Raw genomic sequence first — 65,911 nt, 5'->3', positions numbered from 1 at the left:
TTTACGTGATTAAATGCGATTTCCAAAGCACAACTCGATACTTGTGTTTGATTGACTCAAGTCAGTCTCAAGTTCGTACGCGCCTTCTTCCCAAAAAAAAAAAAAAAAAGAAAGAAACTTAAAAGGTGAATAAAAGTGTGAAATAATTGGTCGAATAGCTGTAATATCCTCTCCTAAAGCTCGCCTTTAATGAAACGCAATATATCCTTGAAATGCTCTGAAAAGGTTCCCGATGTTGGATTCGGTCTTTGGTCACTCCGGTGCAGTTCTGCTCGTTATAGCATCCAAATGTCACAGAGTTGACTCATTTATAATGAAGAAAAAGGAAACGACGCAGAATTTTTCAGAGGTGTCCACCTTTACAGTCGCGAATGACACTTTTGCGCGTTTGCGTCATGACATGACTGGATATCTCCAAATTACGCGTCAAACCCCCACCGACAAAACAAAGGATACCTGTTCTCACGTGTCCCTGTTATGTCCTGGTTATTCACACTATTCGGTTAAATTGATCCATAATGAAGAGAAGCGATTGAATAGCAACCAAATAAAAAAAAGAGCCTGTTTGCCCCCAACAATATCTCCAAATTGTCATTCGCCTTTTCTTTATTTTAGCGCTTCAGTTCAAGGTCCAGTTCTCCTTTGCTGGACATTTTGACTTCCAGTAAACATTTTCCAAATACTTCTTCTTCATAGTTCTTGGTGGTCGCGATGTTGTTCGGGAGCTTCTGCTTTATTCCCGTGCAAACAGACATTGTGCCGCTTTGAGTCTCTGGAAAGTTTTTATACAGGAGTGAAGAACCACGTGGGACGATCCGCCAACTCTGGGATTTCAAGAGGAACCTCAGGATGGAGGGGAATCATGATCTTTAGGGAAATGTGCCGACACTGCTGGCTTCTTACGTGGTGAAATCTTTGGAAATGTCGACTTCAGCAGACTGCTCAATACTGGACTTAATAAAAAGTGTTTTAATGAAATGGACATCAGTGTAAATGTGTTTTAATACATTCCTTGAGTATAAAAATATCCCAGAAGATTATAAATGAATAGTTACAGGGAATGAGAAGTTATAGTGAAGAAGAGAGCAATTAAGAAGAAAAATATGAATATGCATATATAAATAATGTGCAAACACATGATGCATTAAAGGTCTTCGTTATTTTGTTTTTATTGCATTTGGTGAGAAAAATATTAAAGACATTTTAAATCCTTTTTAAAAGAGAAAACATTGCTTATTGTCCTTTAGGGGCAATATTGGTTTATTATGGAACATTTAGTTAAAATTGGGGTATATATATATATATATATATATATATATATATATATATATATATATATATATATATATATATATATATATATATATATATTTGTGAGTCTGGGAAAGATGAAGCATCCCCCAATAGAGAATAAGCAAAACATTGAACTAGTTTAAGAATGAATGTGTGAACTCGTAAACCTTTTAAGCAGGCACCAGACACACTCATCTAAAGCAGATGTTCTCAACCTTTGTAAGATATTTCCTCAGATACTTACTGTAATGATGACACAGCTTGTTTTTAATGTAAGAAACTACTAGCATAAATAGATTAAAACAACTGGTAACACTTTACAATAGGGTTTCATTAGTTAACATGAACTAACAATGAAATATACGTATTAAGCATTTATTAATCTTAGTTAATGCTCATTTCAACATGTACTAATACAGTTTTAAAATCAAAGGTTGTATTTGTTAACATCAGTTAATGCATCATGAACACACATTAACTAACAATGAACAATTGTATTTTTATTACCTAACATTCACAAAGATTAATAAATGCTGCAACAAATATATTGTTAATTGTTTATTCATGTTAAGAAATGGAAAGTGTTACTGAACAAATAATCTTGATACATTTTGTGCTTCCAGAAATGTCTAGAACTGTTCTTCATACAAATCAAGCTGTTAAAGGGATTTTTTTTTTTTCAGAAAGTTGATCATAATAATTATATAAAATTATAATAATCTACCTTATTTTAAATAATTTTAAGAGATCTTGAGGCCCCCGTGGAAGTGTGCTGGGGCCCTCTAGTGGGTCCCGTCCCCCTGGTTGAAGCACTGTGCTAAAGGATGTCAGGCTAACCCTCTAAAACAACAAAGAGCAGTTTTAAAAATATCATATTCAATTTAAAACTCACTAACAACTGGTGATTACATTAATAAAATAGTCCTGTCAGTAATACCTGAATGAAACCGCTTCTCTGAACGACTTTTTAAGTTGTAAAACAGCGTCCCCTACTGGCCAAAGGGAGAATTCACAGTGAACAGATCCTGCTTACACTTTGCATCCTCGCGTTTAGTTAAAGGGACAGTTCACCCAAAAATGAAAATTCCCTCATCATTTACTCACCCTCATGCCATCCCAGATGTGTATGACTTTCTTTCTTCTGCAGAACACAAATTAAGATATTCTGAAGAATATTTCAGCTCTGTTGGTCCATACAATTCAAGTGAACGGTGACCAGAACTTTGAAGCTCCAAAAAAGCAGATAAAGGCAGCATAAAACTAATCCATGCAACTCCAGTGGTTTAATCCATGTCTTCAGAAGTTATAGAGTAGGTGTGGATGATCTACATCACGAGGAGAAACAGATCAATATTTAAGTCAAATTGTACTCATCTAAATCATCGCCTTTGATCAGTCCTGACCAGTAGGTGGTGATATGTACACAGAATGCAAATCACCAAAAAAACTAAAGAATAATTATGTTGAAATTAAGATTTAAAGTAAAGTAATATTGATCTGTTTCTCATCCACACCTTTCCTATAACTTCTGAAGACATGGATTAAACCACTGGAGTCGAATGGATTACTTTTATGCTGCCTTTATCTGCTTTTTTGGAGCTTCAAAGTTCTGGTCACCATTCACTTGCATTGTATGCACCTACAGAGCTGAAATATTCTTCTAAAAATCTTCATTTGTGTTCAGCAGAAGAATGAAAGTCATACACATTTGGGATAGCATGAGGGTGAGTAAATGATAAGATAATTTTCATTTTCGGGTGAACTATCCCTTTAATTAGTAATGTTTAATCTATGTTTAACCTTTAATCTATAGAGGGACTATTGAGAGCATCCTGAGCAGCTGCATCACTGCCTGGTTTGGGACTTGCACCGTTTCGGACCGCAAAGCCCTGCAGAGGATAGTGAGGACAGCTGAGAAGATCATTGGGGTCTCTCATACTGTCACGGGCAATCAGAGAGGCAAAGCGCGCACACGCCCAGAGAATCCACAGTCACTTCCAGGACAGCGGTGACACGCGGCGCATGTGGCAGGGCATCCAGGCCATCACCAACTACAGGACAACATCAGTTGCCTGTGACAAAGATGCCTCCCTTCCAGATGCGCTGAACGACTTCTATGCTCGGTTTGAAGTGCAGAACGACGTGATGGCGAGGAAGTCCACCCCTCCTCCCAACGACCAGGTGCTCTGTCTTACCACGGCAGATGTGAGGAAAACTCTACGTAGAGTCAACCCACGGAAGGCTGCTGGACCAGACAACATTCCTGGCAGAGTGCTCAGAGGATGTGCAGACCAGCTAGCAGATGTTCTTACCGACATCTTCAACATCTCTCTGAGCAGCGCCGTTGTTCCAACGTGCTTCAAGGCCACCACCATCATCCCCATGCCAAAGAAGTCTTCAGTGTCCTGCCTCAACGACTACCGTCCCGTCGCACTTACACCCATCATCATGAAGTGCTTCGAGAGGCTCGTCATGAGGCAGATTAAGACCCAGCTGCCCCCTCACTAGACCCACTGCAGTTTGCGTGATCGTTCAAACCGTTCAGCGGACGATGCCATCACCACCACCCTCCATCTGGCCCTCACCCACCTAGACAATAAGGACTCATACGTTCGAATGCTGTTCATAGATTTCAGCTCAGCATTCAACACAATCATTCCCCAGCACCTGATTGGAAAGCTGAACCTGCTGGGCCTGGACACCTCCCTCTGCAACTGGATCCTGGACTTCCTGACTGGGAGACCTCAGTCAGTCCAGATCGGGAACAGCATCTCCACCACCACCACACTGAGCACTGGGGTCCCCAGGGCTGTGTGCTCAGTCCACTGCTGTTCACTCTGCTGACTCACGACTGTGCAGCAATGCACAGCTCGAATCACATCATCAAGTTCGCCGATGACACGACCGTGGTGGGTCTCATCAGCAAGAACAACGAGTCAGCATACAGAGAGGAGGTGCAGCGGCTGACGAACTGGTGTAGAACCAACAACCTGTCCCTGAATGTCGACAAAACAAAAGAGATGGTTGTTGACTTTAGGAGAGCACAAGGTGAACACACTCCACTGAACATCGACGGCTCCTCTGTGGAGATCGTCAAGAGCACCAAATTCCTTGGTGTTCACTTGGCGGAGAACCTCACCTGGTCCCTCAACACCAGCTCTATCACCAAGAAAGCCCAGCAGCGTGTCTACTTTCTTCGAAGGCTGAGGAAAGCACATCTCCCAACCCCCATCCTCACTACATTCTATAGAGGGACTATTGAGAGCATCCTGAGCAGCTGCATCACTGCCTGGTTTGGGACTTGCACCGTTTCGGACCACAAAGCCCTGCAGAGGATAGTGAGGACAGCTGAGAAGATCATTGGGGTCTCTCTTCCCTCCATGAAAGACATTTACAAAAAACACTGTATCCATAAAGCAACCAGCATTGTGGACGACCCCACACACCCCTCACACAAACTCTTTACCCTCCTCCCGTCTGGCAAGAGGTACCGAAGCATTCGGGCCCTCACGGCCAGACTGTGTAACAGCTTCTTCCCCAAGCCATCAGACTCCTCAATACTCAGAGACTGGTTTGACACACACGTGTCCTGAGTTGCACTTTAATTACTGTCACTTTATAACTGTCTGCTACCTCAATAACTGCTATGTGCATAGAACATTATCTCATAGTATGTTATGTTTACATTTTTAGAAACTGTCATCTTTTTGCACTACTGAGTACTGGTCGGCGCTGCACTGTCTATTGTCCTGTTCATTGTCAGTAATTTGTTGTACTGTCCTGTACTTTTTGCACATGTTTGCACGTGCACTTTATATAGGTATATATAGGTAGTTTATATAGGTATTTTATTTCGTTGTGTAGTCTCATGTGGTCCTATGTTGGTCCTTTGTTGTTTTTATGTAGCACCATGGTCCTGGAGGAACGTTGTCTCGTTTTGCTGTGTACTGTACTAACTGTATATGGTTGAAACGACAATAAAAACCACTTGACTTGACTTGACTTGATAAGTTAAATATGTGTGCATGAATATGCAAAGATATAGTGTGTATAGCAGCACAATATAATACAATGACATATTGAAAATAAAAATCCATTAGACATAAACTATACGTACAATATGCAGACATACAAAATAATTAATTAGGCTTTACTGTCCACGAATAAATCCGACCGAAGACCAAATATCCATTTATGGTGCCATGACGTCACATCCTTGTGATTCGCCTCATTGAATATCCGGTGGGTGGAGCGGAACAGATATATGGGAGTAGTGGAGTGAATCCCGAGTGGAAGAATTGTTATAACCGATTATTAACGTAAATCGATTTAAAGGCACTGCACGGTGAGTTATCTATAAGACTTTGTTCTCTGAAATGTTTTTAACGACATGTTTGCGCGAGCAGTTGTGATGAAATAATTTCCACTGGCGAAGCGCCCTCTTCAGTCTTTGTGGAAACTCGTGTGATTGACTGTTCTGAGATCCAATGAGAGGGGATGTAGATGAGGCCCCGCCTATTTAGGTGTTTATTCAACCAATCAAGAGCGAAAAAAGGCGGGCTCTCGTCTGAAACAAAAAAGGGGTGGTGTCTCAATCTGCGAGATGGAAAAGTGAAAATTACAGGAACTTTTTAATAACATTTGTAACAAAGTTGCTGTGTTTTTAAATTTGAGTCATTATGTGTTTTTGCAGCTAACTACTAGTATTTACTGGTGATGTTTTCCTTTTTTCTAAAATACTTTTGTTGGACCATTGGACTCTGAGACAGTTTAAAGAATACCATGATACTTTTGGCACTGTAGTAAGTGAGATAGATGTTGTCTTATATAGTATCTTGTATAGACAGACAGGACTGGGTCCACAGATGTAATTTGAACATTTTGGTTATGTATTTGCGAGGACCGGCGAGATAAATGTGAAATCTGTAGAACTAAGAAAGCTCAGAGGCCCATGATCTGGTTGACACTGGAGTTCTCAATGCCAAAAGTTTGTAAAATGACCTTATTTCTGTTAAGATTCATTTAAATTTTGCTACTTTGATCTGTGGATTACAGGCAATCCCAAACGTGTACTCTGACAGACAAAAGTTGATTATTAAATGAGTTTATCACATGATCCTTTAAACTGGAAGTCAAACATTGAGAAGTCTTAATGTCTCTCGTCTCCTATCTAACGTTTACATGTACATAATTTTTATAATTTAATAATACTGTTTATAAAGTACATAATTTTATGTACTTCTTCAGTAATCTGTCCTGTGGTTTTTGTGTGTCTCTGAGTTGTCTATTTTGTCTTCCCACACATTCAGTCTTCTTCGATATCTTTCACTGGAACACTACTTTAATGGCGGCGAATAAGAGTAAAAATCAGAGTTCCCTGGTGCTACACAAGGTCATTATGGTGGGCAGCGGTGGCGTGGGAAAATCAGCCCTCACACTGCAGTTCATGTATGATGAGGTGAGACAAATACGCTCTGATTGTACATTTATCAGGCTGATATTAGACGGTCGGGTCCAGAAGTTTGAGAACCTCTTGAAAATCTGGGATTTGTTTAATTGAATCCTAGACATAAACATAACGTCTAGACCCCACTGTTCATTCTCCTAAATCCACACTTTATTTTGACTAAGTCATTTAATATCCTCTTTCTCTCAGTTTGTGGAGGACTATGAACCCACCAAGGCTGATAGTTACAGAAAGAAGGTGGTCCTAGATGGAGAGGAGGTGCAGATTGATATTCTGGATACGGCGGGACAGGAGGATTACGCTGCTATCAGAGATAACTACTTCCGCAGTGGAGAAGGTTTTCTTCTGGTTTTCTCCATCACAGAGTCGGAGTCCTTCAGCGCCGCTTCAGAGTTCAGGTCTGTTGTCAAGACGTCTTTCACTCAATGTTATTATTGTGTTTTAGTGTGTTTACAGTCGGTTCATGTCAGTGTGTAAAAACCCAGTGACTTCTAGTTCATTACAATCTTTTGTTTCGTTACCACACTGTACGTACTCAGTAAGGACGATATGATGTTATCATTCATGTCTTATCCTGTCAGCTGCAGTCCACACAAACACAACTGTGAAGCTGTCAGCACCAGTAAAGTTTCACACATGTGACGCGGTCAGAAACTGGTTTAATAATGAAGAATGCATCTTATTTTGTCTGGCAATACATCCCATTCGTGATCAGATTTCCAAGCGCTATGTAAGCATTAGAGCTACCAGTGTGAATGTGATTGTAAAAACGACACCGTTAAATATGTACGTAATATAACAGTAAAAGACTGTAAAAATGCAACAGTAAATGAACGAGTAGTTACCGTAAAATATACTTTAAAACATAAAAAAAATGTAATGTGGTGTAAATGTAGCGATGTAGTAGAGTTAATGTTTCCTGCATTATTTAAATGTGTTACCCTGATGGTGTTTGTGCGAGTGATAATGTCTCTACATGTTTATTGGTCATTGCTCCTGGAAGAGCCATTATTGATGAACTTCATGTCATCATGTGCTCTTCTGTCATTTTTATGCTGATTATCAATACCTTATAAAGTAAAGAGCAGGTTTTTACAGTTTCACAAGGTTAATATAGTAAGTTTATAATTTAATAAAATAAACAACGGCACTGCACCGTAAAATATACCGTAAAAACAACAGCATTTTACTGTATTTTTTACATAATTATTCTGGCAACCTCAGCTGCCATTTTATTTATTAATTAAATTTTTTTGTAAAAACAACAATGTTTTTTACAGTGTGTTTAACCCCTTAAACCCAGGACCGGGATTCAGGGGGGTGCTAAACATGAAATATTTAAGCAATATCACACGAGCAAGAGTGCGATATGGCACTATATCATCACTGCTGTGATTCGGCAGCAGGTCGAGTGCTGTAGGTAATCACAGTAGTGCTGATGTAGGGTCATATAGCATGATTGTGAGTGTGATATTGCTTATATACAACAGTTCAATGAACAAGTACATTTAAAAAATATTATCATTTAAATTGTATCATAAAAATTATCAAAAATAATCATTAAAAATTAACAAGTCATTGGATAAACAAACAAGGATGGATGTGTGTGTGTGTGTGTGTGTGTGTGTCTGTGTGTGTGTGAGAGTGTGTGAGACGGAGTGTGTGTGATCACCTGTTGCCACTCCCAATCAGAGATGCTGTCAGCTTTCTGAAGATCAGATTTCTCAGTGGAATAATAGCATCCAGGCAGGGGTATTTCTCGCTATTTCACGGTAGCCGGTGCGCAAGAGTCGATTACTATAGAAACCACCATGTCTTCTGCCATTTTAAACTGCACCCATTGTGTAATTAATCAGTCTGTTGTGTCCCTCAGCTGTGATGAGCTGTAATGCTGAAGTTGTTATTTTTAAGCTGTTTAAAGTTATTTCCTAGCTTTAGTAGTGTAGTCGTAATACAAGCGATCCCGAAGAGCTGTTTTATGTAAACACTAGCTGACGCGGATTCACTTCACATCACCTAACTGGCTCATATTACACACAAAAATGATCTTTTGCCACCACCTGCTAGCTAACATATGTAAAGTAAAAAATAAGACAAACCATAGCTCTTAACACATCTGCACTACTCTTACACTTAGTTTAGAACAGCATGAACACAAGCGGAGTTTGTAAGAACCTTCTGTTATGTATATGAATCATACCATATATATCATTCTTCAATACTGTCTTTAAATTTCCTGACAAATTAGAACTGTTCCATTTTCATAATTTGCTAAATTATCATATCATATATACATTTTAGAACCAGTAAAAAGACAAGATCACATAATCATGTGTTATGTGTCTTGAATATTAGAATATAACTTGCAATTTTGTTTCACTCTATTCACAAACTTCAGTGAATATTAGTGTGTGAAATCCACTTATATAATAAACAGATAATTGGTCACATTTTGGTTTATTACTTCATGAAAAATAAGCAAGATATATATATAAAATGGCATATCACAACTTACAGCAGACGAGTCTGAATCAAACAAGCCCATATTCAACATAATATGATGTGTAGATCCTGTAATATTCCTCAAAGAGTCACATGACAGCTATGGTGGCTAATCGCTAATGGCATCTCTATAACGACGATTTATCTGGGATTGATGGAATAAGGAGCCCGTAACATCTGTTTTTCATTATTGGGTTACTCGTTTGATATAAGATTAGGTATTTTTATATTTTTGAGATGTTTGCATTCCTAGTGTTCAGTTGTTCTGTTTTAATGTTCAATAACTTGCTTGGAGAGGCTTTTGGACACTTAGAGTAAACAAAAGCCACTTGCGTTCCAAATGCTGTAACTTTTGATTTCTTTGCTGCATCAACACGAGGATTTTTCTAAAATGTATCCATGCAATTAATAATAATAAAAAAAGTTATTATTGTTTTCCCTTTAGAAGGCAAATCTTTCAAAAATGCCTTCAGGTTGTAAGGGGTTAATACTGATCTTTTTAACCGATGTTTTATGTGTTTTTTACGCATGTTTATATGTTCTGTGATCTACACAGAGAGCAGATCCTGAGAGTAAAAGCAGAGGAGGATACAATTCCTCTCTTATTGGTCGGAAATAAGTCTGATTTGGAGGACAGGCGGCAGGTGTCTGCGGACGAGGCTCGGGCCAAAGCGGATGAGTGGTCGGTTCAGTATGTGGAAACGTCGGCCAAAACTCGAGCAAACGTCGATAAGGTTCTTACATTCTAAACACTGTTTGAACATTGTATTATTGTTTAAGATTAAGGGTATCAGCGAGTATTGACGCTGACTGCCACCCCTGGCGTGTTGAGTTACTCCAGTCAGGTCTCCTGAGCAACCAAATTGGGCCGGTTGCTAGGGAGGGTAGAGTCACATGGGGTAACCTCCTCGTGGTGGTGATTAGTGGTTCTCTCAATGGGGCGTGTGGTGAGTTGTGTGTGGATCGTGGAGAGTAGCATGAGCCTCCACATGCTGTGAGTCTCCGTGGTGTCATGCACAACGAGTCACGTGATCAGATGCGCGGATTGACTGTCTCAGACGTGGAGGTGACTGAAACTTGTCCTCCGCCACCTTGAGTGAGGACAGTAACCGAGCCACCATGAGGACCTACTAAGTAATGGGAATTGGGCATTCCAAATTGGGGAGAAAAGAGGAAAAAATCAAATAAAAAGAATGTTATAATTGTGTTAATTTCAGATTTGAGCTGTTTCTGATTAGGATGTTTGTTAATCTGATCTTTTTAAGATGGTTAGCAGATGTTAATTAGATTGTGATGTTTTCCTGATGAAAAGATCTAAAACAGACATCTTGGAAATGTACACGAGCTATCTGGATATGAAGCTCCATAAATCTTGTGTCTAAAATGTTGTGTAAAAATTTTTTTTTAGGTGTTCTTTGATTTGATGAGGGAGGTGCGGACGAAAAAGATGTCTGAGAACAAGGAGAAAAATGCAAAGAAAAGTGGCAAAAAGAAGAAGAGTCTGAAAGAGAGATGTACGCTGCTTTGAGCTTCACAAATGCTCGATTCCCATCGAGCTTTCCTGCCCTGGACTGAGCCGTTCTTATGGACGATGAGGGGACCAATTCTCTGTCATCCATGTCGTATGTGTTGCCAAATACAGTCAAACTGTGAGCCATTGTGTGTTCTTCAGTGAAGCGTCCTCAACTCACATCTACACCACTACTCTTCAACACCTTCTAAAGGATGTGCTTTCTTTAGAGTTTACTAGGTGCCACAACAACATATGAATAGCATAACTCTAAACAACATGAAAAATTGAGCTTTTTATGTTTTTTGAGGCTCCATTTTCATGGCAAGCTGAATTTACCTTTATTAATGTGCAGGATATGAATTAAAATGATAGTTTTCTGTCAGTTATCAAATTTGCACTAATAAAAGTTTTCATTCTTGATATCAAAAATGTAGTTTTAACTGGTAAAAGTGCATTTTTGAAATCTTCACAATGATGTGTCATTCAATCGAGTTCAAAATGCAATTATGGATACCTGTAATTAAGATCTTACTAGTTAAAAATGAAATAAACCTCAGTCTGTGTAACATTCCTAATGTGAGCTTTTCATGCCTATCAGTTGATACATGGTTGCATTCTGGGACCTGCACAGAAACACAATTAAAGCCATTTTGACTTTATCACTAGTACAATTAATCCTCCGCATAGTTACTTTGTTTTAAATACTCTATTTTATCAAAAGATATCATATGCAATATATTCTTCTTTTCTGTATTAAACAGTTAACAGCTATGAGTTTAATGAAAGATGCAAACTTCCATAATGTGACACTTTTTCTACAAAACTAAGACAGCTAAAATAATTGTATTTTTCTAATCAATCCACTTTTTGTGTGTGTGTGTGTTCCTTTTCACTGATTTTCTGTCTGGCTGATTGTAGACCAAATAAACCTCTGAATTTGTTATGAATCTCTGTGTTTTACTGATGTTAGTGCTGAAACACTCAACAGGGACAAAGCTGTTTTACTTGACCTTCAGTTTGTGTGGTTTGATGACCTCCAGGATTGTTTCAGCGGATGGCAGCGGGGCATGTCCGGAGGTCATTTGTCATCTTGACTTTGAATGTGAGAAACCGTTCAGCATTTAACACCCCATAGTAAACACACTTGTGGTTTTCTTCACATCCATATTTGCTTTCACTCTCTCACAAATGTACAAATACTTAAACAAAACTAAGGATGCCTAGAAATACAAGATTCATGACGTTACAAAACACAGGAAACTAAATAGTATCAGGAATCACACAATAGTCTATAACACATTTGAATACAAGAATCAAGTTAATTTTAGGGGAATAATAACATGCAGCTGCCATTTTGTATTCTGCTGTCTGTGTTTCAAAGAGTTAATTCACCCTAAAATGAAAATCCACTCATGATTTACTCACCCTCATGCCAACCCAGATGTGTGTGACTTTCTATCTACTGCTGAACACAAATTAAGATATTTAGAAGAATACTTCTGCTCTGTAGGTCCATAAGTGAATGGTGACCAGAACTTTGAAGCTCCAAAAAGCTCATAAATGCAGCATAAAAGTAATCCATAAAACTCCAGTGGTTTAATCCATGTCTTCAGAAGTGATAAGATATTTAAGCCCATAATATTTTACTATAAAGCTCCACTTTCTCTTTCACATTCTTCTTTTGGCGATTCCCATTCTTCATGCATATCGCCACAGTTTTCAGAGCTGAAATACTTATCTGCTACTGCCGAGATTGATCGTAAAGTATTCGTTCTTGTGTTATTTAAAGGCTACATAACAAATCCAAACATGGCGGATTGCCTGGGTTCAGAGGTTCTGGACTGTGTTGATGGAAGTTTGGTACCGATATGGGGATCCTGAGGGAGATCATGATGAGCAGGTCATATAAAGAGGGGAGAACCGGCCCAGGTTGGGAACGGAGCAGGTCAAATCCCCCATGCTGATCAGTAGTGGGACAACACTTGAGAAAGGACACTGCAGATCAGCCTGTGCGACACAGTGACACCCAGTCGTTACTTACAGGATGTGATTTAAAAAGTAACAAAACTTATTTTTATGTTTTAGAACATTATATGATATTAAAAACTAGCATCACATTTTAACCTGTTTTGACTGGGTTTTATTGCTGATAGGAATCATCAGAAATAGAAAGTCATTCAGCTCACATTACTTGTGAATACAACAGTATGGATGACTAAATTAGACAAAATAAATACAAACAAATAAATAAATGTCTTCATTTATGAACAATGAGGTAAATAATTTGGTCGAGGGCCTCATATGGATGGAAGAAATACATGCAGAAATAAAAAGAAACCTGAAAAAATATAAATAAAATACATGTACATAAATGTAAAAACAAAAATTATCAAAACAATAAATAAATACACGAAATCCAGAAATAAATGCACAGTGAAATGATTAACTACAAAATGAATAGAATACAAATATGCATACATATATGCAGAGGCGCTTATCTAGGGACGAACCTATACCAGACTAGTTTCAAGGATGATTGTACTTCCTGCTATCCCTGATGACACATACACCTCATAATTGCGGGCCATTTATCAGGGAAAAATTTAGTGGCTAAATTTGCGGGCGGCTGTACAGAAGGCCCTCAATGAGTCAAACATGTATGTAGGTAATTTGGAGACATGACTCATTATGCCCAGTAGGTGGCAGCCTGCCCTTACTCAAGTTCAGTGCAAGTATCGTATCAGCATTAACAGATGTTGTGTTAGGAGAAAATTGGCCGAATCTCCGGTCAAGTGTGGACTGTTGGCGCCTGGTTCTTGAGAATTGAGCCTGTTCTGATCATTCCGGAGTGGTTTTAGTTGGTGTGCGTCAATGACGATATATAAGTGCATTGTTTATTATTAATGTTTCTTTGATAGTGTTTATAGCAACTATTTAATACCGTAATGTATGCGGATTCATTCTAATGCTAAACTAATCATAACTGTTTGTGGAAGACATCATTTGTATAATGTTTGTCTTGCGTTAAGTGACTATTTGCACTGTAATAATTTATTGGCTACCGTTGATTACTTTATTATGAGAATATTGTTCTAATGTCCTACACTGTAAAACCGGATAAGTTAATATAACTCAAAGAAATAGTTGAAACTGATCACATCGAAAATTTTAAGTGATACTAACTAAATTTTATAAGTTACAGAAACATAATTTTTTAAGTAAATGGTACTAGGTAATGTAAACTGATACTAACTTGATATTACAAGTTAATTTAACATTATTAATCAAGTAATTTTACAAGGAGTTTTTGGGTTCACATAACCTATTAAAATTAATTAAAGAACTTATTTCTTTGTAACAGTACAATTTATTTTACCTTCATAAAAACATTTTAGTTTTAATTTCTCGGTAACAAAGTACTCAATTTATTAATTTGTATGTTTTTAGATTTACGTCATCAAATAAGTAAATTACTAACTATAACACATTCTGAAATAAAATAAAAACAGGTTAACACAGACAATTTAAATGCAAGTTACTCTTTTATTAAAGTAACCACAAAACATCAACAATAAATTGTTTGTCAAACTGGAAATACTCCAATACAGTGCAAGGCCCTTCAGAAATGGTCTGAGATAACTATCACTTTTAGAAGTGGACAATATGGATATCTGGATATCTCCCAGCTGTAAACACTTATGTCAAGTAGAAACACTATTCAAAATTCACACATGGCAGTAACCTTAACAATATAAAAGTTATATATTAATACCAGTTATATTATTACAATATAAAAAAATATATATAAAAAGGTTTTTAAACCATCACCTCTGAGTGGTATATAGAACTTCTACTGTGGTAGTAATTTTTTACATAAAATCAACTGAGAAACTGTTCTGCAAATTACACAATAGAAAAATAATGTAAAAATCCAATATTGCCATAAACATTTTGCTCAATGATTTACTAAACTGCACATAATTATCTATGTACTATGTAATGTACTATGTATTAGCATACATAAAATCAAAGATATGAATACTACGGTGTAAACTGCAATGCACTGCATTGTCTGTTGTACTGTATAACATAAATACAGTGCAAACCTGACAACTTGAACAGCAACACATTTAAACTGTATGTTGATCAATCATACTTTAAAACACATGTAAGATGTTTTCCAAAAAAATAATTTCCTTGCACTATGGTGTGCAATAAAAGTGACAGAATGAAATGTCAAATAACTTTGTAATCGTTGTTCAAACACTGAGGTTACTCCACTGCAAAAAGCTCATTTTTAAGACTCAACACTCTGGGCCTTAGCTTCCCATCCTCCAGACCCATCAATACTTTCTGGGTAAAGTCAAATGTGTTGGCCAACTCTTTTGGGTAACTTAGATCCAAGGCGTAAGTTAGTCCAAAAAGCATGACAAATGCATCAGCCAATGTGGGAAAATCGATAACCATGTTACCCTCAAGTACAACTGCAATCTTCTCTGGGCAGAAGAACCTGGCATCTGTTGAATTGCCACAAATGGAGAGGAGACCGAGTGGTACGTCATCAATGCCTGGTTCATTAGATTGTTCAACCTGAAGACAAGAACAAAGAACTGTTACTCTAAACTTCCAAAGGATGACTGCTAATAAGTGACAAATATTTACATCTATTTCAAACCATTCTAACCCATACAGTAACTAATTAATATATTAAAAACATGGAACTAGAACCAGGATGACATCTGAATGGGCGATGTGAGATTGTTGGTAATCAAACAGTGCAACACTTACATCCCACGTCTTGAGAAAGTTGGAGTCATCCTCTTGCAGATAGGCGGGGAGAGCACGGAGGACGGCAGCTCGTCGTACATGGACGTCCACGTTTTCCTTCAGTGTGAGAATTAGAGACACGAGTACGAGAATCTTGATTTAACATGGAATATAATCCGCACAGCTACATAATACTATGCATCTCTCAAATGTCTGTAAGCAAAATATTTAAAAATCCACTGCAGTTTCTATATCAGGCATCAAGAAGTGTAACCAACTGACCTGGAGGTCACATATCCTGAAGAGCTGACTCAGTACTTCAGACACTTTCCCTGTGCGAGCAGCTTTCTTTCTGAACAAGCTCTGAAGACGGGGAGCATGCTGGTCCAACACGGCATAAAAGTGGTTCTTCAGGTTGATGTTTGTAATTTTATGAAACTCTGAACAGATCTGCACAAATGAATAAGTGATTAAGCCAAGGTATACAGTTTACATTTGTGATCCTGTAGAGAAAAAAAAACGTGCTGCAAAATAACATTTTGAACTTCACCTGTCAGCTACAAGTGTAAACCTGACACACTGAAAAATAACCACAAATAAAAATGTGCTGTCAGTTTACTTACCCTTCAACCACCCAAGATGTGGGTTACTTTCTTCAGTTGAACACTAAAAATTATTTTTAGCTGAACCTGTGGTCCTTGGTGATTCATAAAATACAAGTCAATGGGTGCCACCACTTTGTGAGTAAAAAAGAAGATATAGACATCAAATTATAACATTATTATCAGGAAAACGAGAGTCTGGAGCTCAAGATTTCTGTCTCACAGGTATATATTTTGTATTGCTTGTTTGTGTTTTGACTCGCAAAGTGACAGCACCCATTGACCTGCATTTTATGAGTCAACAAGGACCATGAGTTAAGCTAAAAATCATCTTTAGTGTTACACTGAAGAAAGAACGTAGCCTACATCTTGCATGGCCAGAGAGAGTAAATTAACAGCAAATGTTCATTTCTGGGTCAACTACTCCTTAAATATAACATTTTCAAGTGTACTAAGAAAAATATTTTTACCTGTGACTCAATTTTAAAGGCAGGCCAGCATTCCAAGATATCACCAACAGGTAGGTTTTCAGTGATGACCTCTTTGCGTCTCAGGGCAAAGGTCGTCTGCTTCACTTTTAGCCTGAAAAAAGAGAGATTGAGAAGTTAATCAGGTTGTAATATTTGCCAAAATACTAGTAAAAATATGTGAATACACGACGTTAATCAGTTATGTAACTTAATAGGCATTATGCTCAGTCACTCTCAAACCTTAAACGTTTAATTTAAATATTTTTATACTGCACAATTTGCTTTTTGAAATGTCACATTTTAAGCAAGAACAAAAATGGCAAAAAATAACACAAGCTACTGGTAGGCCTACGTCTTTGGCAAACTATTTAAATATAATTTTATAAATGCCTGTCCTAACAAAAAATTTACAACACATGGAACAAAGTGCATCAAATTATTGTCAAACCTCTATGAAAACCACCAATTTACTTGTCTATTCATGCGTGCCAGTTAAATTGAGTCACAGCCCGCCATTTTGAGGTCATTAATTAAAGGGGTCATGACATGGGTTTTTTTATTGTATTATTATGTTCCCTTAGGTGCAATTATAGTATTAATATATTTTTTTTTAAGAAAAACTTTTAAAATCTAGTGATTTATGACCTTTTCCCACCCTGTTTCTCATCCTCTGATTCAAACAGTCTGTTTTGGGGGCGTTTTCCATTTAAGACTTCAGTGTTAACTATGGGCTGAAATATGTGCCACCAGAAACTGAATTTGAACCATTTATATTTGAATTTGAATGGCTAAACTTGAATAATTGCATTGAAAAACTGAATTTGAATCACATAATTTGAAATTGTATTGTTTAATTGAAATTGAATTTATTCAAAAACTGAATCTGAATTGTATCATTTGAAATTGAATTTATTCGTTTGGAACTGAAGTCCAATAAAATTTGATCCTCACTGAAAATTAAACTCTCTATATATCTTCACATTCACTTCTCACAATTCAGATTCAGTTCTCAAATTCAATTTCAAGTTACTGAGACAGACATCCGGGTAGTTGGAGGATGAAGGAAGAGCAATCGAGCGCAGATCGATAGATAGCGTTCATTGGCGCACAGGACTCCTCTTGGGCCAATCAGCACCAATGTTTTGGAGCACAGGGCGTTACCCGCCATGAAACTATGGAATTACGATTGTGTCAATAATAATGAATGTAACTTTCTGAAAAAGTTACGTTCAGTTTTATAAACTATCAAAAATATTCCATTACAAAAGAAGAAAAACACAATTAAAATGAAAAAAATGAACTCAGTCGCACGAATTTAACAGGCTCTTCAAATATGCTTCATTTTTTGTTAATGTTTTTCAAAGATTCGTTTTCGCAAATCGTGGATTCTGAATACATTGCCACAGATTTTGCTTACGCTTCGCAGTTTTTCGTTTGCTGTTTTGAGACAAACCTCTCGTGGGGGTGGGCTTAACAGTGATCTACTCTGATTGGATAGTGAGCTTTTGATGGACAGGTGCTCTCTGACCCGGATGTACAGACGTCACTCAGCGGCGCGCATATTGGAAAGCTCTCGCGGTGATTTGTAGTTATGCAATACGTCGTGCTTTGTTGTATTACTTACTAACGATATGTAAATAATATTTGACCTATAATTATATAATTTAATATTATATGAGACCTTCGATCGTCTAATAATCGTCTTCGATCAGTCTGTAAAGATGAGCTCTCAGGAGAGACACGGAGCGGCATCATCTTCCTCCTCCTCTTGTTTTTTATTTATTTTTTATTTTAATTTTTTTTTTTAATGCAAAGAACAGGAAAATACAAAAGAGAAAGCATACGTACATCACATAATATCAACCAAAACAATAAAGAAGACAAAAATAAATAGAAAAAAATAATAATAATAATAATAAAAAAAGATAATAATAATAATGTATATAACAATAAAAGAAGAGGTAGGGCCATTACATCACACAAAAATGTTCACACGAAGAGATCAAATGCAGTGCAGATTCTAACAGTCCTTATGGCTTTCTTATTAGTAGATACTGAAATCAAATTTAGATAATTTTCTATTTCGTTTAAGAAGACAGAGAAGATAGGTTTACAGTTTAAAAATTTGCATTTGTGAATATAGAATTTGCTTAAGAAAATAATTAAATTAATAACAAAACAGACATTTTCGTTTGTGGGGTCTGAATCAAAATACCCAAATATAATGTTTCTCATATGTATTGAGAAGCCTGGCAAAATCTTACACTTGATAAAAACATCAATATCATTCCAGAGCTTCTGAGTGTAATGACACAACCAAAATAAATGAACCACTGTTTCATCAGAATTCACACAAAAAGAGCATGTTAGCTCAATGTCAGATTTAAATCTTTGTATAAATTTCTTAACAGGATAGAACCTGTGTATCAACTTAAAGGACATTTCTTTCACTTTATTTGTGAGAATGAATTTCTGCTGTCAAGACCAGATTTTTTTCCAATTAAGGTTACCAAACAAATTATTCCAAAAGGAAATAACAGGTGGAACAGAAATCAAATCCTTAAGAAATAAAGATCTTGTAGTTTTTAGCTTTCGACTCAGAAAAACAGATTTGACCAACAGAAGTATCACAAGGTTTAGGAAAGGATGCAGTAGATACTGGGGTGAAGTAATTACGGTTTTTAAAAAGCATACATAAACCAGAGGGAATAGCACCCATTACTGTAGCAAATTCTTTTGGGGTTACTGGTATTTGGTATTCAGAAAGAAATTCTGAATATCTGAATAAAAGACCTTGCTTATTAAACAAATGCTCCACTCCTCCTCCTCTTGTCCTTCAAGGCAGCTTGAAGTAAGTTCGTGTTACTGAAGTAATAACATCGATAAAAGTTTTATTCATGTAACGTTACAGTGTGCAACAGTTCTGGCTTTATTTTGCAAATTTATTGTTTAACCACTTCAGCTCTGCAGGATAGTTTGAATTTTTTAGAGAATTAGGCATATCTGAATTTAAAAGAGCGTCCTGCCCACATACATTGGAGTAAATGGATAGAAGTTGTCTAATTTTACAGAAAACACTCTAAATTTCAACACAGTGGTGGAATATTGCATATATTTTATTATATTTATTCACAATGTTTTGATAAACACATAAAATATCATAATTTTATATATTTTTTAATATTTTTTTATTGTCATTCACAAGTTTGCAATGCACTGATGTCATGTCATGATGTTATGTAGTTTGATTGTTTGCTCTTTTGCACAGTTATTATATTCAAGGACGTGTCAATGTAGACAGTGCAGATATCAAACTGGTCTTCATTCTACAGCAAGGCAGAAATCTTGGTGCAGATGCTGCATCTGTACATAACATCCTTGAAATTCTTAACCAGTCGCTCGGGAATACCAGCACAAGGCAGGGTCAGCAGCAGTCCGTTCAGCAGTCGGGGCAGAGTCAAACAGTGGACCAAGATATGGCCAGGTTTCAGTTTTGCAGTCATCACAATGACAAAACAGCAACATTTTATTTAGCATGCATTTACAATACAACAATAAATTTGCAAAATAAAGTCAGAACTGTTGCACACTGTAACGTTACATGAATAAAACTTTTATCGATGTTATTGGTTACTTCAGTAACACGAACTTACTTCAAGCTGCCTTGAAGGACAAGAGGAGGAAGATGATGCCGCTCCGTGTCTCTCCTGAGAGCTCATCTTTACAGACTGATCGAAGACGATTATTAGACGATCGAAGGTCTCATATAATATTAAATTATATAATTATAGGTCAAATATTATTTACATATCGTTAGTAAGTAATACAACAAAGCACGCACGTATTGCATAACTACAAATCACCGCAGAGCTTTCAATATGCGCGCCACTGAGTGACGCCTGTACATCCGGGTCAGAGAGCACCTGTCCATCAAAAGCTCACTATCCAATCAGAGTAGATCACTGTTAAGCCCACCCCCGAGAGGTTTGTCTCAAAACAGCAAACTAAAAACTGCGGCGTAAGCAAAATCTGTGGCAATGTATTCAGAATCCACGATTTGCGTAAAACGAATCTTTGAAAAACATTAACAAAAAATGAAGCATATTTGAAGAGCCTGTTAAATTCGTACGACTGAGTTCATTTTTTCATTTTAATTGTGTTTTTCTTCTTTGTAATGGAATATTTTTGATAGTTTATAAAACTGAACGTAACTTTTTCAGAAAGTTACATTCATTATTATTGACACAATCGTAATTCCATAGTTTCATGGCGGTAACGCACTGTGCTCCAAAACATTGGTGCTGATTGGCCCAAGAGGAGTCCTGTGCGCCAATGAACGCTATCTATCGATCTGCGCCGATTGCTCTTCCTTCATCCTCCAACTACCCGGATGTCTGTCTCAGTAACTTGAAATTGAATTTGAGAACTGAATCTGAATTGTGAGAAGTGAATGTGAAGATATATAGAGAGTTTAATTTTCAGTGAGGATCAAATTTTATTGGACTTCAGTTCCAAACGAATAAATTCAATTTCAATTAAACAATACAATTTCAAATTATGTGATTCAAATTCAGTTTTTCAATGCAATTATTCAAGTTTAGCCATTCAAATTCAAATATAAATGGTTCAAATTCAGTTTCTGGTGGCACATATTTCAGCCCATAGTTAACGCCCACTGTTATGATTGGCTAACATCAGTGCCTATGTATCAATTATTGACGCCCCCAGCCAGAACAGTATGCAAGTAAACTAAGTAAAAACACTGTGATTATTCATAATGAATGAAATTGCGCTTTAAAAAGTAGTTTAAAGTTTAAAATAGATTACTTACAGTTTAGCGTCGTCGTTGTTCCCAGAATAGTCGGCACGGACTTATCTTTGAGCAACAGTTTTCTGGCAAAGCCAGCATCATATTGAGATTTGTTCTCAAAACAGTCATCCTTAAAATGTACAGAACAAACGCTTAAGTTAACACTGCCGTGACTGGGTCAGTCCGCAAAAAATAAACTGCATCCATTTTTCCCTGACGCCTGGATCTTTCGGCAGCTTATTCAGAGGTTTTGTTTGACCACAGCCAGGAACAGCACATCTGTGTGGCATCGTAATTTTCCTGTGCACAAGTAGTCTCTGTCAGAGCTCGCTGTCCATCGACTGAACACTTGTGAGGCGCACGGCGATACGAAATGAGCGTAGTTGTCTTGGCGCTTAAGCGTAGTTATCTTGTGCTGGAGGCGGTCATATGCAAACGCTGTTACGTCACTTCTAACCGACACGTCACTTCTAACCATGAATCCAGAACGAGCTGTATTTTGAGCTTGATTAAATAAATGATTCGTTTAGAATGGGGAGGACGTCTTAAAATATTAAACTTGCAGGACGTTTTAATGATACAAAGACCTCTTATATACCAAAAGATCAAGGCAAATTTGGTTTCTCATGTCATGACCCCTTTAAAATGTGTTGCCCGAAAACGTTTTAATGTGCAAACCGATGCACATTAACCGATGCAAAAAGACAGACTTAAGTTTGATATCTAAAACAAAATAACTAAATACAGTTGCTTCAACAAGTAAAATGTCTCGAGACATTCTTATTCTCTTTGCAAATGCATAAAATACATTAACTGCTAAGACATTAAAACTATTTGCAGAAAATAAAACAGGGAATTTACCAGATTAGCGTGCCCAAAGAGAAGAGGAATGAAATGGAAAGCAGCACAACGAAGAAAAGTTTGTCACTAGCAGGTTCAGAAAACTGCATGCCGCGTTTCTCATCAAAGGTCCTCACAGGCAACACCACTGCAAATTACCGATCGAAAAATATCACCACCAATTCTATTTTTTATAAAATGTGATCGAGCTTTTCACGTGTTGCAAACTTAGCTTGACAAATTTTCATCAGAGGCACGCAACAAAAACATGGCGTGTTTTCGCGCACTTGCAACTGATAACGTTGAAGGGGGAGCACGTGCGTGACGTCAGACGGGAGTATAGTAAAACTATGAGTGCACTGACAAAAATAAATTAAAGCATTTAAGTGCTGTAAACTTAAAATTTCACTTTCGTTTTAATTACACAAAAAATTAAAGGCGAATGAACGTTTTTATTTTTTTGAGTAATTACAACCCATTTTATTTATCTAAGTTGTACTGTTTGGTTTTACAGTGTAGCTTATGCGCATACTGCTGTACTAATTCGTGATGATTATATTATTGCAGTTAATAATTATTCCTTCTCTCTTTTTATTTTAGAACCCCCCCCCCACACACACACACACACACACACTTATAAGTGCATATTGTGTAGGCTGGAACCAAAGTGAGAAATACCTGTATGCCATACCGTGCTGACTGCTGTTTCCTTATTCCTAAGTATTGAAGTAAACCCATATCAACCTGATTCTGTCTTCCTGAGTCATGACTGACATCCTGTAGCGAATGCAACATATTACCACCTGACAGAGTCATTACCTAACCCTACCTAACAAATATATTCCTTTTACAAAAAGAAAACAAATATGTGAGTATTGAATCAGGTTTGCCAGTTAATAATTCCAATCTTCACCTGTGTGTCACTGTGAGCTCTAATAATAATGTCGCATTGAAATGTGCTGCTGATTTCTCGTGTTCTCTGTGGTGTGAGTCTATAATCCAAGTTTCTGGGAGACTGAGGGGGCTTCACACCGGGCACGTTTGCTGCGGTCCCCGCTGCGTTGGTCTGGTTTCACACTCACTTGATTCTGTCGAACCCCGGTCCATTTACGTTCATCTTACGTCATCACAAACACGCATGGTGAACACAACGCGACTCATCAAACTTTGTTATTTTGGTGAACGACAACTGTGTATATGTGCGCTTCATGGAGTACCTCATGAGATGTCCAGGGGAAGGCGGGTTGCTGCTGCCCACAACAGCTAATTGGAAGGAATTAATTTGCATCTTCGTTTACACTGCACCCTTACTCCCACTCAGGTGAAGTTATCGCCACTGTCATCTCCTATTATACCCTATATTCATAACCTATAATATCATTTATATATAGTATTTATGATGTGTGTAGACAGACAGACAGACAGACCGTATTTATAGTGTTTATTGTACTTGTATGTAATTGTGGTGTCATTACTTTTTTGGGACTTTAAAGAATGTGTGGATCCTCGTGTGTTATCGAAACTAATGATGTCGTCATCGGCTAAATCACATGCGCAGGTTACTTTACTTTACTACTTTCACATTCACGCGATCGCGCTACAGTTCTATTTCAACCGAACTCGGAACACCTCCTACAGGTAGTGTCGGGTTTAATACCCCGGTCCACGTGACAGCTTTCACATTACCATTTTTCATGCGAAGCCGGGCTCCATTTCGAACTAAACTGCCAGTATGAAAGCACCCTGAAACTGGTGGATTACTTGAGTTCAGGCAGGGGCGTAAATTATATTATATTAAAAACATGCAAATCAAATCCCTTTATTGTCACTCAACCATTTTCACAAATGCAACAGTGGGTGAAATTCTTGGTGTTCAGTTCCAAGCAACATAGCAGTATGACAATTATAATAAATATCTGCTTTATGCATAACAGTGTGTACACATCTTGATACACAACACAATATTCAAGCTGTTTTGACTGGATGGTATTGCTGATAGGAATCGTCAGAAATGGAAAGACATTCTGTTAGCTCATATTGTTTTTGAATACAAAAGTATGGATGACTGTGTGTGTGTGTGTGTGTGTGTGTGTGTGTGTGTGTGTGTATATATATATATATATGCATATTTTTATTTTAACATATCTCGTCCTCAGTAGGATGGAGTTTCATCTCTGCCCAATAAAATGAAACTGCCAGTGGCGTCTCAGGCTCATTATTTCTGGTGGGGCACAAACTATCACTTAAACTAATCTGATACATTTGCGAAACACTGACGGATAATTCCAAATGCTGTCTGTCATTTTGACAGATAAAAAAGAAACCAGGAAAACATTTTAACCTAGTGCATAATTTTTGACTTCACTCTCTGTCTCTCACATACCTGCTGTGTACACGACTTCAGTGTTTTAATGCATGATAATAAAACAGAACAAAATTAAGTTCCTAAACATAAGTTCGGGAGGAGTGAGCTCATCTAATCTTTCAGTTAACAGCCAGAGTATATAAGCAGCTGCTTCCCTCTCTTCGTTCTCCGCTGTTTCCAGCATTTGGCCCCGCCCACCCGAGACAGATCCATGCGATGTCCTGTTACTCTGCTTGAAGCATTCATCGTCGTCCTCAGATGAGCTATTTTATCACAATCATTATGTTATTCAACTGAAGCTGCCGCAGCAGCTCACGAATTACATACGTCATGATAATGGCGGCTGCCACTTTAATGCAGTCGGTGGATTTCTACCTCGCCTTTCTTCCTTTCTAATCATTACTCGCAGAAGCAGATCCTATTGTGTTGAGGCGTCCTCCACAAACCATCCACTGCTTCTCCGTATACCAGTGCTACCGCTTCATATGGTCGTGCACAGGTCCTTTAATCTTAAATGTCTAGATTTTATTCCCACGCACTTGATTGTTTAAATCCCGGTCTAGCGCACAAGTCTTTCCTCTTAGCGGTCTCTCTCTCTCTCTCTCTGTCTCTCTCTCTCTCTCAGTATATAATTATTAGTAATATATAAAAAACAATAATATAAATTACTATTATTATTTATTTCACCACATCGTGTGTGTGTGTCCAGAACTTTCACTGTCCCTCAGGTTGGGGCATGTTGATACATATTGGCAGCAAGATGTGCCCTGTCTCCTCCTCCTAGGACTATTTGTAATTTTGAGAGGTCATTTAGGTCTTTAAAGTCTGAAGTTTCAGAGATAAACTTGTTTAGGTAAACATTCCTTATTTCACACATTTTAGGAGGAAGTGCATTTCTGTCTCCACCTCACCTTTCCAACAGTGAGCACATATCCTGTTTTCTTTTGGTTGCCAAGTTTTGGTCTTCCTGTTTCAATTGCCAGTGTGTGGTCTCTGAGCCTGTATTTGGTTTGTGTCTGTCTCTGTTTTCTATCTCTGACACTAAAGAGATATTTTGCCAACTCATACTCTCTGTTTAGGGCCAGATAGGCTTTTAGTTTCTTCTTTCCAATGTTCCAAATAGGTTTCTGCTTTATAATTTGCTTTACTCTGATTGGTGTTTGGAAAACAGTGTTGATGGAGGACAATAAGTCTCAGCACCAACTGATGTAGAGGACTCTTTTCTAGGCTCAGCTCTTGGATTTGGAGGGTTTTGGATTGAAGGGTGTCTCGGGGGCTGGAGTTTAGGTGAAATTAAGTGCTCTCTTTTGAATGCTAGTTATCAGTGGGTATCTGCCTAATTCTGCTCTACATGCATTTGTTGGTGTATTTCTGTGGACATGTAAGATGTATCTGCAGAATTACACACATGAGCACAGCGAAATGCCTCATGGCCAGCAAGTCGAACAAAGATGGAAATTTTTAACATTGTTTATTAATTGTTGTTATATTTATTATGAATTTATTGCTTATTTATTTGTTTTTACTATTTAATATTTATTCAACTGTATTATAAATATATTGTCTGAAATGAATTGTTGAAGTCTCCCAGAGTTAAATTCCCCTCTAACATCTGACCCATTTGGTCAGTTACTTGCTTTTGCTTGAGGTTCACCATCTGTCACTCACTTCGATGTTGTGTCGGAGAAGCGACACTAGGGGTCCCTCTTGAGCGCAGAATATGCCTCTGATCTATGAAAAAAGGCCAATGGGAATTAGGCAGGCAGTATTTGCATAACCCGACATACGGGTATAAAAGCGTGGAAATACGTTGAGTTCATTCAGAAATTTTCATTCAGAAAATTGCAATGGCAGCATTGTGGTCGCGGCTTTCTTTTGTCAAGAGAGAAAGCTACTTCAGCCGCCCCCTGCGCCTCCTGCCTACGGGATTGGGGCAGGCGCTGTGGGTGATGAAGTCGATTCGGAGATAATGACGGGCTCCATTCACTGGGTAAATCCCCTCGAACCACCCGCCTCCCCGGAACGCTTGCTTGCTTCCGTCTGAGCTCGGGATGAGTGCGGCCTGCTTCACGACCGGCCGGTCCCTTGAGCTCCCGAAATTGGATGACGACATCATCGCTGCATCGGAGAGTGTTACAGCGGCGTCTGATGCTGATGACTCGCCTGGGCCACCACCTTCGGGTCTGCTCGCCCAGTCTGAGCCTGACTCACAGAGGTCCTCTATGCTTTCCCGGGTACCGCGAGCACGAGGCTGGACCAGAAAACCCCGTCCCCCACCTCACGGCTAATTGATTGGTTACGCGGGCATGTGCGCTGCTCACAGCCGCACCCCCCAAGTTCCTTTCTTCCCGGACGTGCATGTCGAGTTGAGTAAGCCGTAAAGGGCACCTTTTACTGCCTGAAACCGGCTTCCACGTTCCTCAGCTCTCACTACCCTCGACAGTGGAGCGGTCCGCTTCCACCCTGCATGCCGAGCACACGCCACCGTCTCATGGACCCCTTCGAGGACCCAGAAGGCTCCCAAGCGCTCCTGAGACGGACGACCCAGTGATCGAGATGTTTGCTCCGGAGTTGGTAAATAGCTTAAAGATTATATGGGCAAACAAACTCGAGAAATGAAGTTCCTAAACATAAGTTCGGAAGGAGTGAGCTCATCTAAACTTTCAACTAACAGCCAGCGTATATAAGCAGCTGCTTCCCTCTCTTCGTTCTCCGCTGTTTCCAGAATCCCTCCACCTCCCCAACTTCACCTTTACCCCATTAACAACATAACATAACTAACTGCTCAGTATTGAGAGTCTGTTCATTTTTATTAATCTAATACAAACCAATGCATCACAACACCTCAAAGCAATGGCATACAATTCATTGAAATGATGATCGTGTGCTTCTACTAATGCAACCAGAAACATATTACAATAAAATTAGCTTGTAAACTTACACATGTGCGTGACGTTCTGCAGATCTCCCTTGATTAACAGTAAGGACAACGGGCCCCACACATATCAAATGAGAACGATTAAATGGCTTTATCTCAACAGACCTTAAGAAAATCATTTTTCAAAAGAATGTACTTTTGTCTTGTATAATGGACATAAAACAAGTTAAAGTTGCAGAAAATACATTGTTTCTTTAAATAAATGTGTGATGATGCCGTGCATTTTGCACAACAGCGCCAAATCTGGTGGGGCTGAGTCCCACTTGCCCCTAATGTAGAGACACCACTGGATACTGCACAAAATGTTATCACAGAGTTTTGTTCTGAACATTTGTAAATATTGAAAGGTAGTATCACAACATTTAAAAAATGTAGGAAATATTGTTGAAATCTTGGCGTCATAATCTGATTTTGATATTTATTTAATTCTTCGCCATATATGGGCTTGTGTTGTAACTACTGATCTATAAACCCATCACTGTCTATATTTAGTGTAAGGAGTGTGGGCATGTTTCTAATTAAATCTATGACACATTTTGAGGTCCTGTGTATTTCTTGAGCAAGTTTCTGTGAGTTCTGCATTCGCAACTATTTGTGACATCAGCAGAACGTTTGCCAACTTCCAGTCAAGGTTGCTCTCACAAAACCGAATGACTTCAGTTCTTTGGTGGGAATAATAACTAGTGAAACTGCCATGTACCTTGCAAGAATAAGACATTCAATCATTGTGTTTTTTCTCCTGTATCTCAAAGGTAAGATTTGTCTGTTTGCTTGTGTTCTTAGTATTTGCTTATCTTTCAGAGACACATAACTGCTGTAGTTTTACGGGGGGACTTTATGCTGTTTTGATTTCCTGAATGATGTGTTTCAGGTTTGTTTATTGAAACTAACACTGTGAATGATTCTACGGATACAATCTGTAATTTAATTGGATCAACAGTGGTCCTGAGTTCCTCTTGTGAAGGGCCTAAAGGTCCAAAGGATTTTGGTTCATGGACACGGAGATCAGATAATGGACAAACTCTATTAATTCCCAGAACTAATTCACGATACAAATATAGCAGAAATGCTACTGACCAGATCTGCTTCTTAAAAATAATGGATCTAAATAAGACAGACACTGGCATATATAACTTCAGCTTGACTCTGAAAACTGACAAGAAAAGTGTTATACGGAGCATTACTGTTTATGTCACAGGTAATTATTATCTGATTATTTGATCATATTACCTGATATTATCTGATTTGAGTAGAAGTTTCTTGTTCCTAAAAATATTCTCCTGATTCTCAATTGTGAAGCTCCTGATATCTGTATCTAGACACCGAGAGAGAATGAGAGATTTATATTCAGATACATGTTGTTTTAGATCTTCAGGTGTGTGTAGACCGTGACACAGTGACTGAAGGTCAGAACATTTCACTCACCTGTAACACCAGCTGCGCTCTAAACCTGACTGCCAACAGTCACACCTTCATCTGGTAGAAGAACAAGACACGTTTGGGTCCTGAACACTCCAGTAATAAACTGAATCTGATCGCTGTCAGCAGTGCAGATACAGACAGATACTCCTGTGCACTCAAAGACCTGGAAACATTCGCTTCTGAAGAGAGACTCATCACTGTCAATCACAGCTGTGAGTCAACATGTTTTCACCAGACACATTTCAAAGATGCATGTACTTGATGAATGTATAACTGTAAGATATATTGATAAGGCTGGTGAGTGAATTCATTGGTCAAAACTGCCTTTTATTTCTAATTTGTTTCTCATTTGTTCAGATGTGTGGAATAAGAGAACTGTAATCATAGTGCTGTCATGTCTACTGATTCTTGTGATTCTGCTGTTTATTTGTGGAACTCTGGGGATGAAGTGAGTCTTTCATCAGGTTTTTCTTTACATCACTTCCTGTTTCACTTTAACATATTTCTCTTGTTTGTTTGTTTTTTACAGAAGAAGAAAACTCAAAAGAACTGGAGAGAAGCAGCATAACACAGAGGTATAAATTAAACATGACTATTGGAGTCATTTTCAGACATGTGCACATGAAATTGAATGTGTTTTTCTACAGATTGACCCTGTGAACTCAAACATCGCAGCACTGGCCGAGATCTTTGACCTGGAGGAGAGAGAACGGTCACATCAGGATGAAGTTCAGTACTCAATTGTTCATTTCATGCAACACGGCAAAGTTAAAAACACTCCAGCGATTTTTGCACAGAAAGCTGAGAGCCTTTATGCTGCCATTAATGTTTCAGAGCAGAGGTCTGCCACCGAGTAAACATCAGAACAACAACAACAACAACAACAACAACATAAAGTGTGCATGTAAATACTGCTTGTGCTGCATTATCCTGTAACATTGTATCATTCCTTTGTGCAGTCTTTATATTCATTAAATTATAATTACAATTAAATAATCATTTATACATACAGAGTTTGTTGAAGTATGAGGATTTGACGAAGTGACAAAATTATAATCAAATCAGAAAAAAATCTAAAAATAAAGATCTGCAGAATTTTCTCCCCTTTACAACAAGAATATAAGAATCTCTCAAGAAATAGATTCATTTTACAAAAAGAAAACAAATATGTGAGTACTGAATCAGGTTTGCCAGTTAATAATTCCAATCTTCACCTGTGTGTCACTGTGAGCTCTAATAATGTCGCATTGAAATGTGCTGCTGATTTCTCGTGTTCTCTGTGGTGTGAGTCTATAATCCAAGTTTCTGGGAGACTGAGGGGGCTTCACACCGGGCACGTTTGCTGCGGTCCCCGCTGCGTTGGTCTGGTTTCACACTCACTTGATTCTGTCGAACCCCGGTCCATTTACGTTCATCTTACGTCATCACAAACACGCATGGTGAACACAACGCGACTCATCAAACTTTGTTATTTTGGTGAACGACAACTGTGTATATGTGCGCTTCATGGAGTACCTCATGAGATGTCCAGGGGAAGGCGGGTTGCTGCTGCCCACAACAGCTAATTGCAAGGAATTAATTTGCATCTTTGTTTACACTGCACCCTTACTCCCACTCAGGTGAAGTTATCGCCACTGTCATCTCCTATTATACCCTATATTCATAACCTATAATATCATTTATATATAGTATTTATGATGTGTGTAGACAGACAGACAGACAGACCGTATTTATAGTGTTTATTATACTTGTATGTCACTGTGGTGTCATTACTGTTAGATAATTTTGTCATCCAATGTATTTAATTTATTTGTTGATCTGCAATTCCTGTCTCAATACGGCTCAGCTGAGGGAAGAAAGATATGACACAGACTCAACGGTATCAAAATCTCTCTTCAACGTTTATTGTTTCAGCTTTCTGTTATATGGTCCAGAAAACCACATTCCACTGGACCCTCACCAATGAAATAGTTCTTTACCTTATATGGGGGTGACATACATGTTTGAAGCTACGTGTGAAACGTGAGATTAGAGAGGAAAAACACATTCCTTAGAACAGGGGTCCCCAAACTTTTTTCTATGAGGGCCACATTATTTTTCCTTTCTATAATGGAGGGCCGTAGTCTAACAGAAAATGGCATGGGCCGGAGTGATTTATTGTGGAGATTTTATTATGATTTTAAATGGATTTACAGTATTATGCCTCCTAATGCTAGATTAATTAATTATTTATGCACCATACATATCAAGTGATATAGCCTATTAAAAGAGCATTATTACTATCATAATGACATTTTTTCATATTCATTGCTATTGAAATCAAATTATTTACTTACTCATGCGTATTAGGCTAATCAGTGTGAACTATGTCCACGCGCCAACCATACTAGGAGCTCCGCCAGTCGTGATGCTGGCAAGCTTAGACCAGTCTAAATCCAACTCTTCTATCGTTTGGCACACTTTACCAAAAATATCCTCCCCTGTCGTAGTACCTTTGAGACTTTTTAGGGCTGCCAGCTCCTCGGACACTTCAAAGTTTGAGCTAACTCCGCGAAGAAAAATGAGCAGCTGTGCCGTGTCCTGCACGTCATTACTTTCATCCAGTGCTAATACAAAAAAATCTAATTCTTTCACTTTTTCCTTCAGCTGGGCATATACATTATACCCCATTTCTTCAATTCGTCTGGTGATTGTACTTGCGGACAGACTCACCGCATTTAAGACGTCTTTCTTATCGGGCACACCTCCTCCGCAACAGCATTCATACATTTCTTTACTGAACTCACCATCACTGAATGGCCTACCGCGAGGTTGCAATCAGTTTAGCTACCTGAAAGCTAGCTCGAATGGATGACTGGTTCAACTGGGTTTGCCGTACAAACGTATTTTGCTGAGCAGATAGTCCACTTTTTAGCTTCGACACTTTGTCTGCTCTCATTTGGCCTTGTAAACTTGCATACTTGTCTCTGTGGCGGGTTTCATAGTGTCGGCACGAGATTATATTCTTTGAACACGGAGACTGTTTCTTGACAGATGAGGCAAACAGCCATTTCTTTGCATTGAACAAAAAATAATCACTTGTCCACTTTTGGTTAAATACCCTGCATTCTGAATCAACTTTTCTCTTTCCCAACCGTTTGGCCATTTTGTTGTCACTTTAAATTTTCTTGCTGGATCGCGTGCACCGGCTCGATCACGATGGAACGTTAATCCGGGTGAATCTAACAAATAATTTGGCTACTTTAATAATTATAACTAAGGGAAATTTTATTTTGAAAACCAATATGTATTATCAAACACAAATATGATATGATTAAAACATATTTAAAATTAAATTGTAAAAATATTTCTCTGCATGGCATTGTTCAGAGGGCCGGTCCAAATGTGGGGGCGGGCCGTAGTTTGGGGACCCCTGCCTTAGAACGTCTTTAGAACAGGAAACAGCTTTGCTTTGTGATGACACAGCAAGCTACATCACCCAGAGAAGTTGTTGAGAAGCCTTAGTTATTCCACAATACCCACTTTGATCCTGAAAGGATCACGTAGCCTTCTCAACCAACTTCAGTATTACACACACATAATGGAGCATGGCGATATTATGCCTGTTTATCATCACATTCATCTTTTGCATTAGTAATTCTAGCAAACAAGGGCCAAATAATAACATAACATAAGTAGAATGCATATGGCAATCAATATAATAGAAGACATCCAGGGTGCGAACCACCCAAACACATTGAAAGATGTCCCCATATTCCCTGATGTTATTCAACTTATCCATTACCTTTCATACCTTCATGAATTAACCATCATCATCATCATCATCAATGTGACCCAGGATGTATGTATAGCATTTGTCACCAAATATTTTACATATTCCTCCTCCATCTTTAGCCAAGAGTTAATCCAAACATTTAATACCTCTTGGCTGTCCAACACTGTCTAGATATACTTCAGGGTCACTTGAGGCATCACCTTCTATGTACCTTCGTTTCTGGGTGTTTACCCGTACCTGCACGTACCCGTACCGTCATAACAGAAACATTTTCCTGTAACATTACCATAAAACATAAACCATCATACATTATTTCTAGGAATTGGCATTACACTTGTGACTCCTTGCTGTTGTGTTGATACTGAACGGGCATAGGCAAGCACGACCACCTGCCATATGCAGAGTGTCAGAAGGAATGTCTTCATGTTGACTGTTCCGGGTCCCTCCTCAGGTCCTCCTAATTTGCAGATTCCCGGTTGGGCACTGGCGCTGCGTGTTCAGCTCCTCCAGTGCTTTCACCGTTCACCTTGAATCAGTAAGGCCCTCCTCTGGAGCAAGCTTCACGCGGCTTGCATGGATCCACTGTGGTTGAAGGTCAGTTAGCACCCCGTTCTGGTCACCGGCAGTACAGTAGTTGGGCCCACTTTGGTTCACCTAACTTCGTTGGTTTCAGACACTTCACCAGAACCTGCTGATTTGGAACAAATGAGTAGGGCTTTCTGCAGGCAGAGGGAGAGAGTTATCATCATTTATGCCATTTAATATTTTAATGAGGGAATCCACATATTCTGCAATCACCACCTCCTTGTCACCTGTGGAGAGAAAGCTAGCACTGCTTCTTAGGCTTGTGTCTGTTGTTCTGTGCGCACATAAGACATAGGCCTACATTTTACTGCATTTTGTACCCCATTTATGCAATAAGTTTGATTTCACGTAATTTGAGGCCCAATGTTGTCAGATTCAGATGGATTTACCTATAACAATTTAATGTCATTGTCTTTTACCAGTATTGATTGTATCATGGAAAAGGTCTCTTCAGCTTGATTCAGCTCTGGGCTTACCATAACTTCCCTTGCAGCCCACTTTGCTACCTCATTAGCATACTTCGAGTCTGTGTATATATCGATTGATTTAACTTTTGCCAAATGGCATGCTCTGATCAACGCAAACAACTCAGCAGCTTGTGCAGATTTATGTGTGTGAATAAGCTTCAATAATTCGATTCGGAAGTTCCATTACAGCATAACCAAACATACCCATCAACGTACCAATGGTTCCCCTCCTCCAGGGCGGTTGATGAAACATCCGGCCTGCATAAAGTATATGTTTTCAGGCGATCGAAGCAATCATGTGTGTCGTTAGAAAATTCACCTTGAGTTAGTAATTTGTAATGATAAAGTCTTGGCGTGTACATCGGAGGTTGGTTTAATGGTCAGATTAGCAGTAGCCAATAAAATAACTTCATACCCCGATCAATGTTGTGCTGTCATGTGGTAATGTTGTACATGATAGTTCCTACCTTGTGAGAGGTGTGCACAACTAATGGATGTGAAAGAACAATTTTCATATAACAAGCAGTTTGGCACCCATTCTCGACAAAATTTCACTAAACCCAATAAGCTTTTCATTTGAGCCTTTGTTTTAGGGTGTTGGAAGGTATTAATCACTCTGTCTGTGGAGAGACGTACTGTTCCTTTCTGTAGTTCATGACCCAGATTGATAGTTCAGTTTCACCATTGCATCTTTTCTTTTGATGTCTTGAAGCCAGCCTTCGCTAATACATTGCACACAGTAGTTGAAGCGGTGCATGACTTGATGTCCGGGCCGGAAAGCAGAATGTCGTCAGCATATTGCAATAGACAGGTGGCAGCTTGGTGTCCTTCAAAGTAGCGTGCACTACAGCAGAGAACACAGCAGGCGAGTCTCTAAATTCCTGGGGCATTCTGTTACTGTTGGCCTCCATATGTGAATGCGAACAGCGGCTGCGTATCAGCCATGACTGACACTGAATTAACACAAATTATTAAAGGTAAAATGAGTGTGGTCTGCTGGAATTTAGTTAATAGTAGTGCACACATCCGGCACCACTGGTGACAATGGCATTAATTTTCAAATCTTGTGTAATCGCCATGTATTATTATTAGCTTTCTTCATAGGATTAATTGATGATTTACATGATGAGTGAATGTGTTTCAAAATACCTTGTTACAGGCATTGCTATATTATTGGGCCAATGCCTTGTTCTTTTCTTTGAAAAGTGGATACTGTTTGCAGTAGGCTATACTGGTAAGTTAAAGAGAGTTTGGCAACATATGGTCTTACATCAATAAAGCCTGCCTCATCTTTGTGGGCGGCCCATAGCGCTGGGTCTACGTTGAGCATTTCCTGTTTCGCAGCAGAAGTGTTGTCAGACGTTGAGCTGCAAACTTCTCCGTAATGTCCTGTATACACAGACTGAGAATACACTGAGGGAAACAGCAATTGTAATGAGTTAGAATCAAAAGTTTTTTTTTTTTTTTTCAATTTTATGCATCGGATCACAGACCAGTAGGCAAAATCATGCATTTTAAACAAGTTTGTGTTATCTGGAGCTGTTACAGGTAAATTTGGTGTCATATTACACTTCACAGGAATGCCATTCATTCCCACAGAGTTCAGAGTGCGTCCCATAATAGACTCCTCATAGCAATGCGCTGTAAATGAACTTTTAGATGCACCAGTTTCGATGATAAAGGTATGCGGTTTTTATATAGTAATTCCCCGCATATAGCCAGCGTCTCTGACAATGTTATTGAAATGATTTTATATCCGTTTGGGCACTCGATAAAACGAAATGCAGCTGTTGTAGGCTACCCTCGCTCGTATCTTTCTTTGAATCTGAATCGAATACGTCTGCGGCTGCAGCAAATGAGTTGCCTTTAAACTGTGTTAAATCGGGATACAACTGTGTGCATGGTGTCTTTGGGAAGCTAGGGGTTAAAGCTTTGTTCACGACAATATCATATTTAGGCGGCTTATTTTGAAACAGAGACCGCTGCAAGCATTTGATTAGTCTCTTTTTGTTCAGGACCTTTGTCCCAGAATAGTTTTATTTTCTTCCACACATCGCATGACTCTTTTATGTATATATAATCTCACTGAGGGTCCTTTCACCCTTTTTAACCATAGATTTGGATTTATTCATGAATTGATCTAATTCAGTTTTTTCTTCTTTTTTCTTCCATTTTTCTTTCTCCTTTCTCTGACCACCCAGCCAAATTGCTGATATATGGCTCAGTACTATAATCTTATTTATTGCAAATCATCCATTATTTGGGATTTTCCTTCGATAGAGGACGGCTTTTTTGGGACTTTAAGGAATGTGTGGATCCTCGTGTGTTGTCGAAACTAATGATGTTGTCATTGGCTAAAACGCATGCGCAGGTTACTTTACTTCCCGAACAAGTGCGCAACAAGTCCGAGTTGCTTTCACATTTACACGAACGTTCTATGACGTTCTATTTCAACCGAACTCGGAACACCTCCTACAGGTAGTGTCGGCTGTGGCGCCCCCAGAAAATTTTAATAGGGGTGGCCAGTGGAGGCCACAGCAAAATCTTGGGGTGGCACCAAAAACAAACAAAAAATTCAGTGTAATGTGGCTGTCTGGATCTCTCGGCTCTTGACTGATATATCTATGATAAATCAAGAAGAGAACACAAAGCTTGATTTTAAATTAACTACTACAACAACAACTACTATTAATAACAACAATAATATAATAAAAGCCCCTCTCCACAGTAATTATTAATTAAAAAGTCTGTAGACATTTCTATTTAGACTCTTCCAGCTCTACTACTAGCCTAAATAATATCAGAATATGAATATCATGACTCATAATTCAATGTAAATAATACAACTTCAACAACTTAAAGACAGTATTTTTTTAATATTTGTTGAAATGCCATTTTTTATGAATGAACGATATTAATACAGATACTGATGTCTATGAAATTGCTTTTTTAAAACATTAATGATAGACATTCAACATTACAGTATAATTGAAAGCTATATCAATTTCAACATTTATTAGGCTATGGAAAATAACAACTTTTAATTTAAGTGAGCTGAAAACAATCTTCACATAACCATTAGAATAAATGTTGTTTACCTGTGGCCTTCCTACCAGTCTAACAAATAAAGTTATCAAACATTCTGCCCTGCATAAATAAATTATATATAGATTGATTCTTATTAAAGCTACAATTTTCTGATACCTTTGTTCTTTTATTAACATTAATAACATCACAGCAACTGGTTCATTAGGCTACTGTGACTTTAAGATCTGCCGCTGCCTAACATGGCATCTCATTTTCTCACAACTCTTTACGTTCATTTAAGACGTTATTTAACTCGTTTAAGACAGCTCTTATGAGAATACTCGACATTTTGACATAATTATGTGTGTTATTGTTCAAGTGCGAAAGAGAACTCGATTCTGGTGTTGTGTGTGTGTGTGTGTGTGTGTGTGTGTGTGTGTGTGTGTGTGTGTGTGTGTGTGTGTGTGTGTGTGTGTGTGTGTCATCAGGACATAGCATCCATTTAATTAACAAGGGTAACCTAAACAGTCTATTTAACTTCACCTGCTGGCCCAGGACCCATCACTGATTCTGCCTGTTCCTCGCTGTGCTCTGCAAGATCCCCTGTAGCAGCCTCTGCCTGCTCACTGGCTTGCTGCTGTGCCTCACTTTGGACTTTATCTTCAAGTGTGTTCTCACACCTGCCTTCTTCCTCAGACCTACACTACCCTGTGCTACATTTCTTCTTTAAAAACTTTGAGATGCTTGTCGATTTTCTCTTCATCCTCTGCAAATTGATATAGGACAGTGTGACTAGTCATAGCTAGTAAACTAACTTTGTAGCTTATCAGCGCTAGCGTTAATTTCAGCTAATGTTAATTCAACACTGTAAAAACTTTACTGAGGAAAAGTGAACTTAGAACATACATTCATGTCTTCACTATAAGCCACTACTGTTATGGCACACATACCCGTTGCCGTTTGTCGTCTCTCCTAAAAGTGTAGATGCTCTCCTGTGGTCAGGGTTGCCAGGTCCCAGAAATATTTCAAGCCCAATGACAACTCAAAACCCGCCCAAATGTAATGAAAACTAGCCCAATTGTCCAGTGTCCAATCAGATTAGACAACAGCTGGATTCCCACAAAGGACCTTAAAATAAATTTATATATATATATGTTAAGTTTAAAGTTTTGGCCTTTTGTCTTACCCAAATTCTTAATATCACACACTGTGTTTTTTTTTAACACAATCTCATACAATAAAGGTCAAACAAGAACTTGTCCTCTCTGATATTTTCTGACCCTATAGTCAGAAGTACTAAATTACTTACTTTTTCTGTTCTCAGCACTTCTCTCTGATGCTCTTCTCTCCAGATCTGCTGTTGTTCTGTTTACACACAAACATCAATATTAAAATTAACACACTGTTAAACTAAATTAACATACACTGGCTTTTATCAATGTTATTACCAATATGCTTACTGGGTGAACTTGAACACTTGTCCCTTTGTTTTTGTTGTTGTTTGTTTTCTCTTTTTCCAGAACTCTTCACAAAATTTTCTTCTTAGATGGTCTCACTGTGCAGCCTCATTCTGATTACAGCTTTGAACAGAACTATATACAATCTCAGGGCTGTTTTATTTGAGACATTTGTGCTCTCTTCCCCACCCTTCTCAGGTGGTGCTGAATAGATTTCAGCACCACCTGAGAAGGGTGCACTTGCGTTTCATGTCCTGTTCAGCTAGGTCAATTATTTCATTGGCTTCAAACAAAGCAAGATGGAACTGCACCCCAAAGTCTACAGCATCAAGTGGCAAAAGATTCTCATCAGAAAGGTTAAACTCCATGATGTCTTGCCAGCTCTGGAATGTCTTCGGCAAACCTATGCGCTCAAGCAGGGACCGGTAAAATGTTAAAAGTTCCATTAGAAGTTTTGAAGGATCGGGTTTGTCAAGCTGAAAGATTTTATTTCAGGTATATCAGGTTAATATTGTCACTATACATTCGGTACAGCAGTTCCGCAGCATAGCTCCTCTCACTGTCTTTTGTCAACTGGAAATGCAACTTAAAGGGGTCATGACATGAGAAACCAAATTTGCCTTGATCTTTTGGTATATAAGAGGTCTTTGTATCATTAAAACGTCCTGCAAGTTTAATATTTTAAGACGTCCTCCCCATTCTAAACGAATCATTTATTTAATCAAGCTCAAAATACAGCTCGTTCTGGATTCATGGTTAGAAGTGACGTGACGGTTAGAAGTGACGTAACAGCGTTTGCATATGACCGCCTCCAGCACAAGATAACTACGCTTTAAGCGCCAAGACAACTACGCTCATTTCAGTATCGCCGTGCGCCTCACAAGTGTTCAGTCGATGGACAGCGAGCTCTGACAGAGACTACTTGTGCACAGGAAAATTACGATGCCACACAGATGTGCTGTTCCTGGCTGTGGTCAAACAAAACCTCTGAATAAGCTGCCGAAAGATCCAGGCGTCAGGGAAAAATGGATGCAGTTTATTTTTTGCGGGCGTCCCAGTCATGGCAGTGTTAACTTAAGCGTTTGTTCTGTACATTTTAAGGATGACTGTTTTGAGAACAAATCTCAATATGATGCTGGCTTTGTCAGAAAACTGTTGCTCAAAGATAAGTCCGTGCCGACTATTATGGGAACAACGACGACACAAACTGTAAGTAATCTATTTTAAACTTTAAACTACTTTTTAAAGCGCAATTTCATTCATTATGAATAATCACAGTGTTTTTACTTAGTTTACTTGCATATTGTTCTGGCTGGGGCGTCAATAATTGATACATAGGCACTGACGTTAGCCAATCATAACAGTGAGCGTTAACACTGAAGTCTTAAATGGAAAACGCCCCCAAAACAGACTGTTTGAATCAGAGGATGAGAAACAGGGTGGGAAAAGGTCATAAATCACTAGATTTTAAAAGTTTTTCTTAAAAAAAAATATATTAATACTATAATTGCACCTAAGGGAACATAACAATACAATAAAAAAAACCATGTCATGACCCCTTTAAGCTCCACATACTGTGAAAGAATCCGGTTGATGCACTCACTAATAGCGAGCCACCTAGTGTCAGACAGCTGCAGAATCTTCAGCGGCCTTTCACCTACATTTATGGTTTTGTACAGTTCAGAATATTTTTGAAGACGCTGGGAGGCATTTGAAAACCAACTGTAGGTCTGAGAAATCATGTACTCAACATTTCTGGGCAGGACATTGACGGCTTTTGATGCACAGAGCTGAAGAGAATGGCACACACACTTTATGTAGACAATATGAGGATTGCGGTCACGGAATTTCTGTAGCACTGAGTTATGTTGCCCACACATTGTGTTACAGCCATCAGTTGCAAGACCGATGCAATTCAGTATGGACAATTTGTTGTCATCCAGGAAGTTGAACAATGCATTTGCTATAGTCAGTGAATCACCAGCTACTATATTTATCATTCCTGCAAAAGTGCTAATGATTCGTGAGAGCTTCTTGCTGTAATATCTGATGACTATGCATAGTTGTTTTTTGGTTGTGACATCAGTGCTCTCATCAACAATAAGAGAGTATGGTCCACTTCCTATATCATCCAGAAGGTCTTCATGTACTACTGGTCCTATCACTGAATTAATTAGTGCTGTGCATTTCGTTCGATGTAAACTAATACCTTTCTTGGAAATTTCTTCCACAACACTTCCTAAATGATCAACAGTTGAAGTGCTTGAGTGACAAGCAACGTGGGCAGCCAGCTTCAACTCTGCCTCTTTCACAGCAACATTAGTTCTTAGAAAGGAACTGCCTGTGTCAAATAATGTTCTGGCATTTGAGAAAGGAGCCGCATTTTTTTATGTTTTTCAGTCGCAGCATGAGCTACCAAATCACCGTGGTGAGCTCTGATTTCACATTTGCAATATTTGCAGAACGCTTTTCTATCATCATTTGGAACACTTCGAATCCACTCCTTTAATCCTTTCTCTGTCTCCCATTCTTTGCAATATTTCTTTCCATATATTCCCCATTTACCTGACATTTTAGAATGCTGCTTGTTCATCCACGGACAAACGAACCAACGCTTCTACAACCTCTATGACGCTCTCATGTGACGTGATGATGTTTGATGTTACGTCAAAAACACATGTGACGTGTCTACTCGCCCGCCACAGCAGTTGTTGCCAATTCGCGGGATCAATACCCACTAATAAATGGTTCCCTTTTAACTTTTTCTTTGTCTACAATTTAATTTTATTTTTTATTTTTTTTGCAGCCGCATTACATAATAAATATAGCTCAAAAAAACGCAACCCGCGACTCTGTAATTTTTCCCGTGACTCCTTTTTTAAAATAGCCCAATTGTGCGTTAAAACCGCTACCCTGGCAACACTAGCCCGGGCTGCCTGTGGTCGAATCAGTCAGTCAGTCCTGCTTCTTGCGCTGACTGAGCAGTCAACGACGGGATTGGAGAGGGGGAGGGGCAGTGAAACTCTGGTGGTGGCGCGGGCGCCAATCAATCTACAATCTTTTTTGTAGCTGCAGCGGGTGTTTTATTTTATTTTATTTCACTTTACGAACTATTGTGAATTTACATTATGTATTCAAATTAATAGTACCCACTGCAAAAATCATACTAGGGGTGGCCACAGGGTGGCCAGAGTTTATAAAATGATGGCTGTGGCCACCCCTGGCCACCCCTTGGGGGCGCCCCTGAGTGTCGGGTTCAATACCCTGGTCCGCATGACAGCTTTCACATTACCAATTTTCATGTGAACCGGGCTCCATTTCGAACTAAACTGCCAGTATGAAAGCACCCTGAAACTGGTGGATTACTTGAGTTCAGGCAGGGGCGTAAATTATATTATATTAAAAACATGCAAATCAAATCCCTTTATTGTCACTCAACCATTTTCACAAATGCAACAGTGGGTGAAATTCTTGGTGTGCAGTTCCAAGCAACATAGCAGTATGACAATTATAATAAATATCTGATTTATGCATAACAGCATAATCTTGATACACAACATGTTTTATACACAATATGTTTTGACTGGATGGTATGGCTGATAGGAATCGTCAGAAATGGAAAGACATTCTGTTAGCTCATATTGTTTTTGAATACAAAAGTATGGATGACTGTGTGTGTGTGTGTGTGTGTGTGTGTGTGTGTGTGTGTGTGTGTGTGTGTGTGTGTGTGTGTGTGTGTGTGTGTGTATATATATATATATGTGGCAGGGTGGAGGGCGGGGCCGGGTCATGATCCTACACACCCGGTCCCTTATTAGGCTAATCAAGCCTCCCGAGAGGGATAAAGGTCGACTGCAGAGGATCGTGCGGGAGAGAGAGCTAGTTTACGGACATGTGTGTGTTTGTCTTTTGTTTTTTTGTCAGTATAAATAATAGTTTTAATGATAAACTTAAAACAAAAGACAAACACAGTGTGGGCTCTTCCGTTCAATCGCATTGCAGGCTCTCCCATTTGAAATGCAGTATGAGCTCTCCCATTCATTCGAATGCAGTAATCTTAAGAGCCTTTTAGCATTTCCCGTTAGCCTTTGCATTGGCATGTCTTTCACTCATGGTTAAAATGAGTCACATCAAATAGAGCTTTCTATAACCTCCAAAATAACCTTTTACTTTCCTTACAGGCTTGTGTAAACATAATAAAGCCATGTGTGCCCTGCTTGATACTGCTGCAGAAGTTCCCGCCTATGCTCAATACCGCCACAGCAGTACCCCTTTCGCTTTTGATACTGCCGCAGTGGCAGTAAAGTTATGTATTCTTAACTAACATTTTGCTTTCCTTAAAGCTACGCATAAATGTAATTGACATGTTTTCCTAACTAACCATTTGCTCTCCCTACAGGTGCGTACACAGAGTTATTTCTATTTTCTCCACTGGCACTTTCAATTTCTAAGTTCCATACTTTTATATAAGTGCTTGTACAGCAATGGAAACACAGCAGCGCTCCCACAGGAGCTCCTTCACTATACCCCAAATATTGAATCCACTGACACAGCAGTACTTTAAACTCCGCTCCCGCAGGAGGACCTCCTTTTTTACTAGTCCATCTCATCTACTCCACTGCCACAGCATTGCCTTAACTCTGCTCCTGCAGGAGGCCCACTAAACTCTACTGCCGCAGCAGTGTTTTACCATGGTTCCGCTGAAGCCCTTTGTCTTCAATTCACAGCAGCTGTAACGAGCATTACAGCTGCGGTCACCATCTCCTCCTGTTCATTTCAAGCACCATATGTCCCTGTCTCTGGGTAGATCATTGAATGAGGCTACCTCCACAACCCAGCTGATCTGACAGTATACCTATGGTACAGCTCCCTATGGTCGTACACAGGTCCTTTAATCTAAACCTTTCACCCAGTGTAGGCCCTTACGTGAGGCAAGGGCAAGCCAGCTGCTTCAATGTAGTTTACCAAGATCTAGCACTTCTAGTACCCTTTGATTTGGTGTTTCTTTCACCCATTTTGGGGGGGTTAAACATTGCACTTAAAAGGGTTCTACTACAGCATTATTTGTTACGGTCACATACTCGTCCAAGTATACAATCATCTATAAAGCATTCATGATTTATCCATGTGCTTGCTGTCCTTTATTGTAAGCATCTTTTTAGGGGTGTTACGTCTAGAGACATTCTTAATGGATGGTCTTAACTGTGTTTACTTTAATGTGTTTTTGTGTGCTTTTTCCTATGTTTCTTCCTCTGTTTTCCCTTTGGCTCCTCCTACTCTATCTCAGGTAGCTGATTGTCTTCAGCTGTGCCTGCTTACCAGTCCAGATAGAGGTAGCATAGAAGAAACTGTCCGAGGGAGAGAAATGTTCCCACAAGAGCCTTTTTCCAGAGCATTGTCTTTGTCTTGCCCAGCTTGTTGTAGCAGTTTACAATCTAGTTGTTGAACTTTCTACTTTTGGTATTGTATCACTATCTTTATTTGATTGTTGTAAGTATCTAACATATATTATTTGATGTTCTTTTGGAAGCTGTAGGGAGGTGGGTGCCATTTTTGTTGTACTCTGTTTTCTCCTGTTTTGGGGCCAGGAAGGGAGCTAGAGTATAATTGTGTTATTTACTTCTCTTTGTAGTTTAATAAGAGGTTTACTACTTCAGTTAGGTTTGTTTGTTATTTTGGCCTTGCCCTCTACTGAAGCCATTGCTTCCCTTTTCTTGTTTATTTACAATACCATGTCCTTATTTCTTTAACTGGAATTTGCTATGTAAGTGTACCTTGACAGTAATTTGTTTGCTTGTGGTGCTGTGGCAGGGCTCAGACTAATGCTCTTTAAACTTTTTATCTTTGTTGAGTTTGTTTATGCTCAGAGACTTATTTTGTGATGTAACAATTGGGGGCTCGTCCGTTCAATTCAATTATTTCCTGGAACATAATAGTTTGTTTGATAATAGTGTTGTGCGATATTCTTCATTGTCAGATCGTCCTATCGTCAGCCTGTGAGATCGCCAATACACGATATTATCGCGCGGGAGGGAAATCGTTTACTTATTTGCTCATTTATCGTTGTCTGTCATTTTGCAAACAAAGATAAAGAAAATGTCCTGTCACGTATTTGGCAATATTTAGGTTTTAAACCAGAAGCAAAAGGTGAGCCCGTGGATATCACACAGAACATTTGCAAACTTTGCACAAGAGTTGTGCCTGTGAAGGAGTCTCAACCATATATACACATTTGCGTGCCCACCACCATGCTGATGCTGCTAAGCTAGCACCAAGAAAAGCTGTGGTCGGCAATGATCGAAGTCAGCCATCTATCATTGGAGCTTTTGCAAAAAGCACTAAGTACAAATGAAACAGTGAAATGTGGGCCCAGTGCACAGCAGCTGTCTCCAATTGTATCGCAAAGGAGATGGTCTCCGATCATACAGTTGAGTTTTAGAGATCTACTTCAAACCTTTGACAAACAGTACAAGCTGCCGGGGCGCAAGTACTTCACCAACACCGCTATCCCCGATCTGTACAATAAAACGAGGGAACTAAAGATTTTAATGTGGCTGACTTTGTCGCTTTGACCACAGATGTTGTCAAACATAAACATGACCCCGTACATGTCTGTGACAGTCCATTATATTTCAGAGGATTGGAAACTGGAGGCAAAATGTCTCAAAGACATTCATCCCGGAGAACCACACTGCAGAGGTATGGTTGGTTATATCATTTTTAATCATATAATAATAACAGCAACTTGTTATTGCAGTGTAATTATTAGTAGTATCATTACAATTTTATGTTAATGTGCTATGCAAAGAAAACTAAATGCAGACGAATGACGATGCCGTTTTCACCATGGCTCAAGCAAAAACTGTAAAAGAATGATGTGTCTCTTTTATAACAAGCACTCTTGACATAATTTGTGAATATAGGTCTATCACCTTGCAATTTAATTAGATGTGGGATGTAGTTTTGTAGTCTGTTTTTAAAACATTTTCAATGTTTCATTTTTATAATCCTCAGACGCATGTGTCACAAGTAAAATTAGAAACAGTAGAAACAGTTTTTGATGTGGGTAAGTACATATAATTGGTCTCTCGCTTTCGTGAAGGTGAAGTGGACACGTACTTTATTGCATTTGAGCATATTGCCACAAGATTGAACTGGCCAAAGGATTTGTGGGCTCTTTTGGTACAGAGCAATATCAGAATCAGAATCAGCTTTATTGCCAAGTATGCTTACACATACAAGGAATTTGTCTTGGTGACAGGAGCTTCCAGTGTACAACAATACAAACAATACCAAAAACAGCAGCAAGACATAGGCCATTAAAAACAAAAAAGAATAAAAATAAATAATTATACATATAATACATACACACTTCCAATATTGCTGGTAAAGCTCAAGAGGCATGTGCAGCAAAAAAAGTGGTGCTTCGCAAGTAGGGTTGCAGCTTATGAAGAACTTCAGGAACTTTTGTCGCTGGAGGATTTAAAAAGTTGTATTTCCAAAGGTGTTGTAGTTCATTTAAATGAACAAAAAGTTAACTTGCTGAGGTGGCAGTTTTGGCTGATGAGTATGTGCTTACACACAGAACTTTCCTTCTGTCTTTCCTTCTGTGCGTTCTGTTAAAACTTCCTCGGAAGAGAAAACGGCTAAGAATTTGTCATTGGCCAACCCTGTTAAATCTGTTTTGCAAGGATCGAAGAGAAACCAGGATAAGCGGGCATGTTTTTACAGTCTCGATCCAGTGCATTTAATTTCAAATTGTAAAGCCTGGAAACAGAAAAACTCTGCTGTTAAGTCTAAGAGTGTAGCGTTTATTAATGCAGTTTCGGAGAGTAATGCCATAAACGTACAATCTGGTCCGAGTACTTCCAGTCCATTTGTAATGAGAAGTTCAGTAGCTCTCTTTGAGGACTCCATCAATCTTAATGCTTACAGATACAGGAGCAGCGCAGTCTCTAATTTTGGACAGCGCCCTTCCTTTCTCTGCCGACTCGTATACTGGTTCTAACATACAAGTCTGTGGGATTGAATTGGGCTGTGTCTCAATTCCACTGCATAAAATTCACCTAAAGTCTGATCTTGTTTCAGGTCTCATGAACATTGGCATGCGTTTGCAACTGTAGACAAGGCCCCAATTCCTCAAATGCCGTTGGGTCATTTTTGGGATAATGACGTTCTTATGTGTTGGTGGAGACCACGTACTGCTGATTTAACTGTGTTTCAAATTGTATTACCTGATGCTTACCGTAATCAGATTTTGAAATTGGCTCACAAACATGTGTGTTCAGGACACTTGGTTGTTACGAAGACATATCATCAAATTATCAGACACTTTCTTTTTTTGGCCTGGAATAAAAACTGCTGTGTTTAGGTTTGTACGGTCATGCCTGACAGTTAGGTGTAAAGCCCAATCAAATAATTCCACTTGCTCACTACAGCCCATTCCAGTTTTTGGAGAACCATTTGAGGGGTTATTCAAAGTGACCAGGGTTCCAATTTCACCTTTAATTTTTTCAAGGAGGTAATGAAAGAGTTGGGTGTAGAGCATCAGTTGTCCACCACGTATCTTCCAGAATCACAAGGAGCTCTGGAAAGGATCCATCAAACCCTGAAGTCTTTGTTGCGTACATACTGCACTGAGACTGGTAAAGGTTGGGTGGAAGGTTTGCATTTCAGATGTTTGCGGTGAGAGGAACCGTTCAAAAATCACTAGGCCCTATTGAGCTGGTTTTTGGTCATTCGGTTCACGGGCCGCTAAAACTCCTAAGTGAGCATTTCCTGGCTAAGGAACCCCCTCGTAAGTCTGTGTTAGACTATGTGAGCACTGTGTGAGAGCATCTATACAAAGCGTGGGAGTTAGCTAGATTTCATCTTGTTGAAGCCCAATCCAAAATTAAGCTGCGCTATAACAAGTCTAGTCTTCAGCGCAATTTTCAGCTTGGTGATAAGGTCTTGGTTCTTCTTCCTGTCTCTGGTTCACCCATGCAGGCAAGGTTTTCTGGACCTTATGAGATCGAGAAAAAGCTGAATGATACTAATTATACAGATTCTACTCCTGATCGTAAGCGTAAGTCTTGTGTGTGTCACATCAACATGCTTAAGGCTTACATTAGTAGAGACAGTGTTAAGTCTCAACTTGATCCTTTTGACTCTCTTCCAATTGCAGTTAACAATGCTGTTATCTTGTCTTCTGTGTACCCTCCTGAGTTAGATGGTCATTTGAGTAAGGATGCCATTTCATCATGTGGTATGTTGTCCAACTCTGCCACCTTGTCTAAATTTGAGTCCCATCTTTCTTATTTGCCTGCAGTCCAATGTGACTGTGTGGTCAAATTAATTGAAGAATATCATATGCTGTTTAATGATGTACCATCACAAACCACTGTGGTCACTCATGACTTATTTTGGTGAATGCAAGCCTATCAAACAGCATCCATACCGTGTAAATCCCCACAAGCACCAGGTTATGAAAATCGAAGTTGAGTCACGGCTTTGCAGTATCAAGTCAGAGTCTGTGGAGCTCACCGTGCTTGCTTGTACCTAAACCTGATGGCTCGTGGCGATTTTGTACTGATTTCAGTAAGGTGTATGCTGTAACTAAGCCTGATTCCTTTCCTCTTCATCGAATTGAGGACCGTGTTGACAGAGTGGGATCAGCTAGTTTTGTTACTAAATTAACAAATTAAAGGGATACTGGCAATTTACTTTGACACTCCATGCCTCGGAAATCTCAGCATTTGTGACCCCTGATTGTTTACTTCAGTATACGTCCATGGCTTTTGGCATGGGAAATGCACCAGCAACATTCCAGCGGTTGATGTTGAAGGTACTATCATGTGTGTCAACTGTAAAGTCTGTTTAGACAACATAGTTTTTTACTCTGCAACTTGGGAGGAACATATGCAAACACTCGAGTTGGTATTTAAGTGATTGCTGGAAGCTAATCTTATCTTAAACATAGCCAAATGTGAAGGGCTGTGTGATAAAACGATATCAATATTCATTGTGATAAAAAAAAAACTCCCATGATATCGATGATAAGCTTTTGAGTAATTTTCTATATTTAGCCTGTGTTCTACATCTAGACATGCGTGTTGCTAAAAACGCTGAAAGTTGGGTGAAAGTTTAGTGAGCGAATGTGAGTAAATCTTGAAAGGTAGTATTGCAAGATTTAAAAAAAATTTGGAAATATTGTTGAAATCTTGGCATCATAATCTGATTTTGATATTTTATAAATTCTCGTTAAGCAAATTGAGAGGGAAAATATGGACGCCATATATGGGCTTGTGTTGTAACTACTGATCTATAAACCCATCACTGTCTATATTTAGTGTAAGGAGTGTGGGCATGTTTCTAATTAAATCTATGACACATTTTGAGGTCCTGTGTATTTCTTGAGCAAGTTTCTGTGAGTTCTGCATTCGCAACTATTTGTGACATCAGCAGAGCTTTTGCCAGCTTCCAGTCAAGGTTGCTCTCACAAAACCGAATGACTTCAGTTCTTTGGTGGGAATAATAACTAGTGAAACTGCCATGTACCTTGCAAGAATAAGACATTCAATCATTGTGTTTTTTCTCCTGTATCTCAAAGGTAAGATTTGTCTGTTTGCTTGTGTTCTTAGTATTTGCTTAACTTTCAGAGACACATAACTGCTGTAGTTTTACGGGGGGACTTTATGCTGTTTTGATTTCCTGAATGATGTGTTTCAGGTTTGTTTATTGAAACTAACACTGTGAATGATTCTACGGATACAATCTGTAATTTAATTGGATCAACAGTGGTCCTGAGTTCCACTTGTGAAGGGCCTAAAGGTCCAAAGGATTTTGGTTCATGGACACGGATATCAGATAATGGACAAACTCTATTAATTCCCAGAACTAATTCACGATACAAATATAGCAGAAATGCTACTGACCAGATCTGCTTCTTAAAAATAATGGATCTAAATAAGACAGACACTGGCATATATAACTTCAGCTTGACTCTGAAAACTGACAAGAAAAGTGTTATACGGAGCATTACTGTTTATGTCACAGGTAATTATTATCTGATTATTTGATCATATTACCTGATATTATCTGATTTGAGTAGAAGTTTCTTGTTCCTAAAAACATTCTCCTGATTCTCAATTGTGAAGCTCCTGATATCTGTATCTAGACACCGAGAGAGAATGAGAGATTTATATTCAGATACATGTTGTTTTATATCTTCAGGTGTGTGTAGACCGTGACACAGTGACTGAAGGTCAGAACATTTCACTCACCTGTAACACCAGCTGCGCTCTAAACCTGACTGCCAACAGTCACACCTTCATCTGGTACAAGAACAAGACACGTTTGGGTCCTGAACACTCCAGTAATAAACTGAATCTGATCGCTGTCAGCAGTGCAGATACAGACAGATACTCCTGTGCACTCAAAGACCTGGAAACATTCGCTTCTGAAGAGAGACTCATCACTGTCAATCACAGCTGTGAGTCAACATGTTTTCACCAGACACATTTCAAAGATGCATGTACTTGATGAATGTATAACTGTAAGATATATTGATAAGGCTGGTGAGTGAATTCATTGGTCAAAACTGCCTTTTATTTCTAATTTGTTTCTCATTTGTTCAGATGTGTGGAATAAGAGAACTGGAATCTTGATGCTGTATTGTCTACTGATTCTTGTGATTCTGCTGTTTATGCATGCAGCTCTTTGGATGAAGTGAGTCTTTCATCATGTTCTTTGTCACTTCCTGTTTCACTTTAACATTTATCTATCTTTAGATACAGAAACTGTTGCCCTGATATCCATTATTGTTTTTTTTTTTTCCTAAATAGAACGAAAAAAGCACAACATACACGTAAATATTAAACATGACCATGTTCAAGTAAAATCCATGCCATTGCTTGGATTAATGGAGTGATCCACGTTTAAACATTCATACATTTTGATGTTGTTTTTTTTTTCTTCAGAATGACAATGTGAACTGAAACGTCGCAGCACTGGCCGAGACCTTTGTCCTGGAGGAGAGAGAACGGTCACATCAGGATGAAGTTCAGTTCTCACATGTTCATTTCAGCAAATTTACAAACGATCAATTTCCTGCAGTGTCTGCAGCAGATGTCCAGTACGTGCCCACTGAAGTCAGAGAGCACAGTATTGCCACCTAGTTTAGAAAAGATTAACAACAACAATGACTCCCTTTACATTTTATTCATTTAGTAGACACTTTTTATCCAAACCATCGTATTGTGCATTTACTGTAAGCTGTTGGTGGTGTTATCATGATCTTGCATATTTATATGACTTGTATTTGTACAATCGCAGTTTATCAATTTCTTATTAATAATATTCATGCTGTAATATAATATAACACCATATCATTGGTTTGTGCAATCTCAGTGACAGTTGAACAGTTTCACTGCTATATTCATTCTAAATCTGAATCAATTGTCTGCAATGAAGTGACTGAGATTTTCTTTTTTTTTTTTTTAATGTTGTCTAAATATCAGTTTATTTAGAAGTTTATTTTGATATCTTTTTTTTATTGATATTTTATATATGGCTTTATTAGGCTCATTTTATATTATGTCAAATCTTGTTTATTCATGTAAAGTCTACTATATTCAACTTAAAGTTGCTTATTGTGTATTGGTGTGACGTCATTATATCATGCGTGTATGAAAAACAGAGAGAAGTGAGCGGGAGAGTAATAATTTGTGCCTCAAGTGAACACCGCATGACACAAGAGACATTGCTTTTTATCAATTCACGCAAGAAAAGGGACAACCCATATAGCAATTTGTCGCTTGTTTAAGGCAAGCAGCTAAAGACTGTGATTTTGGTGGTGATAAAGACAATCAAATCAGAGATGCAGTTTTAAATAGATGTAACTGCAATTACGTATGCCAAAAAATAATGAAGGGAGGTACAGATTTGACCCTGGCTTGCATTTTGGAAATTGCAATGCAGTGTGAACGAGATGAACTGCAGATGGCGGCAATGCACATCACTTCAGACACAAAGATAAAAGAGACGGTGAGTCATGTGTCCAGAAAAGGGGGGAAAGGATTATCAACATTGCAGCAAGCTGAACATAAGTGTTCTTTTCAGCTCCCACATCACTCTGCAGATATTCAATTGATAACAGCCCTTACTGTAATTAATATCGACCTGCAAGGTTTTTCCAATACTCTGGAACACAATGACATAGCGCACAACCAAGAAAAAAATCGGGAATCAAGATGATTCCAACTTGGGGCCTGGTAACTACTCTGCTAGCACGTCAAGTGAAGAAAAATTTGCTAATGCTAATGAGAACAAAAATTAGGAAAGCGACATTATGAATGCCATTGCTAGTATGAGGGAGGCTGTATCATTCAAATTCACATGGATCCTCTCTGCCATACAGGAGGTTAAAAACAGCACCAGTAAGTTTGCCAACAGGATGTCAGCCGCAGAACAATGAATTAGCGATACCGAGGATCAGGTTTCAGTATTGCAGAACACTGTGGTTACTCTTCAGCAACAGGTAAAACTGCTTGACACTTAATTGGAGGATCAGGAAACCTCCGTCTCGTTAACCTACCTGAAGGCGCTGAGGGTCTAAATGCGATAAAATTTTTGGAGCACTGGTTGCCTGAAGTTTTGGGGGATCTGCTTTCTAACCCAGTCACTGTTGAAAGAGCCCATTGGTACAGGGCCAACGAGATCGTAACATCGCCAGGATCCTCATTATATACTTCTCTAGCTCCAGAGACAAGGACATAATATTGAAAGCTGTTTGGGCCAAAGGTAAGGTGTGTAGTGAACAAGAAGTAAAGCTCTTCCAGGATATTGCAAGAGAGACTCGCACAAAGAGACGGCAGTTCTTCAGTGTTAAACGGGCTAAAAGCCTTGAAAATTCAATATAGAATAATCTTCCCGGCGAAGCTCCGTGTCACACGTGAAACCAGTGACCACATCTTCGAGAGTCCTGCAGAGTTTTTTTCATTTTTTACAAATGATACTTTGGTTTAAACTGTGGTGATACCTAAATTATTGGTAGAGCAAGTTTATTCCCACTGAGGTACACCAAATAACCTGTTTGACTGTATAATCATATACCATTAATTCTTTTCATTTGGGAATGTCTCGTTACATATTTGTTGTAAAATTGGGTTGCCGTTTGTGTGCGGGAGCAGAATAATTTACGGTTATTGTATATGAGTAGCTAATTTCTACTCATTCACAAAGCAGGAAAAAATTACACTTTTTATGAAAGAACTCTATTTGTTTGACCTGTGGAGGAGAATAAATATGCAGCAAGGTGTCCCTTATCGCCAATGCTATTTATTCTCGCATTGGAATCCTTATTAAGGGCATTCGAATTAGGGATGCAGACCATCGGATAGCACTCTACGCAGATTACACTATTCTTTTTTTTATCTAAACTTGGGAGGTATATTCCTGCGCTAATTGAATTAATTGACACATTTGGAAAATTTTTAGGATACAAATTTTATTCTTGAATTCGCAAGCAAGACTACTCCCTAAAATCAGGCATCCTTTTATTAATGCAATCAATGGGTTTATATACCTGGGTATGGAAATTACACCCAAACTACACAGATTAATATCAGCCAACTACAACCCAGTTGTAGAAAAGTTTACAAAGTCTTTGCATAGATGTCTTCTCTACCGGGCACACTGATTGGTCAAGTAAACATTGTTAAGATGACTATACTTCCTAAATTCTTATATTTGTTTCATTTTATTCCACTTGCCCCTCCACTTGTTTTTTCCGTAAAATGAAGAACATTTTTACCAAATTTATTTGGAAGAATAGACATGCCAGACTTAACAATTTAACTCTGTTATACCTTCCATACGATAGAGGTGGGCTATGTTTACCCAATTTACTGTGGTACTATTGGTCAGCCCAGTTAGCAGGTACCACCTATTGGTTCTCCCCACATACTCAACTGCCATGGGTCAAATAGAAACCCTAGCTGCAAAAGGTTTTGTGCTGAGGAGCCGAGACAAGGTCCGGCCATTTCAGCGACTAGGACAGTGTTGTGGCAAGAGGGACACAAAGTCTCGTTCCCTCCATCAGGGAACAGCGGTTACGACATTAATCATGACATTCCCCTTCTGTCACTCACTTGACGTTGTGTCGATGTAGTGACACTAGGGGTCTCTATAGAAAACGGCACAACAGCTGAACGGTGTTACGTGAAATGCTGATGCAGTTAATAGCAGGTGCATCAGACTGCACGTAACCTCCCCCAATGCCCCAAAAGACATCATATAGTTCCCCACATCCCTTAAGAGGGGAAGCAATGTAACTATCATGGGAGCATGCCACGCCAGCTGCAGCCTTTTCTCTCTATGTTTTCTCTCCACAGAGTATTAGATTCAGCTGGGGCCATCTAACGCTATCATACGCATCGGGGAATGTATTTTGTTCCTTTCCTATTCTTTCAGGGGGAAAAGACCCAACGTAGACCACATCCTGCCCAAAAGGGGAGGTGAATATGTGGTAAAACAACACATGGGCTCAGCAGCCGCACATGGAAGAGGCGTGGTGGTAGGTCCCGCCACGAAAGGGGGGAAACTCTACAAACACAGCGACCGGGGGCAGAGAGAGCTCTGCCCAAGGGAGATCATACCATGGAATATACATCACAGAGGTTACCGGAGTAATTGGCACCTGTGGAGCACCTATCCCAGTACAGGGCATATTAGATCTCATATTGGGGCTGGCTGCTAACTCCTCCACTGAATTTGCGAACCATAGGGCTAGGGAGGAAGGACATACAGGGCCCACAACTTTGTGAACTCGACTGGGGGCAAAAGCGAACGTTTTCGCCTCAAGGGAGGGGAAATACGCAAACGATACACCCGGCCAAATGTTCCGTATTACCGAACTCTACCTGTTCGTACCTGAAAGAACACGGGACAAAACCGGCTCAACCCGAAGATTGTAAAACCTTGCAAAGGTATTGGCCGTTGCCCAGCCCACTGCTCTGCAGATGTCTGCCATTGGCCAGTGCCTAAGGTGGGTGCCAGATTGTGCTCCGTCTTGAAGATCCTTCCTCAGAGGAATCTGCCAGGGAGGTGCTGTCACAAGGAGCGTGAGGTCTGTGAACCAAGACTGGGTGGGCCAGTATGGGCCACGAGGGTGACTGGTTCCTCGTCCTCCCTGACTTTGCACAGGGTCTGTGCAAGAAGGCTCACTGTGTGCCAGTGCGTCTGTCCCGAGGGGGGCTCCCGTCAGGGAATACCAGAGCGGGCAGTGGGAGGATTCCCAGGAATCTAACAGGTCTACCTGTGATTTGCCGAATCGGCCCCAAATTATTTGGACCACCTGGGGGTGGAGTCTCGTTGCCTGCCGCAACAGCACGTCCGTTGTGGCATGGAGGCTGCCCAGGATATGAGTGGCCCGCAGCGACCTCAGCCGCTGCTGACTCCAGAGGAGTAGATGGCGGGCGAATTGTGACATGCGACGAGAGCTTACATCGCTTTGGCGATTTATACATGCTACTTTCGCTGTGTTGTCGGACTGGATCAACACATGCTTGCCATGGATCAATGGCAATAGCCTCCGAAGGGCGAGAAGTACAGACAGCAACTCTAGGCAGTTGATGTGCCAATTCAGTCGCGGCCCTGACCAGGAACCGGAAGCTGTGTGCCCATTGCAAACAGTGCTCCAGCCCTGTTTGGATGTGTCTGTGGTGACCATGACACATCTGGACACTTAGAAACGAAAGGTTTGTCCTAGGGCTGAATAAGTGGTGGCAAAACGGCATGATAGCTACGCGATGTGTGCCGCGGCGCCATGCCCATCTCGGGACTCGAGTCTGAAGCCAGTGCTGAAGCAGTCTCATATGCATCAACGTGAGCAGCGTGACTGGCGCTGAGGAAGCCATATGCCCCTGGACCCTCTGAAAGTGTTTCAGTGGAACCGCTGTCCTCCACCTGAATGACTTCAGGCAGTCAGCACCGATTTTGCGCGCTCGCTTGTGTGGCGCTCTATCATTGAGACTCTGAACTGGGGAGAGCGTGCTCTTTTCCCAGTTGACTCAAAGCCCTAGACGGCTGAGGTGCTTGAGCACCAAATCCTTGTGCGTGCACAGCAACTCGAGAGTGTGCTAGAATCAGCCAGTCATCGAGGTAGTTGAGTATGTGGATGCCCACTTCCCTTAACAGGGCAAGAGCTGCCTCTGCGACTTTCGTGAATATGGGAGGGGACAAGGACAAGCCGAAGGGGAGGACCTTGTACTGATTCGCCTGGTCGTCGAAGGCAAGTCTACCGCCGTGAACCAATCTTGATGCCGGATGCACGTCAAAATGTGTTTCTACTTCAGCATCTTGAACGGGAGTCTGTGTAATGCTTGGTTCAGAACTCGCTGGTCCAAGATTGGCCACAACCTACCGCCTTTCTTTGGCACGATGAAGTAAGGGCTGTAGGATCCTTTCCCCATCTCGGCTGGAGGGAAAGGCTCTATCGCGAAGAAGGGTCGTGATCTCTGCATGCAGGGTGCCATGGTGCCGTGCCGCAACCGCAACGGTGCCATGGTCATATTCTCCTTTTAGAGAAGGTTCCTTTTTGGCGTGAACTCCCTCCATAATTTCAGGAGGTTAAGTTGGTATATTTGATGTGTGTCACAACAATCTATTAGTTTTACCTCATAATCGAGATCTCCCACTCGTCGTGTGACCTCAAATGGTCATTGCAACTGGACAAGTTATTTAGAGCTCGATGTGGGGAGTAATACAAGCACTTTATCTCCAGGTGCAAATTCCCATAGATGAGTACCCCTGTTATACAGCCTGCTTTGATGTTCCTGAGCTTGAAGTAGATTCTTCTGTGTTAGTTGACCCAAAGTGTGGAGTTTTGCTCTAAGATCAAAAACATATTCAATTGGGGGCCTGGGTAGCTCAGCGAGTATTGACACTGTCTACCATCCCTGGAGTTGTGAGTTCGAATCCAGGGCATGCTAAGAACATATTGAATTACATTTTTACTGTTTGAAGGTCCCTCCTCCCAAGTTTCCTGTATGACGTTGAGCACGCCGCGCGGCCGACGCCCATACAGCAGTTGAAACGGGGAAAACCCTGTGGAGGCTTGCGAGACCTCTAGCAACCTCGTGCACGAATTAACTAACCATATTTTTCAGGGTTTTATTAAATCGTTCCACCTGTCTGTTTGTGGATGGTAAACACTATTGTGAATCGATTTTATACCCAATAATTCGTACAGTTCGCACAGTGTTCATGACATAAATGTAGTGCCTTGATCAGTGAGGATTTCTTGCAGAATCCCCACTCGGGAGATTATTCTGAAGACTGCCTCCGCAACACTATATGCTGAAATGTTGCGCAGAGGCACTGCTTTCAGATATCGCATTGCATAGTCCACCAGAACCAATACAAAGCAATGTCCACATGCTGTCCACTCTAATGACTCGACGAGGTACACGCCAATTCTTTCGAAGGGGACATTGATTAACAGGCCACAATAGCACTCTTGGGGTAGCCAGCGGATTCACCAGCAGACATTCACGGCATGCCGTACACCACCTGAGAACATCCCCGCAAATGCCCGGCCAATAGAAACGGGCCATTAGTCGGTTCAGTGTCTATTCCTGCTCTAAGTGTCCTGCCATCAGATTATAATGAGTTGTCTGTAATAACATTTCAGACACCTCTGCGGTATTAACAGTTGTTTGTATCCTCTTTTGTCTGAGCGTCCTGCTTCACTCGATACAACCACTCGTTTATAATAGCAAAATATGGATATGAAAGTGCAATGTTTGTTTGGAGTTGTTGACCATCAATAACTTTCACTTGGTCAAGGACATGCCTAATGGTTTCATCTTGTCTAGAGGGAAATTCATTTTGGAAAATCCTCTAAGGATGGGAGGGGCCGAAGCCTCCCCCTCCCTTACATCATCCTGACATGGATTTGACGAGGACAGCCCCAGGTCTGCCTCCCCTGCCAAAGCATCACACATTTCACATCTAACCACTTTCTTGCTGGACCCATCAACACATATTACCTTTAATGCATTTTTAAAATTCCAGCCAATTAGTTCCCAAAATTAGTGGCTGGGTGAGAGGAACTAACCACCTCCACTCTATGCTTTTGTCCCCGAAATTTAATAACGAATGTCACTAAAGGATAATTGTGAATATCTCCATGCACACACCCTTTTGCTCATGCCCAAAGCTTCGTCTTGAACCAAACATTGGTGTATAGAGTTCTGGTTACAGCCCGTATCCACCAAAGCTTGATATGTACTCCCCTTGACACTCACTGGTATTCTGTATGCTCCAGCTCTATCGGGGGCAGCCAATGGAGTTTTAGGGACCCAGACCAGAGTTCCCAGCTCTTTCACTGTGTATTGGTCCCAGAAGTGCACTGGATCCCCACAACTCCAGCAGGCTGGCCCAGGCATTATGTCCGCACCTGTGTCAGTGGATACAGCCAGAGATGAGAGAGAGAGATGAGACACTGTGGCCACTGGTGGCGGGACAAACCTCCGTGAATGTGGAGCTAGCTTCGGTGTCAGGTTTCCATGCCTCAGGGGTACTGAGATGAGCTGCAGTGAAGGGACAGAGTGAGGGGGGGGCACAAGGGAAGGGGAGAGAGAGAGTGAGAGTGGGAGTGCTATTCCACCCTCTGATATGCAGACATGTGGTCCTCCACGAGTTGGATGGCCTCCTCCAGCGATGCTGGGTGGCAAGTTGAGCTTCCCCGGACAACAGTGGGATGAGTCTGGCCACCCACTGAGCATGCGGCCAGCCCCAGATCTTGGCCATCCTCTTAACAAATTCAGGAAGGCCTCAGGATCATCTTCTGCCCCCATCTTCATGAGGGCAACTGGGAGCATGGGTGCTGCTGCGTCCGAGGTCATGGCCGGGGTTTTCTCCTGGTGTAGTAGGTTCCAGATCGCATGCCGGTCTTCTCCTTGAGCTTGGAGCACCTCCTGGAATCGGCAATCCTGGTCTTGGGCTTCAACTCAAAGATATAACTTTAATAAACAAACTCAAAGGGGCTTTTCAGCATAGCACTCTTTAGCTTAAACTCAACAGTCTCTTTCAGATGGGTAGCTCTCTCCCTCGTCTGGCATGGTCCTTTTTTATCGCTCTCCCCAGTGCTTACTGCAATCAGAAATGGGTGTTAGACATTATAGCACTCATGTGTGTGCACTTACCAATTGCTCTCTCTCCGGACGAATGCTTGACCATGCCCCCGCTGCCACAGTATGCTTTTCGTACTTTTAGTTTTTTATATGGAGTGTGAGCAGATAACGTTATTTTTGGAAGGGAGTTTTTGAACTAATCTCCGATATTATTTCCAGAACCATTCCATTATCTGCCAAAATGTGTGTTTTGAGCTTATTCCCTGAAAGTCTATCTTTGGCAAGCTACCAAACTAAAAATGGTTATTTCCATGATATTTTGATGTATCTTTGTTAAAATTAAGAATTTATATATATATATATATATATATATATATATATATATATATATATATATATATATATATATAATATATATTATACACTCACCTAAAGGATTATTAGGAACACCATACTAATACTGTGTTTGACCCCTTTCGCCTTCAGAACTGCCTTAATTCTACGTGGCATTGATTCAACAAGGTGCTGAAAGCATTCTTTAGAAATGTTGGCCCATATTGATAGGATAGCATCTTGCAGTCGATGGAGATTTGTGGGATGCACATCCAGGGCACGAAGCTCCGTTCCACCACATCCCAAAGATGCTCTATTGGGTTGAGATCTGGTGACTGTGGGGGCCATTTTAGTACAGTGAACTCATTGTCATGTTCAAGAAACCAATTTGAAATGATTCGAGCTTTGTGACATGGTGCATTATCCTGCTGGAAGTAGCCATCAGAGGATGGGTACATGGTGGCCATAAAGGGATGGACATGGTCAGAAACAATGCTCAGGTAGGCCGTGGCATTTAAACGATGCCCAATTGGCACTAAGGGGCCTAAAGTGTGCCAAGAAAACATCCCCACACCATTACACCACCACCACCAGCCTGCACAGTGGTAACAAGGCATGATGGATCCATGTTCTCATTCTGTTTACGCCAAATTCTGACTCTACCATCTGAATGTCTCAACAGAAATCGAGACTCATCAGACCAGGCAACATTTTTCCAGTCTTCAACTGTCCAATTTTGGTGAGCTCTTGCAAATTGTAGCCTCTTTTTCCTATTTGTAGTGGAGATGAGTGGTACCCGGTGGGGTCTTCTGCTGTTGGAGCCCATCCGCCTCAAGGTTGTGCATGTTGTGGCTTCACAAATGCTTTGCTGTGTACCTCGGTTGTAACGAGTGGTTATTTCAGGCAAAGTTGCTCTTCTATCATCTTGAATCAGTCGACCCATTCTCCTCTGACCTCTAGCATCAACAAGGCATTTTCGCCCACAGGACTGCCGCATACTGGATGTTTTTCCCTTTTCACACCATTCTTTGTAAACCCTAGAAATGGTTGTGCGTGAAAATCCCAGTAACTGAGCAGATTGTGAAATACTCAGACCGGCCCGTCTGGCACCAACAACCATGCCATGCTCAAAATTGCTTAAATCACCTTTCTTTCCCATTCTGACATTCAGTTTGGAGTTCAGGAGATTGTCTTGACCAGGACCACACCCATAAATGCATTGAAGCAACTGCCATGTGATTGGTTGATTAGATAATTGCATTAATGAGAAATTGAACAGGTGTTCCTAATAATCCTTTAGGTGAGTGTATATATATAATAAGAAAAGATATGAAGAAACAAAAACAAAGTCACAAAGGAAAAACAGACTCAGACAAAATATGTTATAGATGTGGCCATGCAGATCATTGTAACTGTCCAGCATGAGGTAGATCCTAAAGAAACTGCAATGAAAAAGATAATTTTGCCAGAATGTGCAAAACAAAGCACAAAACATACAGTAAAAAGAGTGAATTGGAGGAACAGAACTAAGATTTAGCATTTGTTGTGCAAGAGGACTGCAACATGGATAGAATAACATTCTCAGTAGGGGGTATCAGATTGCCCATGTTAGTTGACCCGAGAGCAATGAGCAGATGAAGGAACATTGAAATGCTCAAAGCGAAGAAGATCAAATGCAGCTCAGCAAAGTCAGATAAAAAGCTGTTTGCATACTCATCAACTGAACCTCTGCCAGTGAAAGGAATTTTGAGTGTGAGGTAGGAATAGGAAAATGCAGCACACAAACCGAATTCACAATTATTTCTGGACGTGGTGAATGACTTCTTGGAAAAGAAACAGCGATCAAATTGGAGTGCTCAGGATCTGTGCTAATGTGGCTTGTTGAAAAACGTGAGAAATGCTATTCAAACAGGCTGTTATGACAACTCTCCAGCATATGCACACATTGCTGGTGAACTGTGGGACTAGGATTGTGTTGCCTCAGTCGCTGCGGATCAGAGCACTGCAGTTGGCTCATGTGGGTAATTTGGGAGTTGTGGGGACATTTGAGAACAAAAGTTTGCGGACCTGGAATGGACAAGTCCGCAAACTTTAAATGTGTCCGTGTAGTGCTTGGTCAGTGCATAGCAGTTGCACCCCTTCATGGTACACAACTACATTACCCATGTTACAGCAGAGAAAGATCCACCAATCAGAGAACTGCGTCCAACGAAACCCATAATACGTGGCTTGGAGACTTAATCGAGTTGCTCTCTGTGGCAGGGCGGAGGGCAGGGCCGAGTCGTGATTCCGCACACCCGGCCCCTAATCAGACTAATCAAGCCTCAGAGAGGGATAAAGGCAGACTGCAAGCTGCAGTGCAACAGAGAGAGAGAGATTTACAGACAGCTGGCAGACACCTTTGTGTGTTTGTCTTTTTGTTTCAGTTTCAAGCTTCTGTATGGACGTCGACCCCCGTGGGGTGCTTGACATCATATGGGAGGTGTGGGAGGAAGGACCTTCCCAAAGCAAAAATGAAATTCAATATGTCCTTGGTCTTCGAGCAAAGCTACACATACTGGGTCAGTTGTCACAGCAATATTTTCTCCAAGCTCAATGACACAAACAGGGGTGCTCAGCTGCAGGAATTTGCACCAGGAGACAAAGTACTTGTATTGCACCCAATGTCGATCTCAAAATTACTCTCCACGTGGCAAGGACCCTTTGAGGTTACACGGCGAGGTGGGACCTCGATTATGAGGTTAAATGAATGGATGGAGGCGGAGCACTTCAAATTTTCCACCTCAACCGCCTTAATTTATGGATAGAGGCAGTCCCCATATCCATGGTGACGGTAATTCCGGAGAGGGGTGGAGCTGGGGCCAGAGGTGATGTTCAAAGTCGATCCATTCACCCCGGTTCCTTGTGGAGACCACCTCTCACAGTGCAGTGTGTTAGACTGAAAAGTCCAAAGACTGTGTTTGTGAAACTAAAACGCCATTAAAGTTTTACTTACCTGGACTGCCACCCAGCTTCCCGCCTCCTTCCTTATTATTGGAAACCTCTACAGTTATAAGCACATAATGGTTGTCATAATGGCATTCATCTTTTTCTTTACATCTCTTCATCAGTTTAACATATTTAGATAACAGCTGCCTTGATGTCATTTATATATAACTAATGTGATCCTGAAACATCGTGTTATCTGAAATATTAATAAGTAAAATTCATCTACAGCTCATTTTATACTTATTAGACACTTGATCACCAACCATGTTCTCACTTGAGTCAACTCTTTAAAGGAGCACTTAGCAGTCTAAAGAAATTAATTGCCATTTTAAAACATATGTAGTATGAATCATATTAGTAACCTCATAAAAGCTGTTTTATTCTACATCCATGTTAAGATCACATGACCAACCAAATACTACTCACTAAATCTAAGTAACTGCACTCTTATTGGACACTTATTGGGGAGTTTTTGGTGTAGAAAGGCTAACAAATTTTGCCCTAGACAAAAATTGTGATTGACGGGGCGGAGCTAGGGGGTGTACCGAAGCCTGGCCACAGCCGCCCCTGCCACTAGCCTACTCTAGAGATATATCTAGCGATAGGAAATGCAGCTCTTATTTTGCCTAAGGAGTTTGCACTGTAGTATATTCTATAGTACTTGCATCTTTTCTGTATCATTGACGAACAGAAGGTGTATTCAATATTTTTTTTACCAAAGAATAAATTCTTAACCATTTTATAGTCTCTGATATCTGTGTGTGTATCTCTGTATCCATTGGCATTTAAAAAACAACAACAACCAAAAAGCTTTAATTTGAACATTTTACAAAATAACTTTTTACCCTTGGGGACCGAGGGGTCGCTGCCGGCCTCCAAGAGCTGGAAGAACCACTTCCATCAGCCAAAGAAGTGGAGGATCAGTTCCGTCCACCAGGGGAGGAGCAAGCTGGCATCTACCAATGGGCGGAGGAGCGATTGAGGACCGGCGACAGCGTGTCCAGGAGCAGGCGAGCAAGTTCTTCTCTCTCTCTCTCTCTCTCTCTCTCTCTGAGTCTCCGCTCTCCATTTCCTGCTCCCCACGCCTCCCCTTGTCTCTCCCAGGTTCACAGGAGGCGAGATGGACCACTGGCTAAAAGAATGGCTGGAAGAGCAGCGTCTCCCCTCCAGAGATGGGGAGGTTAGTCAGACCGGTGGCGCCCCGGCCTGAATTGTTCGGGAGAGGAGTGTGATGAGGAGAAGGGCATGGCCAGGCCGTGATGATGCACAGCCTTCACTGAATCAGCTGATCAGCAGGAGAGTGACATAAAGGGGAGCCTGAGGCACCAGTTTAAGAGAGGGAGATAGACACATGCGTGGGGGTGGTGACCGCCGCCCGGCTCGGCCGCCCATGCCTGCCGAGTTGAATCCACCCAAACTGGTGGTAAACTCCATCTAAGGCTAAATACCATCACAAGTCCGCTAGTCAATAAGTACCGTAAGGGAAAGTTGAAAGCTGATTCAGCGCTGGCCATGCATCGGCACTTCCAGACCACACCCTCCTCCTCGTCACAATATTACTATAAGAGCCTGTATTGACTCAATATAGTAAGCAACAAAGGCAGTGTATCCACTTTATTTTAGCATTTCTATTTATAGCCAAGGCTGCATCCATTTTTAGAACACATGCTATTGATATCCAGCATCCTCCAGTGAGCTGGTCCTCATCTTCCCATTGGTTCCCTGGGCCCTCCGGCATCATGACTGTTTACTGAGCAGATGACCAAGTGATGTGATTTTCATATAGTGCTAAATTCTATATTTAACCAAAAGACAACAAGAGGATCACTGTTTAACCCAGCATGATTTGAGAATGATCCAAAGAGAATTTTGTTTTCATCAATGGAAGAAACTAAATCTTAAAATATTTTGTAAAAAAATACATTCCATTTCAGTGACCGAGTACATTCTTCTTCCCAAAAGAGAACTGAAAAATACTATATAAAATGCCACACAATTCAATATGATGTTGATTGCCATAATGACAACATATTAGAAGCTGAAGTCCCATCTGGCTGGAAAGCTGAAGTGTTTTAAAGAGGTTAAAGCCCTGAAGACCCCATACGAACACTGACAGTGAGCATTTTGCTTTCAACTGCACTGCAATGATACTTCACCCACTGTTCACTTTCATAGAGGCATTAAATATTCAACACGTCAAAATGTGAGTTTCGTTCTTCATTTCAGATGTCAAAATATAAAATCAATTATACTTCCCAGATATCTTATGATACAATATTGTGTAAATCAGAAAATATTTGATTAAATAATAAAGTATGATTGCTCTATGAATTTCTGTTTTGGTATACATTACAATATAAATAGTATTTTATACAATATGTACTTGCATGTACAATTATTTAAAACATTTTTTTCAGTTGCATGCAATCTGTGCCATACTATTCATTTATCTTTCAGTCAGCCTACAGTATGTGTGTTTATATATATATGTGCATTAATTTCAGTGTCATGGTATTACCATATGATACAAATACCATAGTAACACATTAGTATTGTAATTATTCAAATTATAACATTATAGAAGCCCATTTCCACACAAATAAAAACAATTGTGCATTGGTAAGACATTACTTTGAGATATTAAATCACAATTGTGACTTTATCTCATAATTATTACTTTATCTCATAATTATTAATTTTTATCTCATAATTATTAATATGTATATCATAAATATGACGTAGCCTACCAAAGCACGATTTCATAGTGTTATGCGGGGAAAAAATGACTTTAAATATTTCTTTAAAATAAACGTACACTGGGAGTACATTCGTATAAAGTCGCAGAATAATGCCAGCAAAATTAAACTTTTAAATCTGAGGTGCGAATGGGTGTTTCCGATCATTTAAGAATTTAATTGTAACTGTTACTATGACAAAAACAGTACAACATTTTCCCTCTGATACTCAAACACGTAGCGGACACATTTCCTGTTTCTCCTGCAGGCGCTTTGTTGAAGCAGCTGACGGAATGAACCATTCCTCAGTGGGGTGAACACCACAGCTCAAACTACAGCGGTGTCAACTTTGTTCATGTAAAACCCCAAAAGTTTTGATGTATATTTAAGAAATAAATGTATTTTCATTTAACTCGCAGTTTTTATTTTAAACTGTGATTTTAGTTTTTTATTTGTCTTTGTCACTGCACCCCTCCGTCGCGTCTGTTGCCATGTTCCCGGTTTCCTTATGGGTGTGGTGACGAAATTGCTGGTGAAAATTGACTCTATCAGCTCGCGTGAGGGGTGCGTGGCCCTTTAAATGTGTGTACAATTTTAACTGATTAATTTTATAAGCTTTGAGTTTTATTCTTGCTCTTGTCAACATGCGAGGGTTCTGAAAACAGCTCAGTTTCGACCAAGCCAGCCGGATACAGGTGAGGAAAAACAATCGCTCGCAGAGTTTCTCTTTTCTGGTTTATTTCCTGCTTGTAAAAAGCACGTGAAGGCGTGTTTAAAGTTTGTAAGTTTGTCGAAAGTTTTTGTACTATTTTGGGTTGGATTTATGGTTAAAATATTGACTAACAGCTAATTAATTAAGTTATAATCTGTTGATGTAAGTGAAGAGGCAACAGGAGGCCTGACACACACACACACACACACACACACACACACACACACACAAATACACACTCTTTCTCTCTCATACACACTCTCTCAATTCAATTCAAATGAGTTTTATTGGCATGACTGTATACAGTGTACAATGTTGCCAAAGCATTGAGTAATAAACACATTACAAACATAAAAACAAAACAAAAAAACATGTATAAACAATATAAACAATAAATGAATAATAATGATAATAAAATACAATTGAAAGAGCAAACTACAGAGAGCAATGAGGAAGGGAGTGAAAAAGTATATTAAAATATTAGTTTGAATAGAGCTGTATGATGAGGGGTCAGTCTCATATACACACACACACACTCTCTCTCGCGCACACACACACACACACACATGTTGTGTTTCCATGTTTTATGGGGACTTTCCATAGACATAATGGTTTTTATACTGTACAAACTTTATATTCTATCCCCTAAACCTAACCCCTCACAGAAAACTTTCTGCATTTTTACATTTTCAAAAACATAATTTAGTATGATTTATAAGCTGTTTT

General features: G+C 39.8%; 5 protein-coding genes across 7 annotated transcripts in view; 3 read left to right on the top strand and 2 right to left on the bottom strand.

Annotated features, from left to right (window-relative positions):
* The window catches only part of LOC127632537 (inhibin beta B chain-like), a 12,881-nt gene extending 12,145 nt beyond the window's left edge, over positions 1 to 736 (bottom strand). The window contains exon 1 of the mRNA XM_052111163.1: positions 1 to 736. This exon is cut by the window's left edge and continues 385 nt beyond it. The gene's annotated coding sequence lies outside the window, so the exon portion shown is untranslated.
* A 4,799-nt stretch (positions 737 to 5,535) lies between these two features.
* On the top strand, positions 5,536 to 11,709 carry LOC127632541 (ras-related protein ralB-B-like). Of its 2 annotated transcripts, none has more exons than XM_052111168.1 (5): positions 5,536 to 5,638; positions 6,603 to 6,751; positions 6,950 to 7,158; positions 9,819 to 9,996; positions 10,671 to 11,709. In XM_052111168.1, the coding sequence occupies exons 2-5, from the start codon at positions 6,638 to 6,640 to the stop codon at positions 10,788 to 10,790; spliced, it is 621 nt and encodes a 206-aa protein (XP_051967128.1). In that variant the 5' UTR covers positions 5,536 to 5,638; positions 6,603 to 6,637; the 3' UTR covers positions 10,791 to 11,709. The 2 variants fall into 2 exon arrangements, with proteins under 2 accessions (XP_051967128.1, XP_051967129.1); XM_052111169.1 differs by lacking the exon at positions 5,536 to 5,638 and adding an exon at positions 5,856 to 6,095.
* A 2,543-nt stretch (positions 11,710 to 14,252) lies between these two features.
* On the bottom strand, positions 14,253 to 22,501 carry LOC127632540 (uncharacterized). The gene is made up of 5 exons (XM_052111167.1): positions 22,286 to 22,501; positions 16,615 to 16,726; positions 15,825 to 15,992; positions 15,564 to 15,659; positions 14,253 to 15,365 (listed from the first exon to the last, which is right to left on the bottom strand). Exons 1-5 carry the CDS (start codon positions 22,372 to 22,374, stop codon positions 15,048 to 15,050), a joined length of 783 nt encoding a protein of 260 aa, XP_051967127.1. The 5' UTR covers positions 22,375 to 22,501; the 3' UTR covers positions 14,253 to 15,047.
* Positions 22,502 to 46,824: 24,323 nt separating this feature from the next.
* On the top strand, positions 46,825 to 50,754 carry LOC127632438 (uncharacterized). Its single transcript, XM_052111023.1, has 6 exons — positions 46,825 to 46,963; positions 47,467 to 47,547; positions 48,064 to 48,126; positions 49,525 to 49,773; positions 49,919 to 50,009; positions 50,261 to 50,754. The coding sequence occupies exons 1-6, from the start codon at positions 46,825 to 46,827 to the stop codon at positions 50,271 to 50,273; spliced, it is 636 nt and encodes a 211-aa protein (XP_051966983.1). The 3' UTR covers positions 50,274 to 50,754.
* Positions 50,755 to 64,935: 14,181 nt separating this feature from the next.
* LOC127632538 (guanine nucleotide-binding protein G(I)/G(S)/G(T) subunit beta-1-like) overlaps positions 64,936 to 65,911 on the top strand; it is a 285,363-nt gene continuing 284,387 nt past the window's right edge. For both annotated transcript variants that reach the window (XR_007969106.1, XM_052111164.1), the window contains exon 1: positions 64,936 to 65,168. The gene's annotated coding sequence lies outside the window, so the exon portion shown is untranslated. The remainder of the gene's footprint in view (positions 65,169 to 65,911) is intronic.

The sequence above is a fragment of the Xyrauchen texanus genome, chromosome 39, assembly GCF_025860055.1.
Source record: "Xyrauchen texanus isolate HMW12.3.18 chromosome 39, RBS_HiC_50CHRs, whole genome shotgun sequence".
NCBI lineage: Eukaryota > Metazoa > Chordata > Actinopteri > Cypriniformes > Catostomidae > Xyrauchen > Xyrauchen texanus.
Note: the sequence above shows the minus strand (reverse complement) of the source record. Positions and strands in the feature narration are given on the sequence as shown.

What these genes read in the sequence shown, in the direction of transcription:
- LOC127632541 (XM_052111168.1), top strand. Translation starts at nt 6,638, where the DNA reads ATGGCGGCGAATAAGAGTAAAAATCAGAGTTCCCTGGTGCTACACAAG. An exon ending in TGCAGTTCATGTATGATGAG is followed by an intron (nt 6,752 to 6,949) that starts GTGAGACAAATA and finishes TCTTTCTCTCAG; the next exon opens with TTTGTGGAGGACTATGAACC. An exon ending in CTCGAGCAAACGTCGATAAG is followed by an intron (nt 9,997 to 10,670) that starts GTTCTTACATTC and finishes ATTTTTTTTTAG; the next exon opens with GTGTTCTTTGATTTGATGAG.
- LOC127632540 (XM_052111167.1), bottom strand. Translation starts at nt 22,374, where the DNA reads ATGCAGTTTTCTGAACCTGCTAGTGACAAACTTTTCTTCGTTGTGCTG. An exon ending in CCTTTAAAATTGAGTCACAG is followed by an intron (nt 15,993 to 16,614) that starts GTAAAAATATTT and finishes TCATTTGTGCAG; the next exon opens with ATCTGTTCAGAGTTTCATAA. An exon ending in TCAGGATATGTGACCTCCAG is followed by an intron (nt 15,660 to 15,824) that starts GTCAGTTGGTTA and finishes CTCACACTGAAG; the next exon opens with GAAAACGTGGACGTCCATGT.
- LOC127632438 (XM_052111023.1), top strand. Translation starts at nt 46,825, where the DNA reads ATGAAAGAGTTGGGTGTAGAGCATCAGTTGTCCACCACGTATCTTCCA. An exon ending in TGGTAAAGGTTGGGTGGAAG is followed by an intron (nt 46,964 to 47,466) that starts GTTTGCATTTCA and finishes TTCCAATTGCAG; the next exon opens with TTAACAATGCTGTTATCTTG. An exon ending in TCCAGCGGTTGATGTTGAAG is followed by an intron (nt 48,127 to 49,524) that starts GTACTATCATGT and finishes AGGTGTGTGTAG; the next exon opens with ACCGTGACACAGTGACTGAA.